Raw genomic sequence first — 72,089 nt, 5'->3', positions numbered from 1 at the left:
CAATGCAACATTTCACATTATATATTCAGACATAAGTCCAAACATTGTTCTGTTCCGCCTAGAAAGAGGCAGTAACACTGAAAGACAAAATCGCATTGTGCATGTCCTTCTAGACTTCTTCAGGTCTGTGTACAAGAACCCTAAAAACCTATATAATGTATAATTAGTTAGTATTGTTATTACCATCATTTTGAATAAAGTGGAAAAAGGAGAACCAGAAAAAAATAAAAATAAAAAAAATATATATGTATGATGATGGAAATAAAATATACACTTAAATTTCAAATGATTTAAAATGGTATTTAAAACCAATTTGTAGAAAAAAATAAAATAAAATACAATTAGTCATGTAAACAATGTGGCAATTTTTTAAGTTCCAGTGCACTTTTAATTGAACAGTAGTAGTTTAGTCCAGGCTTTCTAAAAGAGTTCAGCTTTAATTGCCACATGAGTTCATGTTTCTCCAGAATATTCGGGATGTCTCCTTCAAGATCACCCATGTCTATGCGATCCAGGATCTGGAACTTAAAACCTGTATGTCTTTTATGAAGAGAAAGGTGTTTGGCTAGTGCATTATTTTTACATCCAGAGCGGTTTTCTGACAGATGACATGAAATCCTTCGCTTGAGTTTATTTACAGTCTTGCCCACATAGAATGCATCACATTCATTGCACTGTGCCCTGTAAATTACTTTTTTAGTGTTACAGTCATCCCCTGCACTGATTTTAATGATCTTCTTTAAATAAGGGCAATAAAAACTATCACCTCGCTGTATAAATATACAAAATGTACAATTAGTTTCACATCTTTTAGTGCTTTTCTCACATGGTCTAGGTTTAAATTCAACAAAACTTCTAATATTCCTGGCCTTCCTATAAACAAATGATGGGGCTTCACCTAAGATGTTAATCAGAAAAGGGTTTCCTGTGACAATGTCCCAGTTTTCTTCAATAATATTTTTGATACTGTGATAATCCAAAGTGTATGTCAGGATGCAGCTATTTTTGCATTTGTATATTCTCTTTGGGATTACTTAACATTTTTCTACTGGGGAGGTTGAGTGAAGGTGCTTCAGTCCTTTTCAGTTCTACAATGGGTTCCAGGATGTTTTTTAACATCTGACTTTCATAGCCTCTCACTAGAAAATCATTCTCCAAGTTGTTCAGGTTTCTCAAAAATGGTTCCATCTCTGTGGTAATTCGAGCTAATCTATAGCCTTGGGATTTCACTACATTATACTTGTTTTTTGTATGATGTAGACTTTTACTGTGGAGTAATAAGTTAACCCTCGTTGGTTTTCTGAATAGATCAGTGGTGATTCTGTTATTGTTGGTGTCCTTGGAAATCTGCATATCTAAGAAAGTGGTTGAAGTACAGCTATGAGAAGAGGTAAACTTCAGGAAGGGGGTTGTTTGATTGAGGTAAGTGATAAAATCTCCAAGGTGCAAGGTGTCACCTTCCCACACAATAAAGACATTGTCAATAAAACATAAATACATGTGATATGCTGCATGTAGTCTGTGTTGTTTAACACAAAGTCCTCCTCCCATTTGCCCAGGGCTATGTTAGCTATGCTGGGAGCCATGGCAGCCCCCATTGCTATACCAGTTTTTTGTTTGTAAGGTTTGCCATTGAAAGTAAAGAAATTGAAGTCCAGTACAAGATTAATGAGCTTGCTTAACTTTTGCAGTTGTGCCTGTGTACCCTGATTATGTTTCTTAAAAGACTCCATAGCTGCTGTTATACAGTAATTGTGAGGGAGCACTGTGTACAAGGATTCCACATCAATAGCTACCAAAATACTGTCAGCTTCCACTGTATTGTTTTTTATTTTCTTCAAAAAATCCATTGAATCTCTTATGTATGACTTATTCTTTTCTGCTAGAGGTTTCAGCAAGTAATCAAGGTAAATGGCTGTGGCTTCAGTAAGGAAACCTCCGTTTGCTACCACCGTTCTATAAGGTGGGTCTTCTTTGTTCTTGTGTGGCTTTGTTATTCCAAAAAAGTAAGGTAAATGTGGGCATGGGCTCCATAAATAATTATAAAGATTTTCAGTGATAAGTTTTTCTTCCCATAATGTGGTGACATTAGTGTTCCATAAATCATATGCTCTCTTTATGTCATCCATGGCAAATAACTCATAAAATCTGTTATCCTCCAGCATGTTCTCTATCTTTTGGTTGTAGCTAGTGGTATCAGTCACAGGTATACCTCCTCCCTTGTCTGCCTTCATTACATGCCTGGATTTATCATTGCCTAGCTCAAGCAATGCTTTTCTTTCTCCCTGTGTTAAGTTATAAAGTTTTTTCTTTGGAGGTTTTTTAAGCAGTTTCCTGATATCCATCTCACATTTCACTTCAAAAGCAGCTAGTGTTTGATGTAGTGGTGGACAATAGCTGCTAGGCCTTTTTATAGTTTCATCAATAGGCTTATTTTCAGTGTCATTACTTTTGCCATGAAACTGTACCCTTACGTTGAGCTTCCTCACAAACATTTTAAGGTCTATCAGTACTTGAGCAACCTCACTCCTGCAGCTTGGTACAAAAGTAAGTCCTTTGGACAACACACTTTTTTCCTCTTCAGTCAGTGCTTTAACAGAGTGGTTCCAGATAAGTGGAGCACCTGTTACTGTGGTACCTGCTGTTGTTGTTATTGTACCTGTTATTGTGGCTGTTTCCTCTGTCTGAGCCTGGGACCTGGGTTGTAGTTGGGGTTCCAGTCAGGATTGCCCAGGTATTGTATTTCCCTCACCCCTGTCCACTGTTTGGTTCTCCTGTCTCCCTGGCAGTTTGTGGATAGAGTCTGAGACCTCTGGAATTCCTCCTCTGCTTTCTGGAATCTCGGTGGGTTGTAGTAGTATTCCTCACTGTGGCTGTGGTATGGGGGGACCTGGTAAGAGGGACAAGCTCTGTGGCTCTGGTAGTGGTCATCGTTCTTGTTCTGGTACAGGTGCTGGCTTTGGTATTGGTGTGGTGGTTGATGTATGTGCTGTCGATATTGGTCTTCTGTATATGTATATATTTATATATAATTTTTGATCACAAAATTAACTAAGGTTGATATATTTCCAGCCATGTAGTATATTGCCTTGTGTAAAGTCTACTTAATAATTTGGTTAAATAAGATGTACCATTAAAGTACATTAGGGCTATATATTATTATGGCAGCTACTAGGTAGGGCAGGACCAGCTCGAATGTCACACTGATGGGGGAAGGGATGTGAATTTAACATGTGTACCAATAACACTTTATTTTACAGCACAATAAACCACTCCCATGCCTGATAAAAAGTATATATATATTTAGAAAGCTTGTGAGGAAATTATTACTCTATTTTTGTTTTACTTGGATCGCTTGTCTTTGTACTTAGTAAAGGATTTTCGACTGGAAACAGATTGCCTGCCTTGCTTGGATTACTTTCAAATACTTAGTAATGCTGTAGAATTATATATTTTCTATTATTACTTTTTGATGACGAGTTTACGTTCGCTACTTCTACTACTATTGTCTGATCTGATTAATATACAGTGATTAACTAGAAATATATGGACTGAAAATCTTCCACACAGAGAAGTTTCTTACACTGTTTTGTCATTAAAAATGCCAAGACAATCTGTGATGTAAATAGGGAGGAGAGAGTAAAATAGCACAGGTTGAAAAGGGGAAAATAAGAAGCAAGAAACTCATAAAGGAAACCACACTGAAAGATGGGCAACCGGATACTGTAAATAAAGCACCATTTCAAAATGAAAAGGTAGTGAGAAACCTCGGACTTAAGTGGACAGCTCCCTCGCATTTGACTACCATGTTGCAACAGTGATTAGGAAACCCTTATACATTGCACATCTCATAACATGACAGATGAAAGGAAGTCCTCATGTCCTTGCACTCTGTGTTGATTATACCCATCACTGAGATTGGCCTGTAATCAACTTCTTCTTCAGGGCACTTCTCTGCTTTAGGGAGTAGTCACAGCTTTATTTTAAAATTTCTCACATACCCTGGCTAGTCCTGGCATCAACAGTTCACCCAGCACTGAATACAATTTCCCATCCAGCCCATGGTATTTACCCTTAGGAAATACCACCATGGCTTTCCTGACCACATCTAGCTATACAGGTGTAGAGTTTTCTTCCTGCCCCTCCATAGAAAAAAATAAGTTTTGTAAAAACTCAATCACCTTTATTATGCACGTCAACATCTACCCTACCCCATCATATAATGACCTGCAATTCTCCTGTAATTGCCTGCTTATGTCTTTTTCAGTTACTACATTGCTGTGCATCAGTTTGGAGTGTACTCCTGCAATTTTCAGCTGCTGTACTCTGCTGTTTGACCCTATTGCTAAGGACTCTACCTGATGTATTTCCCTCAAAAAGACTGCACAGTGTTACTCTTTTTATGTAAAGTTGTACCCTGCTTTCCTTTAACACATGTATGGCCTTTAGCTTATTGTTGTACTTTGAACTGAAACATTATTTTTAAAACTTCTCCTAGACATGTTTTGCCATGCCATACACACACCTCTTTTAGGCATTTCAACTCTCTATCCTAGTTTTCAGCAACCTAGCCTTATTCCATTTACAAACCACCATGAGCTCCAACCAGAGACATAACGAGCGCCCTTTGTACCCTTTGACCGGAGGGGGCCACGCAAGGAAGGGGGCCCCTAAAAGTGATAAGAAAATGTAAGGTGATACATCATAGTGCTATTGGCAGCCATCAGCTGTCTATCAGTCAGTTTCGAATTTTAGTTGGGTCTGCAGCCACACATAGGCAGAATTTGTTTCAGCTACAAATAATTGTGTCATCATGAAACTAATGGGAAATGTATATTTTCTCCCACAAATCTCTGGACAGCTGTCACATTTCACATTTTTTCGGGACACAAATCCCAGGTAAAAGCTGTCCTATTCCATAAACAGAGAGGTGCTAAACCCTAGTAACTTAACACCGTTATATAACCCTGTCACTGGTTTCTTTTTTAGTCAGCTATTAGTTTCTGTCATCTCTTACTGGTCCGTGCATACAGCCATCTCTCCTTGTTACTGAATTAACATTCCAATTCACTTACCAGGTGACAGTTTGAGCTTATTTAAAACCCATCGTAGGTGCTTTAATATTTCACAGGATTTTGGAGGAGGCCTCACGCTCTGAAGGACCTGCTTCAAGAGGATAGTGCCGTGTGCTGATAATTTAATTGTGGATTTAATGGAGTGTAACGCTAGTGGGCATTATTGTATTTAAGGAATAGGCAGCAGTACATTGGTAACCTGATTGGAGAAGAAGGAACCTTCTCTAGAAGGGTGTTAATATACAAATACCCGCGGCAAGATGGGTCCGCCGCTTCATAGCAGAAAAGAAAAAAAGCTTGTGTATGACAGTGTATGAGAGTAAGCAAGACAGAGATTGAACCATACCGCTCAACTTCTTACAGCAAGAAATCTGGACAAAGCCATTAATAAAAGTGGGATAAAGGCCCAAAAATAGGGACAAGTTTTTAATATTGCACTTAAAGACTTGGAAAGGTGATAGAATAACTGGTTTTGCTTTACCGTGAATGTTCTGAAGGGTATGCAGTTTTAAAGTGAAATGGCTTTCATTCTTTTCTAACTTCAGTCTTTAATGATTTGCCACTAATTTGCCAGAAAACCACAATTTTATGAAAAATGGACCAAAAATATGAGGCAAAAATCTGGACATTCTGCGAAAATCTGTACAGTTGAGAGATACGCTTGGGCGAACAAACAGATATTTTACATTCGTTGAGCAACACGTTTGCTGTTTAGCAAAAGTAAAAAATGAAACAAAAAGGTGTTTGCATGTTTATGCTGTCTGCGTGTGTGAGTAAATATGTGTATGAAAGCAGTGGAGGCTCTGTGTATGTGTCTGTTACTGTTGGACCTATTCAAAGAATGTGTATTTGTGTTTATAATGGTGGTTGTTGGATAAATAAATGTTATTAATGTAGTTGTTTAATTTTTTAGCCTTTCCAATGAAAAGGCATGCTTTGTGATGTTGTCTAACAGAACGTATAAGAGCAAAGCTAGTAAACGAAAGGCAGCAAAAGATGTCGAGAAGCAACTTGAAAAACTTCCAAAGTTGTCAACGTATCTTACGATGCAATCCAACGGACAGGTACAGGCATATGAAATGGACAGCACTAGCAGCAACAAGTCGTATCCATACGCAGAAGTATCCAGAAGTACTTCAAGTGAAGTAGATGAAAAAGTCAGTTGTTTTACCAAACTGTAACAGATATTCCAGCTGCTGCCGGGAAAGAAGTATCTGAATTTGAACCACTGACTGATGATCCTGGAGACTGGCCGTCTATAGTATCAGACAGACAAGTGTATGACATTGTTGAATGTGGCCCACCACAGCAGAATGAAAGTTATGGATTTCCATTTAATGAGGAAGGACGGAGGTTCACATGTACTCATTTCTATCAAACCATGGCAAACGGTGAGACAATAAGACGCTCATGGTTAATGTACTCAGTCCGGAAAGATGCCATTTTTTTTTTTGTTGTAAATTATTTGGCACTGGTGGCATACTGCTACATAGTGGAACATCTGCTTGGAAAGCACTGTCAAAAAGACTTCAGCAGCATGAAGCAGGCAAAGGTCATCAACACTGTATGGTGAAATGGTTTGTCCTTTGGTCAGGCATAGTAAACCGTACATCTATTGACCAAGTCGAATTGCAGGCTTTTATGAAAGAAAGAGATTTTTGGAGAGATGTTGTCAAACGCATGACTGATGTCATTATTTTCTTATCCAAAAGAAACTTGGCATTTCGAGGAAGTAATGAAAAGCTTGGTGATTGTTCGAATGGCAACTTTTTGGGACTTTTTGAATTGCTTGCAAAGTATTATACTGTCCTCAGCAAACTTTTACAGAGGATTAAAAAGGCAGAGACACATGTTCAGTACCTCAGTCAACAGATCCAAATGAGCTGATTCAACTTGTTGCCAGTAACATTCAAGAGGCTAACATAGCGCAGCTTAAAAAAGTAAAATATTACTCAGTTATTTTGGACTGTACTCCCGACATGTCACATGAAGAACAGATGTCAGTGGTGTTATGCTTTGTTGAATGCAACGGTAATGATGGTGTCAATATTCATGAAGCATTTGTTGTTTTTTTTTAATGTTCATGATACAACTGGCAAGGGCTTATTGGAAGTGTTTCTTGAAAAGGCAGATAACTTAAGAATAGACATTGCTAACATGAGAGGCCAAGCTTATGATAACGGCTCCAGTATGAGAGGAAAGAATAAAGGAGTTCAAGTTCACATGCTAGAAATAAATGACCGTGCATTGTATGTACCATGTGGAGCTCACGCTTGGAATCTTGGAATCTTAGATGCGGCAAAGTCATTGAAATATGCCGTTGACTTTTCTAGTCTGATTAACAGAATATACATTGTCTTTTCATCACCTTCACGTTGGGATATACCTCAAGAACATATGCCAATATCTGTTAAAGGGTTATCGGACACTCATTGGGAGGTGAGAATTAATGCTGTGAAGCCATTGCATTATCACCTTTAAGAATTGTGCAATGCTTTGTCATCTTTGTGAGAACATGTGCTTGAAAAGAAAGATGGCTATACAGCAACAGAAGCCAGAGCACTTTTAGACCATGTTACTATGTGGACTTTTGTTCTGACTGCGTGCACGTGGTACGATATACTGTTTCACATCAATAAAACCAGCAAATTAATTCAGTCACCAGATGTTTCAATTGACGTCCTGCAGGCAGAAGTCTGTGCTACAATGAAGTTTTTTGCAAGACTATCGAAATACAGGATATAACTCTGTAGTCATGCACGCATGTGAAATAGCAGAGCATATGGGTATTGAGCGGGTGTTTCCAGAAACCAGAGTGCCACGTAAGAAGACAATGTTTGATTAAGAATGTGCTGATGATTCGAGTCATCTTTCTGCCGAAGAAAAATTAAAATCGCAGTTCTTTCTTGTTCTCACTAATCAGGCCATATCTTCTGTTTCATTGCAATTTGACCAACTCGTGGAGTGGTATAAGTTGTTTGGATTTCTGTACAACGCTAACAGCCTGAAGCAGTATCACAGATAAAATGGACTGGAGAATCACTGCAAAATTTTTGGAAGAAAAATGGGAGACATTGATACCAACAAACTCATAATGGAATTGAATTGTTTTATTTATGTCATCAAGAAAGAGAGAGGACTTGTCACGGCAAACCGTTTTTTAACGTACATATACAAGAACAGCCTTCTGGAGGTATATCCAAATCTTTGCATTTGCATCAGAATTCTTCTGACCACACCAGTTACTGTCGCTGGTGCTGAAAGGAGCTTCAGCAGGATGAAACTGATCAAGAATATCTTGTGCTCAACCATGACAGATGACAAGCTTTCTGCACTTGCAGTTATCTCAATCGAAAACAGGATTGCCAGATCTTTGAACTATGATGCACTGATTAACCAATTTGCAGAAAACAAGGCTGGAAAGAAACGCTTTGCATAAATACGCTAACGGTGTACAGAATACATGCACTGTAGGCCTATGTATACATAATATGAACCCCGTGTGTGTATATATATATATATATATATATATATATATATATATATATATATATATATATGTATATATATATATAGATATGTTAGCATGCTAGGAAGACATTTGTCACCCTGTTGTGTTCCAGACATGTTTTGTTAATAATTTGTTTGCGATTTTGTGTGCATTATGCTAACTGAACAGTCATGGACCAACTGCACTGCAATGCAACTTTTAGAATTACATTTCATGTATTTCATTAATGATGAATACAGCATACGTGAGTTCATTGGGTGAAAGCAGTCTTTTGATGTGCATATTTACGCAATTGAAGAACTGGATTTACTATTATAGTTACACTATAGTAAGCACTAAGCTCTAGTAGTTTAGGATTATTTTTAGCTTGGTCTTCAGTAAGCACTAAGCTCTAGTAGTTTAGGATTATTTTTAGCTTGGTCTTAAGGCATCTGTTGATGTTTGTGGACAGTGTGGCCAATAAAATGTTAATTTCAGAGGGACGGCGTAAAGGGCCCTGGATGTATGTTTGGAGGGGGGCCACGTTCTTTGTTGCTATGGCCCTGGCTCCAACTTAATGAATTCCCATTAAACCAGGATCTCATAATCAGTAGCTGGATTTGTAGCAAGATAATGTTTCATGCTACCCTTAGTTAGCTATTAGCCTCTTATCCTTCAGGCAGGAGCAGTGGGTTAAAGCAACAGTTTTTACAGATTTGTGCTACCTCCTCCTCTAGTGTCAAGCTAACAGCCTCATGATCTATAAGGAGAGCAAAAATTATGTCACTTCCTTTACCCTTCTTACCAGTCGTTGGGATAACAAGAAATAATCTAGTCTACTTACTGATTTCCTGTAGCGTGTAACCTAAGTGTGCTCCATGAAACTCGGATGAAGTAGCCTCATTTTATCCAGCAGACGTTCCTGCACACATACCTCCTTGATGGTGCATTGTGCTTTTAAACGACACTCCAGCTGGATTTGGGACCCATAGTGTATTTAATCAGAGTTAGTGTTACAATTCTGGCTATACCTACATTTCGATTATCCTCACCATTTCCACTTGCCATTAACTCACCATACCTTGTTTTGAAAAAGATCCCCTCCCCATCTGCTCTCTTTATCCGATTCTTTCTTCAGCAAGGACCATCCTAAGGATTGACTTGCCCCCAATAACTCTCCCTCTTCTAATTTTAACTTTTCAAAAATAGTGCAGGTGATCTTTCAGCTTATAGCCTACTAATGTATCCTTCATGAAAGTCTTACTGCTAAAGCTATAAGCATTTTCTCTGATGACAGACCTCCTTCCTTCAGAATATTTTCAAACAGCCTCAGATGCCGTACCTACAAGTAGTTATGCTCATCAAGTAATTAGTCAATGCATTATAATATCCCAAATGTCTGAAAAAAAATAAATACATAATATCAGTTTTTTAAGGAGGACACTGCCATCCCCTCACCTATAGAACCAAAAACCAAGACCAACTAGATAAATTAAAAACAAAAAAATGCCAAGGTGTTCCACTCCGCAAATCTTTTAATTGTTAGCACTTTCATTCAGTTAAATAAATGAACTTCTTCAGATGTTCATTTATTTAAGTGAATGAAAACACTAACAATTAAAAAATCTGTGGAGTGGAACACCTTGGCATTTTTTTGGTTTTAAATCCTCTCACCTGTATTTTGAAAAGTGTAGCCAAAAACAGTGGTTAACCTATTTAATTACAAACAACCTGATTATCTCCCACAAAACAGGGTTGTTCACCATGTTGAAAAAGTGAAACCACTTTGCCAGCATTTCTAAAACACCATTAACCAAAGTAAAATTCACACCTTTTTTTTTACCACTGTTATGTTTTTAGACCTCTCCAAGGCTTATGATGCTATTTCCCATCCTCTCCTGTTCAGGGCATAGCAATAATGGGCATTGGTAGCTACCCTTACAATTGTCCACAGGCTGTCACTTGGTCACAAACTATCTCCAGCTTTCTTCCTGCCAACCTTTGTGTCCCACAGGGATCTATAATGAGTCCTATTATATTGTCAACTTTTTGCAAATGACATTCATACCAAAACACCCATTGCATCATTATTTCAATATGCTGATAAATCCGTCCTAACCTGTTCATCCAACTTGTGGACGCAGCTATAACACATTACTCAAAATAACATTCAAAGCATTAAGGACTGGCTCAGTGTATAATTCCTTCAGCCTTATATCAAGCATGAAACTCTCTTTAGCTAATTATAATCTAATATGTCCTATCCTGTACCATTTGCATTTTAAGACATGTAGACCTCCATTATCTCACTTATCCCTTCTGTTCACCTTTTAATACATTGCTTTCCATTGTCACACTCGCTCTACTTCCACTTTTTATATATTTTCCCCATGTGCCTATACTGTACAGGTACCTTCACTCCTCAACCATCCCCACATGCATTATCATCACTTCCCACTTGGTTCCCACCTATCTTTTCTGCAATTACTTATACAACCCACTTCTCAAACCTTCCCTTCTTCTGACTTACTTTTACCTGCGTTTTTTGATATTTACTACTTATCTCTATCCGTTAGGTATTTCTTTTCTACATGTATATCACCTCATTATGATAGAGTGTTCACAATATTTTGTATCAACTCCGAATTTATTACTTAGATTTGTATTCTTCTTCTACATAGACTTCTGTCTGCTAACACAGTCTTCTTATAATTTTTTGCCTTAGAAATGTTTCTCTTATTCTGTATAACTGTTACTATGACATGGAACTTTTCTCCCTGGGTGTCAACTGAAAATGGACTTTATTCAAACAGGCCAACCCAAATAAAAAAGTGTTAACTAAATACATTAATAAATGCTTCCCCAAATAGCGTCCTATTAGTAGGCATGAAACCCCGTGCTGTCACTGGACAGAGGCTACTGCCCAAGCATAGGTTGGTGGACACTGGAATTTGTCCTACTGTCATTAGCAGACTGTATACTAGATATTATTGTAATAGCCAGTAATGATATTCTGGTGTTGTACGTTATTATGCATTACAATGTGCTGCTTTACATTTAAAGCTAATTGTCAAATTTGCAGTTCTAATCTTTATCTACATCTGTGGAGTTTAATTTTCTACAGATGAAATGGCAGACTTTATTGTTATTACAAGCTGCAAAATAGTACACATAAAGATTAGTAAAACATAAAATACACAAAGTTAGTCATAGACTGCCAGCATATCAAATTCAAAAAAGCTAATGGATAGAGTTCATGCTAAATACCAATACATTTCTATAAAAAACAGTATAAATCTACATCTTAAAAAAAGGTGTCCCTGCTGATCTTATGCAGCTGTTGTGTGTATTTATGAATGTATGTATGTAAGTATGTATGTATGTATGTATGTATGTATGTAGGCATGTGTGATGTGCATATGTAAGTATACATATACAGGAATATGTATTTATTTATTTCATCCATAGTGGTTTGCTGTTAAAAATGTTCACTAATAATGCATCTAACTTAATTATGTTTACTATAATTCTGCTGCACTATGTTCCAAAACTGTTCATCTGAGCTGGCATTTTTGTATATCAAAAACTGCTCTAAAAGGTACTGTCTGAATGAACTGTTATATACATAAATGATTACTGTAAATTAATGCTAGGTTACACAAAACTCTCTGGTAATATTTGCTGTTCGGATATCCATATTGCCAATTATCATTTTACAGCATTTAAAGAAATAACATTGCTCTCACATAATGAGAAAGCATAAAAGCACCAGACAGCTGGGTTAAAACAGATGGCATGAAACACCAGTGTACCAAAGCTACAAGAAAAACATAAAACTTTTAAAATTCAGATTAGTACTAAATGCCAGCTATTATCATTTTTAATAAATGCTGTAGTCTAAATTTCTAAACGAAACCATTTATCAGCCTGGCAATTCAAACATGTTTGTTTCTTGATGTTATATAATATGAACCTGTCATGTTCTTTGAAGTGAACATGTAAATTAATGTTCTGGTATACAAAGATCTGCTGTGTTTCACATGCAATGAAGTTATATTTCCGATTTATCCATGTTGATGGCACAGTGTGGAACAGAATATGACCTTCACTTGTCTTCTGATCAGCCTATGACACTTGTTAGTGTGCTGTTTGACAACCTTATACTTACTAAATGCATGATTTTCTAATTAAAGTCAGAAATATACTTCATGTATATGATGTGACAGCTGGCTGCACTTAATTTCTGCTGTGCTGTTTCTCACTAAGGCAAATCCCATGTTAATCAATATTTCTGAAATAAAACTCCATCTTCCATTCCAGGAAAATGTCAGTGTCATCAGGGACAGGCATCACTGTGGGTTGCCCAATATGAAATCACAGAACATTTAGCTAAAGTGAGTATGATAGCCATGCAGAAATTCAGATTTGACATTGTCAGTGGTACAGTACAACAGAAAATGCTGTCAAGACAAACCAGATTTTTTTACTTCTGTTTCAATACTTTCATCTAACATCTTAAAATGGACACTGTAAATGACAGTATTAGTCTGTATATTAAAAGATAATAAAGATAATACAGTTAATGAAGACCACCACCAAAATGGAGGACTATGAACAGAACTCTATTTTATACCTTAATGTTTTTTTCTAAGCTTATACTCTTGGCCATTCCGGAGGCCTAGCTTACAAACAATATATGTGTTTGAGAAAGTTCTACATCTGTGTCTTCTTTATCAATAAATCCAAACAATATTATTCTGTCCAAAAGGGTCACAATGTTTTGAGAAGATTTTTTAATTGTACACTGATGCACACATATAAAATGAATAATTCAGAACTGTTGCTACATTTGTTAAATCACATAGCAGACATAGCTGGCCCCAAAAGGTATTGGATCAGTTGGACAGGAAAACAAGAAAAATGCTTTGCACTTATCAAATGATATATAAAAATCAGTGTATACTAACATTATACATTCCTCGTTCTGGAGGAGGTATGGGACTCATCAAAACTGATTACACATATAGATCTGCAATCAAAAGACTGCATAATATCTGCTGACCTCATCAGATCCAAACAGAGTAAAAGTATTAAGAGAACACAACTAAGATGACTTTCTGCTTAGTTTAGCAGAAGCATATCGGTGTTAAGAGGGAATGGAAACCAAACCAGAAGTAGACAAAAATCAGGCAGCAACTGAATGTGTCAGAAAACAAGAAAGAATATAAGAAGGATCAGATGAATAGGCAAGAAATGCAGGTTTTGTAAAACAGAACTGGAAACAGTCGCACATCTTGCTGCTGGGTGTGACACACTAATGGCAGAGGCCTGGTATTCTGAAAGACATATTAATGTGGCAAGATGGCTGCACTGGATATTGTGCTAACATTACAATACTAAAGTATCTGAGAAACATTGGAAACATGAGTCACAAAGCAAGAGAATGATGAAGTTTATATCCCATGAAAATAGATGTTAGAAAACCAGATATAGCAGTGCATGAAAAGAAGACAAAAGTAACATTGATCACTGAAATTGCTACACCCAGTGATTACAGTGTCTAGCATACAGAGAGGCACACAGTCATAACATACCAGGATTTGCAGGCAGAAATGAGGGCAATGTGGAAGAAGGATACCCTGACAGTCCCGATACTAGTAGGAGCAGTGGGTCTCATAAAAAACAATTTATAGTCATGTTTAGATATGCTACCAATACATGTAACCCCATATGAACTGCAGAAGGAGGTAATTCTGAGCATGTTGTGAGTGCTGCGAAGAGTATTTTTAGTTTTGGCTAATATCAAAGACTTTAAGAATACTAATTTCATGAACTTTAATTATACTTTGAATTAGGAATTTGGTCCATTCCTGTCATGGTATTAGAAAACCAAATGATTAAACACTTTTTTAGTAGCCCAACACAGTCTTTGCTTTAAATCATACCTGGCCTTGTTCTGCATCTGCTTGCATTTAATACTAAAAGAGTCACTGAAGATATAAATAGATATAGGCATATAGGTTAAAACCATTGCAGTCATATAACTTGAAAGTAGCACAATAGTTGGCTGTTGAGGGCTTAGTTAGGAATGACCAGCATCTATATTGACTAAAGTCTGTTCTGTTTACCTCAGTACTGTTATTATTAGAACAGAAATTCATTTGCAAGAGTTGTCATTAATAATTTAGACAAAAAGTACAATTATCTACCCCTTCTTTGAGAATAGTGAGCTGAGGTTGAAATGCTGAAATCTGGAAATCCAGTAGAAAATATACAGTTCAAGACTGGGATTCATAAAAACTTGATGCTCAAATATACAATGTTGTATTTTTCAGCAATAATGCAATTCTGAGTTATGTATGTGCAAGATGGGAAAGAACTGCATTGGGTACTAAATTTCCTGTCCCTGAAATCACCCATCTGATCAGTTTCAATAACTGTAAATTGTGTCTTATCATCTCTTGAAACAGATTTTCAAACTGAAGCATGCACAAACACACACATCTTTCATACAGACTGATGCATGTACACATACAATGCGCATGTGAACACGTGCGCGCTCTCTCACACACACACACACACACACACACACACACACACACACACACACACATGCAACCACATGCATGCACGCACACACACTCATATCTATCTACAGATGGATAAACATAGATATATATTTGCACAGATAGAAATACAGAATAAATATAAGCATAAATGTGATCACTGTATAGGTTCACCACTCTCCCTTTTGAAGTGCTGTACATATTCTGCAGTATTTACTCCTACCTTCCATAACTACATTTACTGAACATTGTGCAATATAGTGCTCATTGTTTAATACAATAATGCAGTAAAGTACTTTTTGGAAGCAAAACCACCACATCCTTTGACACAAAAATGATTCCCCCTAAGACCGATACCATTATTAAGCACACAGTCAAAGAAATATCCTTTGACCATCTTGCAACAAACATAGTCCAGAAATCATTTTATTTTACTCAGCTTATCACCAACTGAGTATCTTTGAGATCTTATGAAGTTATTACATCTTTACTACCCATATCAACCCTGTATTAGAATGTAGCATCCTCATTAGCATGCACCTCCCCCAAATAACTAGTCTGATTTAAAAGTATGCAATTTTCATAACCAAAAAAAAAATCTTCGGTATGAGCACTCTGAGCTATACAAATAGGATAAAGGTCCTGTCACTCTATTTTGTAACTTACACAGTAATGTTTGCTTAGTATTCAAGACTATGCAATGCCCTAATTACATTGAAGCAGTGATGCCACTAATACCAGCTCTAAGGATCTAAATATCCATTACAACCTAAACAGAACTTATTGGTGATACAGATATCTGTCCCTGTGTAGTCCTCACCTACCAGATAAACTTCCACTACACATCAAACAATGTAACTCCCTGTTCCATTTTAAAACCTGACTTGATTGGATGAAGACCCTTAAACTCACCACTAGGCTTTACAACCAGGCTGTCTTAGACATAATATGCTAAATATTCGGTTTCATCGGCTAAGGTCTTAGTAATCCAATAAACTAAATGCTTAGTGTATATGTATATACCTAAGAGCCTATGAACCTCCTGTTTTGTACTGTAACCAGATTATTACACACAGCAGAGAGGGGGAGTTTCCCAAAGGCAACTGGGGGCATACATAATTAAAACATAGGAATACTGTATACTGTAAGGTTATGGTATGCCATTGACTCCAGTACTAAGATTTTTGATTTTATTTTGAGTTGGACAGAAGGCATAACATTGCACAGGGAATTGGTTATTTGCATTCTACTATACTACAGTATTTTTCTGATGGAGCAGTATGCTGTGTTACGTTGTTAAAGCTTTATTCCATAATACATTAGGTCAGTACCTGTAGCACAAGAGTTTTATGAGCTGGGCACTCCCATCCCTCTGTTATAACATACAAGTATCGTATGTCATATTGCTCCATGAAAAAAGGGATCTGAGACAGCATCTTGGGTATGTTAATGTTTCTTAACTCTGACAGTCTTCCATAGACAATAATAACTGTTGTTTGAGATGATTTTATTGTTTAAAAAAATTGCACTACAAAGCTTGTTTTGTTGAGCATGAGAAGTCAGGTTCAGCAAATCCCCTATATTCTGCACTGGTGTGCTCTACTCAGTTTCCTCTGCTCAGATAGCCCCATGGACTAAAATGAGTGTATACAGCAATTAAATTATTACATTGTTTCTGCATTGTTTATTAAGATTCTGGATAATGCAGCCATTTATGAATTGCAAGATACTACACAGAGTAACTCACTGTGATACACATTTAAAATTTTTAACACAGGCTATGCCCATAAAATGCCACATTGGCCTGTGGCTAGAAAACATCCTTATTGCTGACCTGTATGTTGCTGCAGAGCATTTATTTATTTATCTTTTTATTGACATTTGTTAACCGGTTTGTCCAGCTGGGCCAGAGGCCCGTTTTCAGTGGAGACTTGAGGAGAAAAGCTCCAGTTACAAAAAAATTAAGGATTACATAGGTAACAAAATAGCAAGTAGGAATACCAAGTGACACTCCCAAAACATATTAGTACTAATTTGAACATAATCAAACATATTTAGATTACTCTAAGAAAAACTCATAGATTAACTTTTTTTGATATATGCACAAACAAGTTATTTATGAGTGATCAGATTTATTGCCTAGGCTTCCTAGGAAGGTATATTTGCTTACAGGAGCTCAGAGTGAAGAAGCACCATTGGATAAAGGGGAATTAGGTAGGTTCTAAGCAGGGACAAGATTTGGTATTGAGAAGGTAAAGTCTGAGTTCCTCTTTAAAGTGTGCAGGGTGTATGATGGAGCATATGTGTAGAGGAAGTTTGTCCCAAGTGTGGGCTTCTGAGCAGTTGTAAAGTAGTTTGCCTATGTTCTTCTTTGGATGATCTACATTCAGAAATAGATGGTTAGAGGTGCGAATGGTTCCAGAAGGGGGTGTAGGTAGATAAAAAAGTAGTGAGAGCTGGACAGGAAGAAGGTCTGTATAGAATGGAGTGTATAACTTGAAATTGAGACAGTAGCAGTAGTTGAGGGAATTCGAGCCATTGTAATTGCGGCAACTATTTATGAATTGCTTTCCTGGTGCATACTATACAAGGACATACAAGGTAGTCTTGCACAGTATGCAGCTGTCCATGAATATCCCATCTCTTCTCCAGCTCAGATACTCTTTGTAGTAACTGGTGCTATGACTGCAGTCAGTATAATTTATAACGATACAGGTTAATCTAAAGTCCTAAGTTTGAATTCTGATATTGTCTCAAACAAGTAGTTGTATCATATGCCTTAGCATATATGGCTACATCCCCAATGAGCTAATAGATAAGGCATTGGCCTCTAAAGCCAGGGATTGTGAGTTCGAGTTCTATCTGGGGTGACATAAACTTGATTTTTGTGGACTCATGTTGCATGATTCTGTTGGCTTTGGACATGCTTTCAATGGAAATCTAGGGTAAGGAGTTTGAATCCCACAGACACCCTCTACACATATCACAAGTCATGCTTATTTAAAAAAATTTGCTTTGTAGCTCAGGAGTTAGAGTACTTGTATAGTAAATCAGGGGTCAAGAATTCAAATCTCGTCAAGGCCTATACCTGTCCTTTAAAGTTTTTTTTTTTGCTGAAAAGATTTTAAGCCTGCATAAACTAAAGCACTGTTGGTGATTCCCTGCTGGGTGAGGAAAGTAAGCCTATACTTTTTGTCTGTGATTGATCGAGCTGCTTTCTGTTTTACCTATTCCATTTAGTTTTCTGTTTTAAGACATCTGCTTGGCCTGTACTCCATTTAGTTTTCTGTTTTTAAGAAATCTGCTTGACCTGATGATACTTAAATAACAGTGAATTTCTGGGCCTTTGTCTTTTGCTGAAGAGATTTCAAGCCTGACTAAACTAAAGCACTGCTGGATTCCCTGCTGGGTGAGGAAAATAAAACTATATTTTTTTGTCTGTGAGTGCTAGAACTGCTTTCTGTTTTACTATCTCCATTTTGTTTTCAGTTTTTAGAAATCTGCTTTCTCTGGTGTTTTTGTTCTTTGTGAGTGATAGACACTTAAATTATCTAGACTGCACATTTCACATTGGTTAATTGTCTCTTGAGTGATACTTAAATACACAGTGTGAATTTCAGGGAATTGTCTTCTGTTTAACAGATTTCAAGCCTATATAAACTAAAGCACTGTTGTTGATTCCCTGCTGGGTAAGCAGGAATTTTTTTTGTGATGGTACATGTCAGTATGTACTGGCACCTTGGACACAATGCATGCATTGCACACCACCAAGGATGTAAAAACAGGTGGAATTTAAACTAGCCATTCTGAGAAGGTGAGTGTGTGTGTGTGTATGTGTGTGTATATGTATGTTTGTAAAGTGAGTGAATGATAGTATGTGTATATAATTTAAACTAATGGTCCTGTTTGTTTCTGTATGAGAGAGAAAGTGTGTGCACGTGTGTGTGTATGTAAGTTAAACTAGCTGCTCAGTTCATATGTGAGATAGTGTGTATTGCTGTATGAGAGATTCGTGTTTGTGTGGTTGTGTGAGAAAGTAGGTGTTTGCATGTATATATAACTTAAACTAGCAGTTCCATTTGCTTCTGCGTGAAAGTGTGTGTATGTGTATGTATGTGTGTATGTAATTTAAACTAGCTTTTCTGTTTGCCTGTCAGATAAAGTTTGTTGCTGTATGAGACAGAAGGTGTGTATGTTGCTATATGAGAAAGAAAGTGTGTTTGTGTGTGTGTGTGTGTGTGTGTGTGTGTGTGTGTGTGTGTGTGTGTGTGTGTGTGTGTATGTTTGTGTGTGCATGTGTGCGTGTATGCGTGCGAGTGTGTTGCTGTGTGAGAGATTAGGGGATGTGAGTCCATACCTCTCAACCTCTTAAGTACAAGAAATCTGGACAAAGCTTGACATAATGGGGGGGGCAAAAATAGGGGCACATTTCAAATATTTATCTTATAAACAGAAAGAGTTACTAGAATAATAGCATTTGTGTTAACATATATTTTCTGAAGGATAAGAAGTCTGAAACTCAAATTTATGTCATTATTTAGTGACTTCAATCCTCAGGTCTGCCCAGTGATTTATCAGAAAGCCATAATTTTGAGGGACAGTCCAAAAATATGAGGCAAAAAGTGGTACATTCTGTAAAAATATGGACAGTTGAGGTGTGTGTGTGTGTGTGTGTGTGTGTGTGTGTGTGTGTGTGTGTGTGTGTGTGTGTGTGTGTGTGTGTGTGTTGCTATATGAGAGGTATGGTATGCAATTTTCTTGTTGGGTGGGGCAGGTTAGTCTATTAACTTGATCAGTTTTGACTCTGTAACTTGGTTACAGGAGACAAGAGCCTGAATCCTCCATACCAAATACCCGACTGAAGAAGGAATTGTGAGCTTCAGTGGAGACAGGAGCCTGACTCCTCTACACCAACTACAAGACTTCTGACAGAATTGTGAGCTTAAGTTTCAGTACATTTTTCAGGGAATTATGAGTTTCAGTGCATTTTCAAGGGATTGTGGGTTTCAAGGGAAGAGAAATTGAGGGTTTCAGTACATTTTCAGGGAAGTGTGAGATTCAAGGGAAAATAAATTTACTATCGTTCATGTCTATTTCAGTGTGTAACAAACTATTTTGTTTAGCAAATGGCAGTCACTGTTTGTGCTGTAGAATTTGAAAGCAGTGTTAGTAACATAATCACGTGTTGGTTTGTCAGTCATTCCTTATTGCAATATTACCAGCTTACCATGCTGTCTGTTTTCAATGTGTAAATAATTGTTTTGTTTAGGAAATGGCAGTCTCTGTTTGTGCTATAGAATTTGAAAGCAGTATTAGTAACATAATCACTTGTTTTAGGTTTGTCAGTCATTCCCCATTGTAATATTATCAGCTTACCATGCTAAGTCTGTTTTCAATGTATAACAAACTGTTTTGTTAAGCAAATGGCAGTCACTATTTGTGCTGTAGAATTTGAAAGCAGTGTTAGTAACATAATCACTTGTTGTTGGTCAGTCATCACCTGTTGCAGTAGTACCAGCTTACCAATTTTTTTCAATATAACACAGTATAGGCAATTATTTCTTCAAACTCAGCTAGCACTAAATTTGTAGATGAAACAGTGAAATCTAAAGATGTTTGCTAGTAACATCATCTTCATTAGTTACAGATCTCTTTAATGTGGAATTATTTGGATGACTTTTACTTCTGTGGAGATTGTGCTTATTGACTGATATTGGTGGACTGTAATGACAAGTTTGAGTAGCCTTTTATACTTAAAATTTTCTGAAACTGGTAGTTTTGTCATTACTGTCTGAAACATTTTGTTTCATTGCTTACTGGAAGAATGTTCAAAACTACACATTTAAAATACATTCTAACAAGTGATGCTGCATTATATGAGGAATATAATTTAATACAATAAGGAAGATGAAGCAAAGAATACATGCATGTATGCATGGTCCTAAAACTGTGTGCAAGGAGCCTTTAGTTTGAAAACAGCACAAAAGTAAACTTAACCCTCCACTGGCCAGATGCATTTTCATTGAATGTGGGTGTTAATGCTATTTCAATGAATGTGAGCTTCAATGGAAGGCAGGTTTTCTGCTCATGCTAAGACTGTTTTCATTGTGAGGCTGTATTGTTTAGCAAATGGTTAACAGTCCTTGTGTTATTTTATTTCAATATCTGTAATCATTGTAGAAGTAAATAAGAAAACAGTATGCACACTGATAGGTTTGAACTGTGTTTGTGGTAACTGGAAAGAAATAGCCAAGTAATGGCACACTAGAATGACTGGGCAGGGGGCTGCTGTGGGGGGGGGGGGATGTAGCACATTATATATTTTCTTATTTCTTAGCCTAATTAACCTCTCATATTACTGATTACTCATAGTATACCTGCAAGGTTTGTACCTAAGTGTAGAGAATCTAAAATGTGCTTCCCCTCAAAATCCTGTCTTAATCTTCCTACCTTTTATTTCCTAAGTTACTTCATTATTATTATTTCTGCCTCTATTGTATGCATATCCAGAATGTCATAAAGGGTGCATCTCTTGTGACTTATGGCCAAGGATTTCACAACTGAAAAAAATCACGGAATATTTATTCACTTTGTAAACTAGTTAATTATACTGTGTGTGTAACAAAAGAAAGAAAGGAGAGAGTGCATTGGCACACACTTTCGAAAAGAGCACAAATGAACAATTATATTAACTCAAGGATAATGCGAGTACATTTTAAGATTAATATCCACCGTCATCCTTAATAATTTGCTGTGAGAACATACATTAATTATTGTATTATTAGCAGGAAGATTTTATTTATTTATTTTTTTTCATGAAAGAGGATTGGAGAAAAAAGAAATATTTTTTTTTTTTTGGGGGGGGGGGGGTTGACCCAAATGTGTACTGCCACCTTTTTGTTTACAAAAATCACTGTAAAATAAAACTATATTTTTGTCTGTGACTGAGAGACCTGTTTTCTGTTTTACCTGGTCCATTTTGTTTTCTGTTTTAAGAAATCTGCTTGGCCCAGAGTTTTTGTTTTGTGTGAGTGACAGACACTTAAATTATCTAGGCTGCACATTTCATGTGTTTTTTCATTGGTTAATTGTCTCTTGAGTGATACTTAAACACACAGTGAATTTCTGGGCCTTTGTCTTTTGCAGAAAAGATCTCAAGCCTGCATAAATTAAAGCATTGCTGGTGATTCCATGCAGGGTGAGGAAAGTAAGCTTACATTTTTTTGTCTGCGACTGACAGAGCTCCTTTATCAATTAACAGCAACTGCTCTATGTTTGGCATCTTTTGCCAGAGGTCCAGAGTGTTTCTGCTGATATCCAAGGCTAAAAATAAGAAAATAAGTATATTTTGAGTTTCTTCTACACTTTTTAAACTGTATTTTATCTAATTGCTACATTTTTTATGTTTATTGCTGTTTATAACTACATCATTCTCTGCACTTGATTTTAACTGTTACCTAGAGATGCTGGGGTGGTACGGTGATAGCGTTGTTACCTCACAGCAAGAGGTTCTCCAGTTCGATTCTTAGCTTGGCTTGGGAGTGCCTTCTGTGTGGAGTCTGCATGTCATCCCCGCAGTTGGGTAGCGTCCGAAAGACATACGTGCATAAATGGGCGTGCCTTCATTGAAGGTTGAGCATCGAGCTGGCACCTTGACGTTTCGTAAAAATCTACTGACAATCATTAGCGGACTGGAGTTCCACTGTGGTGACCCCTTACCGGAAAATGCCGAAAGGCAAACAACAACAACCCTAGATAGCATAGATTTGATTCAGATCTGCTGAAGGTAGTATGTTATTGATACACTTGAGCACTAAACCAACCATCTTACATTAAGAAGGGCTCCCCTGCACCCTTGTGGCAGAAGAGTGTTGATCCAGCCTTGTCTGAGTTTGGGATCACTGGAGGAAGATTCATTATGTGCTCTCCTATTGGTAGATTAGCTTTAAAGTGTTTATTTTTGCCTGTATTTCAGCCTCGCATTGACATGTTGCTGTGCCTTGAACACCGGGGGTTAGCTGTGCCCTTTATAGACACAAACGCCCTGAAACACAACTTTTTCCTAGACATCTGTCAGTGGAAATCTCCCAAGCTTCCCTGCTGCACTATGGGTAACTCAGCTATGCACTGAGCAGCATTGCCACACTTATCATTCCTAGCCTTCAATAGAGTAATCCCCCTGTGTTAGTACTAAAGCAAAAACTCCCGTCCCTAATAGTACATATGGTAAAAATCCTCTATAATGGCTGGACAGTTTCACATAGCCAACCTGGTTGACATAGGCATCCTGAGACAATGCAGTAATTGCCTCATGTATACTGTCAGCCACCTACTCATACAACAAACAAATACACCATGTGAGAGATGTAAAACAAACAAATACGCCATGTGAGAGATGTAATTACACTATGAAATTGAAATCAGTTCTCTCATGCAACAATAAACTGGACATCAAACAGGTTGCCAGCACACTCACATCACCTCTCACACAAAATAAGGACATGAAACATAAACTCACATATGTGGAGGTACTCACAAGATGTTTACCAAAAGATCAGAGACCTCCCAAATGTAAACCACTTGCACACACTGCTGTACAAAAAAAAAAAAAAAAACACTACACATAATAACATGTAGATCAGTGTCTCAGCATATAAGCCCCTAAGGCAAAACACTTTGAAACCTAATGTCTTGGTTAAAGGTGACAAAGATGTCCCCGTCATGAGGTTGGACAAGGAGAAGGTTACAGTCAGCTGCCTGTCAGGTGCCAGGATCTGTCAAATCATGCATGCACCCAAATCAATCAACAAAATGCATGTTGGAGTGAATGACCTGAGAAATACCTCTCTGGACTATATGAAGACAGACATGACTGAACTCTCAGATTATGTGGCCCAGGCAGTTATGACCCTAGCCCTAAGCAGCATTCTACCTTCACCCAGGATGATGCCACAATATAAACAAAAATTATTGACTTCAACAATTAGCTTAGCTTCTGGTGTCATTCCAGGGGGGTCCAGTATCTGTCAGCTTGGGAACACATAGTCGACAGGCCACACTGCTTTGCCAGAAATGGTCTGCATCTGTCTCCTCTAGGCTTTTGGATACTGGCGAAGGCGCTTGCTTCCTCCATAGTGCTTTTTAGGCAGTGTCCAAATGACAATATTTCTCATGGAAAATAATCTACTTGAGACAAACTTAAGGTTCTGCTGCTTAATGCTAGGAGCCTAGACATGAAACTGCACTCCCTGGAAGCACTCCTCACTTTGGAAGATGCTTTTATCTGTGCAGTCACTGAAGCATGGTTCAATGCTACAGACAGCACCCTCGCCACCCAAAGCTGGAATGCCTTCCACATATTCAGACCTCAAAACAAGCATGAAAGAACCAAGGTGGAGGTGTATCCATCTCCATTAAAGCAAAGTACATCTTCTGACTGGTCAAATGGTATGACTCTCTTAAACTACTCCATGTTCAATTAACTATAGGCAAAATACCCTACCACATCATTGGCATCTATAGGTCCGCCACCATGAACATAGAGGAAAGAACTCCCCCTACCTGGACCTACTGGAGTTACTCACCATACAGCCAAATACCTTAGTCATGGGAGATTTCAACTATCTTTCCATCTGCTGGGTGACATACATGAGCACAAACATGCTTGCCCAAAAGTTTCTGAACTATGCCAATACAAATGCTCTGGAACAGATAGTATGTACCCCACAAGGGGCTCAAATGTCCTAGAAATAGTACTTACCAACATGTGGAGGTCACTGCACTCCCACTTGTGTGATGCCCTCCCTGGTTAGGTCAGACCATAAATCAGTCTTGTTTGAAGTAATTATTGGACTTGACACCCTACAATAGCAAATAAACTAAAACATGTTTACAAAGCAAACTACAGCCTACTAAGTGATGGTATAAACATTTTACATCCCCTCCCTCAAAGTCACAAACAAGAATGACTCCTTTGCGGAGTTGTAGACAAATGCCCTGTATAAAGAGTTAAGCAACTGTATAGACTCGACTGGATCAAAACCTGGTCCTCTTGAAAAAACAAGCCATCCTGGTGGGCCTCAAGTATAAACAGGTTATATAACAAGAGGAAGAAACTGATGTCTAAGAACAAGTTGGAACTGACTCAGCAGAGGAAGAATTCCTTCCACAGCTTGAACAAGCAAATTAAAAATCTTGTAAAGTCCTCTAAAGCTAATTATGAAACTAAAATAGCATCCCTATCTAAGGATAATCATAAGGCATTTTTAACCATGTCTGAAATCTAAAAGAGAATGCCCAGCTATGTGCAGAACTGGTAGTGGATGGTACCACTCGTACTATACCAGAGGAAATTGCCAACATGCTACCTGTCAGATTTGGCACAAACTTCACCCCCCTGTCCCCACCAGTCATACCCCAAAGCATTGCTTACACCTGTCCTCTACCTTATATCTCTACAGATCAGGTCATATCTGTACTCTCCAAGGCCAAAAACATGGCCTCAATGGGAACAGATAACATCCCAGGTTGCTTACTAATCAATCTAAAACAGGACCTAGTAGACTCACTTGGTGTTCTCTTTAACCATAGCCAGAGAACTGGCTTTTGTTCCAGCAGAGTGAAGAATAGTAACAGTAATCCCCTTGCACAAAGGAGGGCCATCAACTGACCATGATAGCTACAGACCCATAAGTCTAACCAGCCTCATCTGCAAGCCTATGGAAAGAATCAACATGGACCTTATCAACAAGGACATAGGCAACCTGCAAACTCTTGACCCAATTCAGTTTGGCTTTGTTAGGGAAAGATCATGCTTGTTAAACATAGTAGACTTCTTCTAGAAAATCACCAAATCCCTGCATGAAAGTAAAACAGTGCATACCACCTATCTTGACCTAGCCAAGGCTTTTGACACAATACCCCCACTTTCCCAGCTGTGGAGTAACCCTTACATCACTAGATGGGTAGCTATATCACATGCTGACAGAACACGCTGTCAAAGTTAGTGACTTCACCTCTACCAGTAGATCTGTCACCAGTGCTGTACCTCAATGATCTGTGCTGGATCCTCTACTGTTTGGAACTATTTCTTGGAAGTCCAGGCTAAAGTAGACATACTTTGACTTACCATGTTTCTTTATGATTATAAACTGGGCCCAATCATTGAGTCCCCAACAATGTTAACATATTATAGCAGGGGCTAACACAGACAAATGACCAATGCCAAAAACCACAGACCAAAACCAAACCTAAAAAAGTGCATTAATATCCCATTTGGCAAAGTGGGATTCACCACTAATTACAATATTAACAGCACCCACTAAGTTCAAACCCAGTGGTGTGTGATTTGGAAACACAAGTTGATTGCAATCTGAACTTTCACCACCAAATTTCTGCAGTGGTAAGGAAAGCATTCTATGTTGTACATCTCATAAGTAAGGGCATCACATCCAGGTCTAAGGATGCTATAACTCCACTGTTCTCAACCCTCATCAGACCATTAATACAGTACAATCCTCCATTTTTCATGTACCTCAACAGACACCTACAGAAGCTTGAGAGACCCTAGAGGTTAACACCAAGAAAATACAGGCCCTCCAAGCCATGCCTTACATGGATAGTCTGAAAGCCCTGTCACTGTATTCTGTATCATATAGGCTGCTGAGATGTGACTTATGCCTGGCCCACAGGGCAGTCTCCATCCCTGCCATAATGGAAATGCTGTACATCTGCATGACAAATGGCACAGGACTTTAACCTAGCCTGTGGGCAGGATTCACGAAGGCTTGCACGGAGTGTAAGAGACGTGCAGCACTTCATGCAAGCCTCGCGATCCAGGAACAGCCCTAAACTCCGTGTAAGAGACCAGCTAAAACGTCTCTTACACGGACTGGGCGTGGACATGCTAAATACCTCACTTGCATCTGAAAGGTATGCAAATGAGGTATATTAGCGATCCACAAAGCAGAAACCAGTCCGTGTAGGAGACATTTTAGCTGCAGAAATGTACTCAGTTGACAACTGAGTACATTCCTGCAAAATCCACAACAGAGCGATGTCAGCTCCAAAAAAAGGTTGCATATGATTCAGGCAGCATGCCAATGGCCAAATATGTGGCCATTGGCAAGATAACCCGATGCAAAAATATAAAAAATATGTTTTTTTTTTTCGGCAATCGCCGATGTTTAAACCCAGCGCAGCCCCACGCAAACGGGCTGCACTGTATAAAAACATAAAAAAGAAGGTTATAAACCCACAAATGTGGGTTTCATGCAATACATGGAATGACAATGCAGGGACCAGCAGACCAAAACCAACATGGCCACTGTGTAGTGGTTGCTAAGGGGGGAAGCTGAGTCTAAGACATGTAACTAAGCATTAGTAGGCAATCTCATGTAAATGAGGGTTAGGATACTGAATCTCACAGTCACATAGCAAATGAGCATGGTCTGAGTAGTGTAAGAGATACAAAAGGGGGAGGAATAGAGTAGGAGATAGGTGACATCACAGGGGGGAATGGTAGAAAGAAACGCAGTTCATTGGAGGCCAGTGTAACATGACAGATGACAGGCACAGATCATGGAAAGAGGTGTGCCACTAGATAAGTCATGGAAAGACAAGAAATGGAAGGTGTACACTGTTACCTACACCAAAGTCTCTTGCTGGCCGTGCATGCGCACGTTTTCCTCGCAATGAAGCGCGAGTAAGGCATTGTGCACGCATGTAAGGCAGTGTGAGCATGTGGGAGCGTGTTGGGAGATGTTTAACACTGTTTGCGCGGGTGTGCACGCATGTAAGGCAGTCTGAGTATGTTGGAGGCTGTTGGCAGACATGTAACGGTGTTTGCGCAGGTGTACGCGTGTTTAAACCTGAATAAGTAGATTCTTAACCGTGGAAGCACGTGTGCGCGCATGTAAGCCACTGTGAGCGTGTGTCAGATAGTATGCAAAGTACTCCCCCCTGAGGAAACAGAAAGGAAAAAGGAAGCAACAGAATTAATAGGAAGCTAGCAGGGATAACTGCTGAAGCTAGCAGGTGAAAATAATTAGAAGCAGGCAATTACACAGGCAGAATAGTAGCCCAGCCCAGCACTTAAAACTCTGCAAACAGTAGTGCAGGATGTTTTCATTAAGAGACACTGCAAGACAGGAGTAAGCTAATAGAAGTGAAAACTGAAAAAGCTGAACTCAGAGCAGAAATGCTAGGGGCTGCCATAGCTGTCATAATGAGACATAGGCGACTTGCTGAGGGTGGTGACAATGCAGATGGTGCCAGACAACCCACAGTGAGGAGATGGAGAAGAGTGTACAGGCCCAGGGTCACCTACCACGGGTTACATGAGCTGGAGATAGTAGAGTGCTATAGAGTGGACAGAGAGCTCCTGCAGCAGATTGTTGAGCTGTGCAGGCCACGCCTCACACACAGAACCAACAGAGGGGAACCCATCCCAGTGGAAACCAAGGTATGTGTTGGCCTAAGAATACTAGCAACAGGTACCTTCCAGAGACCAACTGGTGATATGATGGGGATATCACAGGCATCAGCCTCCAGGGTACTACACCAGTTCCTGGATGCCATGTCAGCACATGTCGGTGATCATGTATATTTCCCCAATGCCCGTGAGGTATTGGCCAGCAATATGCGTCTCTTCCAGCAAATAGCGGAATACCCTGAGGTACTGGGTGCTATAGACTGCACGCACATATGCATCAAAGCACCAGCAGGAGAGTGGGGTAGGGCCTACATAAACCGTAAGGGCTTCCTCTCCATCAACTGCCAGGTCATGTGTGATGCCCAGGGCATAATAATGAATGTGTGTGCTGGCTGCCCTGGGAGTTATCACGATTCCCACATCTGGCATTTGACGCAGCTGTACCAGACATTTGCCAATGGGGACATCCCACACGGACACCTAGTGGGGGATGCAGGTTATGCACTGGAGCCGTGGCTGATGACACCCATCAGAAACGCACACACACCTGAACAGGAACGCCATAATGAGGCACACGCACAAACACGTAATGTGATAGAGCGTGTGTTTGGGCTGCTCAAGTCACGGTTCCAGTGTCTGGACACATCTGGTGGAGCCTTGCAGTACACACCAACTACATGTACCCAAATTGTCATGGTATGTGCTATGCTACATAATATGATCTTGCGAAAACAGCTGCAGCAGGACCAGCATAGGGCCGGGCCAAACAGCCCCCCACCATTGCCAAGGCCATCACAGGCAGAGCGTGACTCGGAGGAGGAACAACCTGAGCCTGCCCCAGTAGGCAGAAGGAGGCGTGCCCAGTATGCCCTGGCCTTGGCAAAGAGGCAACGTATAGCACATACATTGGCTCAGTAGGAACCTTGGGAATGATACCCCTCTCTGACTCACTCATATAGTAACAGGGATGCCTAACGTGACACAACCTGCTCTCAAACATGTACAGGGAAGTGTAATATGCACATCCGACAGAGGCAGCCCTGCAGCACCACCTGAGGCATGAATGCTATGTGTTAAGTAATGTAACACCAAGTACTATATGCACACCTGAGGACCCTGACTAACATCCTACCCTCACCAAGCATCATGCCACAACATGACAACGAGATGATCAAGTGCAACAATTGACTGAAGTATCACAGTTAGTCAAAGGGGACCCAATGTGTGCCAGTCTGGGATGACATGCTGAGCATGACATGATGCACCACCTGCTATGACTGGCGTGCACCTATCAGTGCAGGCCATACGGATACTGGCAAAGGCTGTTGTCACCCACAGTGTGCCCTGAATAGGTAAGGCTCAAAACACAAACCTATCTCCATAGGTACCAGAAGGGATAAGAATAAGATAAGGGATAAGTTGAAACAGCAAGATGCATGCAGTCTAAACTCACCCAGTATGGAGAATGTTGATAACTGTGCTGTAACAGAAAACTGAGGCAAGGCTCACAACAGCACCCTAACACTACCAGGTTACACCTCATACTGTGCTGTACAGCCTCAAAACTTGGAACAAGCTACAAAAGGAGGGTGACTAGCAAGAATTGTCAAGGATAACCACACCCCCATGTCGGTACCACAACAAAAGCAGCATGGACTAGCCATGCTCAAGTAACAGTGGCTAAAACTGCCCCCCAGTTTATAGCCTGCTACAGACTACTGTCCCAACACCAGGAACTGCATCCGGCCTATGCTGGAATACATGAATATATCAAGTCCTCCAACCCACATTATATTGGGTGACTGCAAATACCCAGACATAGACTGGGAGCATTATACTAGCTCCAACAGTGTCGGACAAAGGTTCATAGAATCCACAAACCAAAAGGCCCAGGAACAACGTACCACTCCCACAAGAGGGTAAGCATACTGGATGTGATAATCAGCAACATGGGTACTGGATGTCAAGATGAGAAGTGTATTGCTCACTGGTAAAACCAGACCATAGAGTAATCACACTGGATATACAAATCCTGACCACAGTCCCTGGCCGGGAAACCACAGTGGAAAACATGTGTTAAGCAATATTTGCACTCCTCCAAACTGATGTGGAATCCATTAAAGGTCCCGTGCAGGTGCAAAATATGGGCCACACCTCAGAACCTGTAATACAGCCATTCCATGAACACTGCCAGGAATGCTTGGATTATGCAGTCCTAAATTAAAACAAGACACAGTGCCTAAATCTGGCATGGTGGACACCAGCCATAACCAAAACATGCAAGAGAATGAGGAAGCTACTACATGATAGAGCAAACATGAACAATGAAGTAATCACTGATCAGTAGTATGGCAATAAAATCTGTCCACACATGCAATCCACTAAGGCCAGCCACAACAAGTGGAATCTGTGAATCCTGAGGCAATGTCACACCTGCCCCAAGTACACAGACAACCCCCAACTCCACCCAAGAAATACAAAAATATGTGAGAGATGCAACCATCCATCCAAACTGGAGGCTGAGCTCCCTCAACTCAGTACTCCCAAAACAAGTCAGTAGGAGAAGGTAACCACACACACCACAAACACAGTCCCACATAGACCTATCACAACTGCAAACCAAACACATAAACACAGAAAAACATTCCCGGAGGCACAAATTACAAACACAGCACACCAACAGAGGCCTCTAAAGCAGACACCCAATCAAACAGCCTCCAAACATAGCACATGCAACACATAGCACACAAAGCTGGTGTGCCAAACAGTCACAGGCCAGAAGGAGAAACAACATGCCTGATACAGTTGTAATAGGTGACTCCATAGTCAGACACACTGCTGTCCCACACCAGACTGAACAAGGGAAAGGGTACAGTAAGCTGCCTGTAGGCTGCCACAATATGCCACATAACAGAAGTATGTAGGTCACTCCAAAGCAAGTAGAAATATGATGCAGTCATAGTCCATGCTGGTGTGAATGACCTGAGATGTACCGCCCTAGACTACATGAAAAGAGACATAGATGAGCTATCTGATTATGTAGTCCAGGCCGGTATGACACTCACCGTTCGCAGCATCCTACCCTTACCAAGAGTAATGCCACAGTACAAACACGGAATGATCAGTCATAGCAAGTGGCACACTTACTGGTGTCATTCCAAGGGGATCCAATGTCTGTCTGCTTGGGATGTCATGCTTGACAAGCCACGCAGCTGTCCTTGGGATGGCCTGCACCTGTTACCCTGGGCGTCTGAATATTGGATAAGGCCTTTGCCACCTCCATAGAGCCTTTTGTAGGCAAGGCTGAAAAGACTGACCCACCACCCTAGAAAACATAAGTGGGAAGAAACATAAGGGAAATGCTGACCAATGCCAGATGTGTACACCCCAATATGCATGCTCCCGAGGCCATCCCCAGAATGGAGAACATCGATGTCTGTGCAGTGACAGAAACCTGCTGCAAGCCTCCTGACAGCACACCAGCACTACCAGGTTATACCACGTATCATGTGTCATGGCCCCAAAACCTGGAACAAAACATAAAAGGAGGGTGAGTATCCATAGTCAGCACAGACACCCATACGTCCAGGTAACTGACAATGCACAAGGCATTGGAGTTCACCCATGTGCAACTAACTGTAGGCAAGACTGCTGTGCAGTCTGTAGCATGCTACAGACCGCACTCTCACACACAATAACCCCACCCAGCCATCCTGAAGACACTGGACAGTATGAATGTCCCACCAAATAACAAACAAGGTACCACAAATTACCACATAGGTGGTAAACCATTATGTATGGAAGGAGTAACCAGGGACCTAGGGACACAAGTGGACAGTAACCTGTTATGTGACACCCACATTGCCAATGTGGCTAGGAAGACTGTCTACATTTGACACCGTATCAGGAAAGGAGTCACATCTACGGCAACAGAGGTCATTGTGCCCCTATACTTTTCTCTAATCACACCCATAATCTAGTACAATGCCTCATATGGGATGTACCTTACCTGACACCTGCAGCAGTTAGAAAGACCTCAAAGGTACCTCACCAAGAGGATAAAGGGTCCCAAATATATGTCATATGCTGCCTGGCTGTAGACACCCCAGCTGAATCCAGTCACATACTGCCTACACAGAGGCATTGCATGCCTGTTGTAGGAGGCCATGCCCAACACAGGAGTAATGGACATGCTCCACCCCAGAAAACACAAATCCATCGGAGCTGTGAGAGTGAGAGATGTCAACCTCAACAAATAATGAAATAGGATGTGCTGGTGGGACAGATACATAATCCAGAGGCTCCCCACACCCTGGACCAGAATCCCATTCCATGTTAGGCAGAGCCCCTCACTGACACTCTTCAACAGGAATCTTGCCAAGTGGATGGATGATTGTAGAGTTACACTGGGGGTCTTCACTGTGTCATGTCCAGACAGAGGCACAGCAAAGCAAATCATAAATGGCCATAATATTCACATAGCAAGGGGTGTCAAAAGCCACACACACTCTGGCTAGGCTAACAAATGCCCAGGGTGGATAGCCTAGTATGAACCTATGAACCTATGAAGATACAAATTGTACAGGACACTAAGGATAATCCCAAGGCTTTCACAACTGATGGTAGGAACCATGTTGGGAATTCACAGATATGCCCTGAATCACACAAATATCACAAACACACACACATATTGCCAACATACATCCTGACAGGTGCAGTGCAAACCCCAGAATGCAGAATATCTATCCCAGCAGACAGCTGGCCCACTGACATTGCAGATGCTGAGGTAACAGCCAACATCTACAAAGCAAAACACACAGCAGCAATGGTATGAGATGGTGTCCTGGGCTTAGTGCAACATGGACTGCAAGATGAATGGAATGCCAAACCACACTACTGCTCAATGTCAGCCTTACCACAGAATATGTACCCAAAGAGCAGTGTACAACAACAGTGGTCCTTCTCAACAAAGGTGTTGCCTGAATGGATACTGAACACTACTACCCCAGAATCCTGAGAAGCTCGGTTTGCACAGCTATGGAAAGGATCAGCATGTACCACAGACATAAAGATATTGGGGACCTACTGACACGGACCCAACCCAGTGTGGCCTTCTCAAGTGCAGATCCTGCCCCTAACCATGTTTGACTCAATTGAAACAGCCATTAAGGTCATTGATGAGGGCAATGTGCTCCACACAGTGTATCTGGACCTTGCAAAGGCTTCTATACAATACCCTACGTGTTCATTATAGATAGGCTCACCAGCTTAAATATAAACCCACATGTCAGTAGAGGGGTTGCAAACCAGACCAAGGACAGAACAGACATGGTCAGACATGCTGCAGCCATGTCAGACTACAAACCAGATATAACTGGCATCCCACAAGGCTTTGTCCTGGGATCTCCCTCGTCTGGTATATATGTCCCATAGGTACAGGCAAACATGGAAGGACTGTGTCCGAACATGTTTGCAGAGGACTACAAACTGCTCACCACATATGATCCACCAGCTGACACAAGCATCCCACAAAAGGGCCACATAGAAACAGACAACTGGTGCCATAGCCATGTCAGCAAGCTAAGTGCAGAAACGTGTATAGTCAACCCTCATGGATATACAGTAAGTGCCCACCAATTACCACATAGGTGTTAACCCATTATGTAGTTAACATGTAATGAGAGACCTGGGGACACAAGGTGATAGATATCCTGCATTGGACAAACATGTGCTGTAGTGTTTACAGAAACATACCATATACCCACCTAATCATGAAGGCTGTCAGATCTAGATAAGGGGAGGTCATTGTGGCTCTGCAGTCATCCTTCATCAGCGGTACAATTGACTACAATAGCCCCTGTGGGATGTACCTCAGCAGACACCTCCATCAACTGTAAAGTCCCCAACAGTACCTCATCAGGAGTATCAAAGAGCTTGCACAGATGCCATGTGTTGCCTGTGTTGCTGGCATCAATAAACATGCTGCACCTTGTACAATCTGAATGGCAGTGAGCTATGCACATGAGAGACCTGAACCCCAGCACTGACTTACATAGGACAAGCTGTACTGCGTGATCCATAACACAGAAGCCACCCCAGCACAGGCTACCCATAGAGTCACTTATCAATCTTCCTCAATAGGAATCCTGATGAGTGGATGGGAGATGGTAGATTTATCCTGGGTATCACTGTCATGTCACAGGTAGACAGAGGCACAGTATACTAACCATGACATATGTCATGGCAAACTCCACTTACAATGTGTGTTGAAGGACAAACACACTCTCCAACTAGCATTAGACATGGACTAGGGCACATCGCTAGTGTTTGCAAATGTACACCTATGTTGTGGAATACACTACCAATGTTGGACAAGCCTGGTTTAAGTAGTTCATATCTGAACAGAATGCAACATGGTCAGATGTACACAACTGGCCCTAACCAGGCTGTTGTGCCCACTATCGAAATGTAAAGCAGTGATAGCAGTAAAGCCCAGGATACTGTCCACCACAGTCAAAGTACTACCAGTACACTATACAGTACTACAGTGTTAGGTCAGTGTGAAAGGATGTTGACAACTGTATGCAAAGTATCCCATGCAAACACTGCAGGCACAGTATAATCCTGTTGTGTTCACACACAAAGCAGTTGTACAGTAACTACACAACATGACACACAACACACAACCATAAACGGGTGATAGTTGTTGAAGTTCACACTCATCCACAAATGTGGTGGGCTGCAGAGTCCAACATATGGAATGCTCACACTGGGCATGCTCACACACTTTGACAACATGCCATGGGAAGGCTGAACTGGGCATGCTCACACACTTAGGCCAAATCTCGGTTTAGCAGTTGGACACACATAGCTGGTATTGTTATGTGTTATTCCAGGAACCAACCACATTATAGCAGTCTGCCCAGTGCACACAGCTAAATGACTACAGAGACATACGTGATATAGTGGATCCCTCCCATATGCAAACATCTTCCACAGATGCACAAGTTGTTCATACAAACAGGGAATGCTATGGCAATAAAGATGTGCAAACAGTCTATCAGCAACAAATAATGTGCATTTGACAATTAAACATATGGGTGTAGAGGTCAACACTAGGCTGTTTGCCCTAGGGAATGACAGCTTAGCCAGAGTGTGCTTGGTGTCTGCCTCCCCACAGGATGCACATTCCCCTTTCTAAACACAGATGATGTCAGCACCCTATAAGTACAGCAGGAGAAAAGAAACTTCCCAGTAATCCGAATAGCGCTCCGCTAATGCGTCCATCTCAAGTGTCATAACATAGTTAGGTAGGGGTTTCAAATCCTGCAAATGCTCAGTGTGAGTGGGGTTGGTGTGTGTGTAAGTCTGTGGGAGAGAAATGTCCCTTTTGGCAACTAGGAAAACACACTACAGGATGCACATTCCCTTTCTAAACACCGATGATGTCAGCACCCAATAAGTACAGCAGGAGAAACAAAACCTCCCAGTAATGCGAATAGCGCGCTCTGCTAATGTGTCCGTCTCAAGTGTCATAACATAGTTAGGTAGGGGTTTGAATCCTGTGAATGGCAAGTGTGTGTGTTTGTCTGAGGGGGGTTTGAGTGTGTGTGGGAAATGTCCCTTTTGGCAAATAGGAAAACACACTACAGGATGCACATTCCCTTTCTAAACACCAATGATGTCAGCACCCTATAAGTACAGCAGGAGAAAAGAAACCTCCCAGTAATGTGAATAGCGCGCTCTGCTAATGCGTCCGTCTCAAGTGTCATAACATAGTTAGGTAGGGGTTTGAATCCTGTGAATGGCAAGTGTGTGTGTTTGTCTGAGGGGGTTTGTGTGTGTGAGGGAAATGTCCCTTTTGGCAAATAGGAAAACACACTACAGGATGCACATTCCCTTTCTAAACACCGATGATGTCAGCACCCTATAAGTACAGCAGGAGAAAAGAAACCTCCCAGTAATGCGAATAGCGCTCTGCTAATGTGTCCGTCTCAAGTGTCATAACATAGTTAGGTAGGGGTTTGAATCCTGCGAATGGTAAGTGTGTGTGTTTGTCTGAGGGGGGGTTTGTGTGTGTGAGGGTAATGTCCCTTTTGGCAACTAGGAAAACACACTACAGGATGCACATTCCCTTTTCTAAACACTGATGATGTCAGCACTCTATAAGTATAGCAGGAGAAGGAAAAACACCCAGTAATGCAAATAGCGTGCTCTGCTAATGCACCCGTTTCAAGTGTCATAACATAGTCAGATAGGGGTTTGAATCCTGCAATTGGCAAGTGTGTGTTTTTGGCTGAGGGGGGTTAGTGTGTGTGAGGACAATGTCCCTTTTGGCAACTAGGTGAACAGACTACAGGATGCTCATTCCCTTTTCTAAACACTGATGATGTCAGCACTCTATCAGTACAGCAGGAGAAGGAAAACTCCCAGTAATGCGAATAGCGTGCTCTGCTAATGCATCTGTCTCAAGTGTCATAACATAGTTAGGTAGGGGTTTGAATCCTGCGAATGACAAGTGTGTGTGTCTGTCTGAGGGGGTTAGTGTGTGTGAAGGTAATGTCCATTTTGGCAAATAGGTGAACAGACTACAGGATGCTCATTCCCTTTTCTAAACACTGATGATGTCAGCACTCTATAAGTATAGCAGGAGAAGGAAAAACTCCCAGTAATGCAAATAGTGTGCTCTGCTAATGCGTCCATCTCAAGTGTCATAACATAGTCAGATAGGGGTTTGAATCCTGCAATTGGCAAGTGTGTGTTTTTGGCTGAGGGGGGTTAGTGTGTGTGAGGACAATGTCCCTTTTGGCAACTAGGTGAACAGACTACAGGATGCACATTCCCCTTTCTAAACACTGTTCAGCAGAAGGCCATGGCTCTGGCACAAGTTGTCTGTTGCTATGATGCCCCTTTGGAAGATGCTTGTGTCAGCTGGAGAGGCGATTATGGTGGCCTGTTTGCAGTCATCTGCATATTTGGACAGCCACAGTCCATCCGTGTTGGCCTGTACCTCCAATAAATATATACCAAACAAGAGGGTCCCAGGACTGAGCCTTGTGGGACACAACCCGTAACTGTTGTGGGGTCTGGCATGGCTCCAGCAATGCTAACCATGTGGGTTCTGTCCTTGAGCCACTGTGCAATCCATCTAGTGACATAGGGCCTTATATTTAAGCTGGTGAGCTTCTCTAGAATGCCCAAGTGGGGTATTGTTGTGAAGGCTTCTGCAAGGTCCAGGTAGGCTGTGTGAACCACCTTCCCCTCGTCAATGGCCTTGGTGACTGTTTCAAAGAAATCAACGGGTTAAACCGGTAGTGCTGGTGTGCTCTCAGTAGCCCTGAACCAGGCATCTGTTACTGCACAGATATCGATGTTTTCCATGCCAAGGAGTGTTTTGGGTGCATGCATCTGGAGGTTTAGACATCTGGCGTTGGGTAGCATTGCTCTTAGTTTCTTATCCCTTGTGATACCTATGAAGGTGGGTTTGTCATTTGAGCCCTGCCTAACATAGGCACTATGGGGGTAGCAAGAGCCTTTGCCAATATCTGAATGACCAATGCAAACTGTACACATGCTCATAGGATGCAAGTGTCAAGGATTATGCTGAGTGGCCAGTATAGTCCTCCAGCATGGGTCCTCTGAAGTCATCCACCCCAGTCTACACAAGTGTAGAGTCTGCTTGTGCTAAACACAGTTTGTGTGCAGTGACAACCTTGCCTGGGGTGGAGATGGGATATGGATGTCCAGGAAAGGTGGACATGGGCAGGTATCAACAATGGTGGTCTACCTCTGGTGTGGAACAGTGAGTACCCACGTTGCAGATGGACAGGTGCAATATGTATTAACCCATGTGGCTGTGGTGTGTGGTTCTGCCATAGCACATGGACCCACAAATTGTAGTGGCGGTAGGGTAAAGTGGTAGAGGCCTGAGTAGTTCTCACACACAATATGCCTGTACCTGATGTTAACAACTGGAATGGTGTATGTGAATACCTGCATATCCTGGCACTGTTCCCAGGGAAGCTAGGTGTGTGTCCTGGATGTGGGTGTGGTGTGCTGGACTGGTTGTGTTGTGTGTTACAGGTCCTGTGGTCCCAAAGCATGGTATAGAACATAACCTGCCAGTGCGATGTGCACATCTGACCCTGATGTAGGTGGCTGCAAATGCATATACATGCTATCCCCCACCTGACAGGTAGTACGACAACCACAAACCTCTGTGGAAATGAAGATGTCAGCACCCTAGAAATACTACAGGTGCAGAACAGATGCCCAGTAATTCGGATAGTGCGCTCTGCTAATGTGTCGCCCTCAAGTGTCATAATATAGTTAGGTAGGGGTTCGAATCCTGCAAATGCTCAGTGTGTGTGGGTGAGTGGGGTTTGTGTGTGTGAAAGGCTGTGAGAGGGAAATGTTCCTTTTGCCAACTGGGAGAACACACTACAGGATGCACACGCCCCTTTCTTAACACAGATGATGTCAGCATCCTATAAGTACAGCAGGAGAAGGAAAGCCTCCCAGTAATGCGAATAGCGCGCTCTGCTAATGCATCCGTCTCATGTGTCATAACATAGTTAGGTAGTGGTTTGAATCCTGCAGATGCCAAGTGTGTGTGTTTGGATGGGGGGGTTATTGTGTGTGTGCAGATATGTATGAGGGAAATGTTCCTTTTGCCAACTGGGAGAACACACTACAGGATGCACACGCCCCTTTCTTAACACAGATGATGTCAGCACCCTATAAGTACAGCAGGAGAAGGGAAGCCTCCCAGTAATGCGAATAGCACGCTCTGCTAATGCGTTTCCCCTGTGTATCGTAATGTAATTAGGTAGGATTTTGAAACCTGTAAAGACATGTGTGTGTGTGCATTTCCGTATGAAAAACATGTTAGTTTTGGCAATCAGGTGATCACACTACCTGATGCACATTACCCTTTCAAAGTACTGATGTTGTCAGCACCCTATAAGTATAGCCAGAGACGAGGAACTATCTAGTAAACCGAACAGTGCGCTTTGCTAATGCGTCCCTCTCACGTGTCATGACATAGGTAGGTAGGGGAATGAATCCTGCATATGGCAAGTGTGCATGTGTGTGGGGGTAGTAGGGTGTGTGTAAATGCAAGTGTGAGGGAACAGATCCTTTTGGCAAATACTACTATACACCAGATGCTGCATACCCCACCAGTAAACACAGGGGATGTCACCACACTATCAGCACAGCCAGACAGGGCTAGTTGGCTAGTAATGCCAATAGTGTGCTCTGCTACTGTGTCTATTACCATCGTCAGAGTACAGATAGGCATGTTTTGGTAACCCACAACTATCACGTGTGGTTGTGTCACACAGTATGACCTTGTGCGGGTGTTTGTACATAACAATGCATGCCATTGCCTAACCCAGCAATGGCATTGCACACATGATGTATGTGTGTGACACATACACATAAATACCTGTGACCTGCAGTAGTTACCATGTCTGACACATGCTTTGTGTGGATAAATGGTATTAGCAATGTATACCAATATGACTGTGTGTCTTACTGTGCAGGGTCCGCACGTGGTATGTCCCTATACAGTGTGGGTGTCTATGGTGAAAGACCTACAGCAGGGGATACACATCTGGTCTGGGCCATATAGTGTACATGTAGTCAATGTACAGGTGCTGTATGTTCCCACCTGTTGTGGTAGTGGTAACATGTCATTCCACTGCATTTCGGTGACCACATGCTGTGAACTCTTCAACTAGAGTGTTGTAGCTACAGTAATGCTCACACACAATGTTCGGCTGGATGCAGTATGGCCTTATAAACACAGTTCATGGGACTGTCATATTGCCGGTGTTGTTATGGAGGATAGGTGGTCTTCCTGTGTATGTGAGGGTTGTGTGTGCCATGCTATGAACCAGATGGCAGTCCGACACACTGTCAGCTGCACTTGAGTAGGCCCTGATGGTTTGTGCTGTGCCAACAACCTGGAGGTGTGTGTATCTGTGTTAACTTGGGATACCACCCCCCTATCCATGTGTGTTACATGTGTAGGGGACGACAGGCATGGTATGGGGCATAACCTGTCAGTGATGGGTAACACCTGTGAGCCATGAATCATGCATCCGGTACTGCACAGACACTGCAGTTCACCGTGCTGAGGGCAGTGTCTGGTGCATGCATCCTCCGTGTACACTGCTGTAGTTGTGTAGCAGCACTGTTAGTGTCCTAACCTGTGTGATACCCACGGAGGTCGCTATGTAAACCATGTCCTGCAGCATAAGGCAGTATGTGTGTACCAAGGAGCCTTGCCAGTATACATCGGGCCATGTGTGTCACGTGCAAGATGACCCGTGAACATCAATGTGGCTTCCCTAGCATGTAAGCACACGTTGACAGCCAGTGGATACCCTATGAATGACAGTGGAGACTGAGCATAATGTAGACATACAACAGCCTTCCCACATATAGTGGTAGAATACCTGGGGAGGGTATGTTGGCAACCAACATCAGGCTCATACTGGCCTGTGCCACATGCTGAGAGATCCATTCTATGTTCCCTATCATGTAGTCCAGGGAGGTATGTCCCAGGCAGCCACACTGGCATGGTCAATGAGTGAGTCATATCTGTCCATGCCTCTGTCTGACCTGTATGCATGTGTGCTGTGGTGGACCATAGTGCCCCTGAGTCATATCACTGTGCCCTTCACCAGATACAGCCTGTTGAGCGGGACCCCAGTGCAGCACACATGACAGGTACCTGACACGTCTGTAGCAGGTGTGTTGTGTAGCCCTACAGGCTGTGGGTGTGTGGCACAGGGGATGTGCGTGCCATGTGTGGCATGTGCTCTGTTCGACGGAACATATGCCTGTGTGCCAGCTGCGGAGGTGTGTGATGCACAGGCAGGCTGCTAGTCTGAGTCCCCACGTATGCCCCAGTGTGTTCAGCATGCTGTCAGTGTGTGTCAATGTCTGACTGGTATTGTCGTCACTGTAATATCATGTATTGATTTATTTATTTATCCTACATATGTTGACTGGGATAGCCCAACTGGATGCATGTCCATTCCCAGGGTAGGCCCGTGGAGACAAGCTACGAGGGTAGCAGATACAGCATTACAGAATACTAGCATGACATAGTACAAACAGATTATTTACAGAGATTACATAAGTAAGCAGGTCCAACATGTTCCACAGGTTAATGTTAGACCTGAGCACAAGCCAGGATTAAATTGTAATTACACAGTACAGTGGTTCACACAGGTTACACATCCGAGTTAGCCAGGCCTGATACACTGACATAGCCAGTTACATGACAAATGTTGTTTGAGTCTACTGTTAAATGACCTAAGGTGGACATTAGGGTAATATCAGCTGGAAGTGAGTTCCAGGATCTACTTACAGGATTTGCAAAGAGAGAATCACCAGCTGTGTTAATAAACTCGCTAGTTTGAAGTAGTACAATGTTAGAGGATCGAAGCGGTCTAGGATTGTTATAGGGGTGATTATAATTTAAGTGCAGGAGTATTGTCTGGATTATAGAGGATTTTATAGGCCATAATCAGTTGGTTATACTGTATTAGGCTGGGTATTGCAAGCCAACCAAGCTGATTTAGATTGATGCAATGATGTGTCCTAACAGGCGGGCCAGTGGCAAACCTGGCAATGTGGTTGTAGCAAATCCAGTGCTTGTTAAGGACAGTCTTGTTCATATGTGAGAGTAGAGGGGATGCATACAGAAGGGCTGAAACAAGGTGTGAGCGAGCTATGGCACCTTTAGCTGGAGGGGCTAGGAAGGCTTTAATTCTGTAAAGTGACCCTAGCTTTCTATTGATGGCTTTGCTAATCTGGTTAACATGTATGTCACATATGAGGTTATTGTCTATGATGACACCTAATAGTTTTGGAGATGGGTCAGGGTAGATTATTGTGCCATCAGTTGATGTTATGGTAACGGTGAATGTGGTAGACCTACGTGTTGGTGGAATAACAGCAGTTCAGTTTGATTGGGATTTAGGATCAGACGATGTTCAGAAAGCCAGTTTGCTATTGTATTACAGGTGGTCTGGGTAGCTGACCATAACTCTACTGGAGATGTGGCTGAGCAGATCAGAGTAGAGTATACAGCATATTGGATACAGCTGGCTTTTGGGATGACAGTATAACGGTCGTTAATGACGATGGAGGACAGCAAGGGCCCTAGGATAGAGCCTTGTGGTACTCTGAGGGTGTTAGGTAGAAGGTTAGAGGGTTTGTTCTGCCAGAGGCCGGCCTGCTGTTGACCATGCAGGTAGGATTGACACCATTGGAAGGCTCCAGTATCTAGACAGTCTGTGCAGGGTGTGGAGTCCAAGTTGGTGATCAACCATATCGTATGCCTTTGAGTTATCCAAAAAGAGGGCTGTGGATATATAATTGATGTTGCAAGTATGGCTTATGGTGTTAGTAAAGGCTAGGAGGCCTGATGTAGTGCTGTGATGAGGACGTAAGCCATGCTGAGTGTCTGCCATAATGCGAGTTTGGATTAGGTGGTGCATGACTTGTCTATGACGAAAGTCTCCATAATCTCTGCAAGTGGAGAGTGTATAGCTATTGGCCTATCAGTGGAGACTTCAGTAGAGCTGCCTCCTGTGTGAAGTGGGATTACATATGACATTTTCCAGATGGTGGGAAAGTTAGATTCTAACATAGTACCTTTGATTACCTTTGAGACGGGTAAGCAATAGCATCATCTGGTTTTGATAGGTACTCGGCAGGGTGTTGATCAGCACACAGTGTAGTGGGTTTCACTGTTACAACCAAGGTACGGAGAAGTGAAGTGGCGACTGGTTGGCAGCTGGATGCAAGTAGTTTTCTAGGGGTGCTGCTTTCAGGACCAGGGGAGCTAGGAGGTAGATGGCAAGCTAGGGCCTGCACTGTCTCAGTAAAGGACTGGTCAAAGCTATCAGGAACATCTTCAGGGGTATTATCAATAGTAGCAGCAGGGATTGGGTTTGGCGTTTGTCCTGGACGTAGTATATATGACATGCCACCTGACAGGGTATGGCATCACTGGGTTCAGAGAGACCAGTCCCCAGATTGGCTGTGTGGTGGCATCCCACACATGTGTTGTACATTCCTGGCCAAGGGTGATGGCTGACTGCATACATGTGGCAGCTGTGACAATGACACATGACCCACATAAACCACGACTGGACCATAGAGGCGATTCACAGGTTACCTTTGTACATGCCACCCTAGTAGTGTGATTGCCATGGTGAGTACCAACACATAGGGCCAATGGGGAACAACATACTGAAGGTGTGTATGTGTGGGTGGACTGCCTCTGTCTCATAGCACTGACATATATGACTGCACACGTGGGTAAATGCCAGGTAAGACGTGTGCAATGTGTCACAGGCAACGTACATGCATACAGGACAGACATTGATGTTCTGTCATGTGTAAGGTTGACCTACATATGGTACGCTATGCAGATGTCACTAGCAGTCTACAGAAGCACTGTAACTCTGCATTGCAGGTGTAAGCAGTGTTCCAGGGGACCCCAGGTGAACATGCATGCAAACAAGGCTACAGTACACAGGGCTGGAAGTACTGCATCATACAACAAAGAAGGGGTAACAATAACAGTAAGTAACAATGCAAATATGTAGGCACTATCAACATGTACCCAGGAATACGCAGCACAGATGCCCATGGTGGAACCGATATTATGTCATACTTATTTGTGGTCTGGACAACATTGGTACTGCACACATATCTAGATGCGTGAACATACACATGGCATAGTCGTTGTGGGCATCTTGACACCATTACTGTACATGTCCACCATTGCATATCACTACTTGCGTTAGCTTTCCCCCTGTGCTACCCATGTATGCGGCTATCTGTTGACAACCTTACCACCGGCATGCAATTATGTGCAGCTGTTATACTTTGGTATGTACTATGGGTGCAGATAACAATTCAGGACATTCATACAGTTACTACAGCAGGCATGCTGGGGTACACACACAGTCATAGCAGCACACTGTACTGTTACCAACATGATACTACTAATACACGTCTATGTAGTCACCCTGTGCATCAGCAACGTGTTTACCTGTTCCGCAATGATGTTGGAGATTGCAGGAGGTGGCACAGTGTCATCATATGCACAGGGTGTGGATTAGGTATGCCTGAGTCAGCCACTGATACCACCAATTGACATGTGTGTGTATGTGTGTTGGTGAGGGGCAGCAGTACAGGGTGGGGCAGTGTTGGTGCAGTGTGTGCGTGTATGTGGTTGCCCTAAGTGTTAACATTCCGCATGTGTGTATGCACGCACACAGTTCCACCTCATGGCTGCCATATACAGGGGTTTGTGGACAGCCACAGACTGCACCTGGCAGGCCATACAGATCAGTGTCTGTGTGCACGGACACGGTACCTGTGCCTGGCAGGGGTGCTATGGACCGTATCCAGTACAAAGCCTGACTGGGTACTGTCATCAGAAGCGGGAGTGTGTTGACTGGACACATGTCCCTGTTGGGACTGTCCAGAGCCACGTGCACGTGGTCTCCTGGGGCGTTCCAATGACAGCACAGACCCAGCATTGCTGGGGCTGCTGCTGGCACTATGGGGGCATGCGCGAGCCTATTGCCATCCACGCCGACTGCCAGCTGCTGCCGGCATACGGCCACGTCGATGCCGCAGACGCCCACCATTGCCCTGGCTCATGGACATCTGGTTGTGGAACTGCTGTAATATGTCCCCACAATGTCTGTCTATGACATCGGTGAAGTTACGGATAGCATCCGCAATGTCACGCATACTGTCTGTCATGGCTGTGCGGCATGCTCTGAGCTCCCTCAGACCCTGTCTGGTGTACCTTTCCATACGTGACTGAGCCTGCATGACAGTCTGAAACATCGCTGAGGTTGACAGACCTCTTTGGGCACGTCGGCCAGAGGCAGTACGCCCACGGATGCTCCCACGAGAACCCATGGGCAACTGTCTGTGTGGTACCATCGGAGGACCCTGCCCATGGCTGCTGTGTGGGGATGCATGTGCCACAGGTACCACATTACCCTGGTCTATGCCCGCTGTATCCTGTCCATCACCTAGGGACAATGGTGACATAGGATGTATAGGCAGGATGACTGTGCGCAATGATGGGGTTGACAGCTGTGTACTGTCAATTGGCTGACCAATGGCAGACCCTGACACACCTTCCTGTACCATTACACATATATCATCATTACCAGTAGCCGTGGCACAGGATTCAGGTTCCCTGCTGCAGGTCACCAGAGCAGCCCCAGAACCTGTGGGATGAAGACAGGAAACACAGTTTACATTCTCCAGACATTGTTACCAGTGATGCACTTATACACACATGCACACATGGACACAGGCACACATGCACACATGCACACATGCACACGTGGACACATGCACACATGGACACATGCACACATGTTCACATGCACACATGCACACATGGTCACGTGTACACATGCACACATGCACACATGCACACGTGGACACAGGCACACATGCACACGTGGACACAGGCACACATGCACACTTGGACACAGGCACACCTGCACACATGCACATGTGGACACAGGCACACCTGCACACATGCACACATGGGCACTGACACACCTGCACACATGCACACCCTGCAGTATACACACAGAGCACTACTGAGTTACACTACTGTTACTAGCATTATCAGGACTATTATAGGTTATGTTAAACACACTCACCAGCATGGATGGCCTGTCTCTCTGTAACCCTGGAGGGACCTGCAGAAATGATGAGATTAATGTCAGTGGGCACATCTGTCCCATTGATATTGCATATGATACAGTGTACAGAACAGTCAGGTGTACATATGGCATATTACCTGCACGCTCCATGTCGTGCTGCTGTGTGGAACCAGCCTCCATCATAATGCAGGTGTACTGCTGTTGGTGTTCCGGGGCTGGAGCCACAACACTTAGGAGTAGCCCCTCCAGTCTGGTGAGGGGGGGATGTGTGGCCACCCCACCTCCTGTGGCGACCTGTTGCCTGTGGATATCTGATGCACGCTGCCGGACACTTCGGATTAAATCACTGCAGTGATGTCGTACCTGCTCATATGTCCTGTTATGCGTGCCAATTTCATTTACCCTACGGACAAGGTCTTGCCACAGTGCGGCCCTCTCCTGCTGGTTCTGACTGGTGCGGGAAAACAGGATGTCATACTCCCGCACCAGGCTCTGGTGGATCTCCTCATCCTCCGCCACGGAGTAGGCGGGGTTACGCTGTCGCGCCATCTCCCTGGAAGAGAACACAGACAGGATATCAGCAGACCATGTCAGCAATGTATGGCACACATACTATACATGATACTCATGTGTAGTGATATACTACTACTCCCATATGTTGCATGTGTGTGTGTCGTGGTGGATACACAGGTACATGGCCAGATATCAGTGCTCAGCCAACACCTGTGCAACAATACCTGCCACATTCCACACAATGTAGTAGCATGCCCCATCGGTCAGCACACACTGACAGGTGCTATGCACAACCTCACTCTGGGGTTCATCCCAAGGTACTGTATGTGGGACACCGTCCACTACTGTGATGTGGACAGACGTTACTCGGCCTGGATATACATATCCCACCACCACCACCAGCACAGTAGACTACTTTGATATGTATGTGGTTAGACAGTTATTCACTTGCTGGGACTGGGATGGTATCCATGCAGCACACTGGGCCAGTGGAAGCCACAAGCCACACTGCTGACCCCTTTGCAAATGCTTACCACGGACATGCTGCGGATTGCATGACACTTGCACACACATGTCTAACCCAGACCCTATGCACAAAGGTTAGGCATCCTGTCCAGTGGACCCCAGACAGAGGCAGATTGTATAACAATAGCAGGAGGCTACTGCAGGACAGAGCACATTCACATTAAGGGTAGGCATCTGTGGTCAGCACTGGTACTACGCTACAGTCCGTCATAACAACAGCCACAGCCTACTCTGGGAGGGAAATGGACACAAACACTATGGATGACCACAAGGCCTTCTTCAGTTATGTTACACATATGGACCACATGCCTCAGATATGCTCTGTGTTAGTCCACACCTACTTAACATTCACCAAACACACGCATATTGGCAACATTCCTGCAGACATGTTTGGTGCACATATCCCCCCTCCTTCTCCCTCACCTTTGGGATATTTATCCCAGCTGGATGTAACCTCCCTATCATCGCACATGTCCAGGTGAGGGCCGCCCTCAGCAGAGGAGAACACACAGCATCACTGTGACCTCGTGGTCCCCCTGGATGTGTGCTACCAGCACTCTGAGGGGACATACCACTGCATGTAACACTGATAGTTTATCTTGGCCGTGCTACAGGATATGTACCTGGACAGTGGCATACAGCAACAGTGGTCCCACAACACTAAGGGGGCACCTCGACTGACCCTGGGAATTACCACATCATATGCATAATGGGCCTGGTCTGCTACGCTATGGGATTATGCAGTATGGGATGCATGTGCAGTGACATCAGGTACCTGCAGACACTTGTTCCCAGCCAGTGTGCCTTTGGGATGGGCTGATCCGGACTTTTGGGCTTGGCTGACATTTCAAAGCAGTCACTACAGCCATTGCTAGGCCAACGCACAGACACATGCTACCAGGATCCTGGCCTATGACTGCTTGACATGTGATGTATGGTCATCCCCTTTTGTTGGAACTACGTACACACAACATATCACATGGACATACCTATGGATACAGACCTATGACACATTTGGAGGGTTCACAGTATGCACACTATTAACCTGCTACTTTGCATTACCTCTGTTTGTCGCAGCTGGTTGCGTTACCACAGCTTCTGCTTGCTGCTGCTACTGTCAGTGCTGACAGCTTCAGGGTACAGAGAGTCACAGTGTCTGTTTTTTTTTTTTTATTTTTGGCTCTCTCTCTCTCTCTTCCACTTCTCACCCTCCCTCTGTCTGCTTACAGACAATGCAATGAATGTATTGCATGTGGGGAGTGTTAGCACTGGATGCTTTTGTAGGTATCTGCATAGGTCCATGTGATGGCCTCTGCACCAATTGAAGGCCAGCATTTGCTAATTGCATACAGCCAGTTGTGTACTGATTGCAGTTCTCACTGTGATTTCAGGTCAGTGCTATAAAAGGGTATGTGTGATAGGCGTTGCCCTTTCAGATTGTGAGGGCGGGGACCATGCTGGTATGCTGTGGACAGTGTTCTGTGACTGTAAAGGTTAGTATCTCTCTCATGCTTCAGGCTGTGTTGTATATTCACAATTCTCCATTCCTCTTTCATGTTCCCTGTAGCAAGTGTGTATGCACATTGACTCCTACAACTATATATAGATATATATATATATATATATATATATATATATATATATATATATATATATATATATATGTACATATGCATACATATATCTATGTACTTTAACTGACCTTATTATCTACAGGCTGCCAACTAGCATGGCTGTTTCTTTTCACACACTACTATTATGGATATCCAGTGGTTTTGACATTTATTTTAAATGACATGCTTTGTGTACTACACATCCTATATTCCCTTTACATTCATCCCTACTTTTACAGGTTATATTTATTTTAGCACAATGTTTTTGTATAAGAGTCATGGCTTAGTGGTAGGTTGTACAGACTAGTGTTTCCAAGGTCCTGGGTTCGGGACTGACAGTGGGAGTTTATTTTTCTTTTGAACTGAGTACAGGACCTGTCAATCACAGTGACTAAGGCACTTTTAAGCAGTTGTAGCCGGGCTAGCGCTGGTTTGCGCGGAGCTCACGCATGCGCACTGGCGGTTAGCTCCGCGCACACTCGCGCTATTTTCTTTGAAAGAAAAGAAAATGGGGAGACAGGAAAGTGGTGAAAAAGGGGTCACAAAGAGGGTAAGACAGTAGGGAAACAAGCTTGGGATGTGCAGGAGGGATGTAGGTAAAGCCCATAGCTGCCCATTTCTTCATCAGCAACAGCTGTGCATATGTATGTAATTTGGTGTGACATTTGAAACCTTCCACCCCTGAGAGAGGTGTCAGGACAACAATAATACTTGTTGTACAGCCAATTGTAATTGATAGGTTCCATGTCCAGCGGACATGTGTGCGGAATGGGCAGCTATGTATGGGGCGTAATTTTTTGTGGGTACAGAGTGCCCTTTTTTTATTTTTATTTTTTTCAGGTAAGAGTGGTATGTCAGGTGAAGGAAGTCGGTTCAGATGGGGAGGTAGGTTGGGTAGGTAAACAGACAAGACAAACAAGACGCATACAGCGGCGGTGTATGACACGTGTGGGGGGGTTACACAATTGACGGGGATGGAGGTTTGGATATCCAGAGCCCATGAGCCCACAGATGGCAACAGTGGAACTGATATCCCCACCCATAGGCAGTTGCCACTGTTCCTTCACTGCCCAGGACGGGGCTGTGCTGGGGGCTGTGTAGGCGGGGCAACAGGCATGCCCGTTAGTTGCGCCACCCATGCCTCGAGCTGGCATAGGGGCTCAAGGACAGAGTCCCGAATCTCCCTACGCACCACAGTCCGGACGCTACGGAGGGTGAGTGGTGGATCTCCTCCGGCCAGACTTGCAGGGGGGGGGCAAGCCCCATCCTCTGCAGCGCTTCCACCCGCAGGTGGCACAGGGCCACCGGAGGAGGGTCCGGACTCGGCACTAGTGCCAGGTGCACTCGCCAGCTGAGGTGGGAGAGGTGGGTCCGCTGGAACCCGCCTTCCCTGTCGTACTATGGTTTGCATTATGTCATGACAGTTTGGGTTAGTGACATATAATACCATTCACAGTTAGTTGTAACAGCATGCATTAGTATTCCCATTAACCAAACACCCAGATATTCACACCATTGAACAGCGTGCATAACACATGCATAATTTGAACAGAAATACACAGTCCAACAACATGCAGGGATAATTGATGGCAACAGGCCATCAGGTGTGGATGTATGAACAGGGCAGATGCATCAACGGACATGCAAATATATATGACCCAACAGGACAAACGTCCAGGGGTGTTAATTGTGATTGCACATACCATTTTCACGTGGAATGGGTTATATGTGGTTATAGGGTGGGGTAAAGAAAGTAATATTAACACCTTGAATAACAATACATATGCTGTACATTTCTAATAGCTACAGTTATATACACACTACTGTTCTAACTACAGTGTCCTATATGATAACTATTTCACCTTGCTGATAGGACTGTTACTGCAACATCAATATACATTTTAGTGTTCTTCATACACATTCATATCAGGCTTTGTTCAGCTACATCATCTTGCTACTTTTGCTTTATATACCTGTAGACAAGTGTGGATGTTTGGTATATCAGACAATCATCCTATCTGCGTATTTCAGACTGGGAGCAACATATCCAGATTTTGGGATACACATTCCACATGCAGCAACACTTTGAACAGATTTCGCTGTTTGGTTCTGAGTCTCACATGCATTTCATTCTGTCTTGACTGCAGTATACTTTATTCAGGGGTTATTACTACTGTATTGCTGGATTCATGACACTTTCTCACACTCTCTCACTTGCTTTCATTTTACTATTCAGGATGGTACTTCTAGGCTTTATTGACATGTTTTAACAGTAGTTATTACAATCCTTTCCAGCAGTCTCACTTCTGTCATGTTTCAGTATTTCCACAGGGATATATTTCACACATGTGATTTCATCATCTTCTGCAGCTATACTTTTCAGCCTGCTGCAGGTTGTGTACTATTTTCTTACAGGCAGGGCATTTTTATTTCAGAATATATGTTGGACAGTTTCATGTTTAGTTTACACTTACAGGCTGGGAACTCTTGTAGTCAGGCAATACTTGCATACACTTTCACACTGTTACTTGCAGATTTTATTCCTTACTGGCTACACTGCACTCTTTTGCTGACTGTCATACTTTTATATTTATTTACAGTTACTGGTAGTGGATTACTGACCTGCCTGGTGGCGCAACCGCACCAGCCTATCGCCATAGGCTCTGCGGTTCACAGAATGGACACCTGCAGCTGTAATATAAATGAAGTAATATTGGAATACACATCTCCATAATATCAGCTAGTTTAATTTTTTACATACATAATTAAATGTTACTTACTCAGTAGTGGGGCGTTGGGTGTTTGCCAGGGCCTCCTGGATCCAAAGGTTCAGTTGGTCCTGCTTGCGTCTCTTCAGGTCCGCATGGTGGTGACGGACCTGCTCACCAGTCCTTGGAATCCCTGTGGCACTGGTAAGATCATGAGCCAACTGGTCCCACGCCTCAGCCCTGTATGCTCCCCAGAGGACCTGGCCCTGCATGAGTTGGGCCTCATGATTGTGGACTAGGAGCCAGGCCATGTACCTGGACTCCTCAACACCCCACCTCTGTGCTCGAAAGCGACTACCCTCACCTACTCCTGACATTCTGCCTGCAGGTCTGTTCTACAATCGTTTATGCTGTGTATTCCGCCTATGGGGCTTATATAGTCCGTTTTCCGCACATATCTGTGATTGGCCATTTTGGAATTGTATCAACTTCAGTAAACCTGCATTGTCATGCTGTAGTTTGTATTCATTCCTATATATTAGCTATTATTGCATTTCTAGGTACTGCTGTCATGGCTTAGTGGTTCTGTACTTTGACTATGGTGTATAGTATCCTGGGTTCGAACCTGGCCACTGCTTTTTATTTTTCATGACTGTCTAGACATGCTGAGGGGTGTGTCTGTGTAAAGGCAGTTTTGATACGGCTTGCTCAACGTTGCCCGTCAGTTAGCTTGTTTGCGCGGTGTGCAGCTCCGCGCAAACGGGGTACACTGCTTTAAGCCTCATTTGGCTATCGGCACACATATTACGCTCAGCTCAGTTAGGGGCACATAGATATAGCATGTTAAACCACTGCTCAGCTACGGGCACTCATTTTGCACCAGTTAAACCACTGCTCATCTACGGGCAGATACACTCACCCTGTTAAACTGTAGCTCATCTATGGGCACATCTGGCATTTTTTATTCTTTTGTTACCTCACATTTCTTCAATATGAATGGGCTATTTCATTACATTTTACATGAGTTGTGGTTTTATGTCTACATATTTGTCAGGGACTTGTTTCCTGCTTATTTTGCAAAAAAAAAAATGGTGTTGTGGGGGCTCGAACCATGGATGCCTGCTCTGCAGCCAGCATCTCTACCGCTACGCTATTGCTTCCTGCTTTATTTTGCATATTTAGTTTTTATATGCTTTCCCACTGATTGCTAACTGTAGCTGCGCTACGGGCACACCCGCGCAAACGAGTGCACTCACGGTTAAACATCTTTACAGTTTAAAAAAAATTATAACATGTTCATTTATATTTCTTTTATGTTCATAGTCTGTGGGGGCATGTGTTGTGTTCTGTTTATTCACATTTCCGTGGACTCTGTCGTGGGTGTTTCCTTTGGGTACTTTTCCTCTTCTGGGGCATGTCCGCTTACAGGGCTCGGCCTACAGACACGCCCCCTACTGTCTTACACGGACCGTGTTGGCCTTCAGTGTGATTCAGCATACTCTCATTAATATGCAGAGCATGCTGACATCACTCCGTTTAACTGCAGCCTCCGTGTATGAGTTATAACTCTTACACGGAGGCTTCGTGAATCCTGACCTGTGACATATACAGAACATGCTGTTGAGACAGATATAGCTCCCAGAGATTGCTGCTCCTCTGCAATAAACCTCCAGACCATGTGAAGCAGAGCTCCTCTTTTACCCTATTCAAACACAGCATAGATGAATGGATGTGATACTGCAAATTCACCCAGGAGGTGGCACCCATGTTAGCCACTTGCATGCCTTTTCACTTACTAAAATTACATTCATGGTTACTATTAATCTGAAAATGATAAGAAATAATTTTCTACACAATACATTGAGTACTTGTCCATCCCCATTTATTTGTAACGTTTTAACTAAACCACACAGTTTCCAGTAATACTGTGTTTTTAATGAAACAGTTTTTATATTGCCTGAAACTTATAAAATGGACTTGGAATTTAAATGTTCATCTATGCTATCTTCTCTTCTTTATGGATTGTATATAGAAGAGGCAACATACAACAAGCATACTTTGGCTTTTTATGTAACTATTGTCACTCATTTTTGAAGGATTACCGTTTATAAACTGAGGTTTGGCTGACTCACAATTTGTCATGAATTGGTAAATGTAATGCAAAATTAATTTAGACCATTGATGTAAAATATTCAGAAGACTGTTTTGGTCTTTTCCTTATAAAATGTGTGTCTTTCTATTCATTTAAGATTGAAATCATGCAATAATGACAATGGACATAATTTTCAAACTTCACATCCTTCTGAAAATGCATGCTAATGCAAAACTTGTTTTTCTGGCAACTTTCTAAGTTTATAAGAACTTAAAAACCTTAAAATCTAAGAATCTTACAATCTTTGCCTATTTTTGGTCATTTTTCTCCCCATTATTTCTGGCTTTGCTCAGATTTTGTGCACTAAAATGTTGAGGTTTAGGCCAATTGATTATTGCTTCCCTGATTTGCACTGAATGTCTTGACAAAAATATGGCGCTGGCAGTGATGCCTCAAAATCTAACATTTTTGGTTAAAGTTACAATACCACTGCACCCCGATCTTGCAACTAAAATAAACTGTGAAGGACTTATCAGCATATTAACTTTAGAAATAACCATTAAGTACAAGTAAAAAGTGATGATTGTTCTAATACCAAGTATGGTTATCCATACGTTCTTGAATGCCCTTTACATCCTGTTTTTTGAAATGTAACTTTACCTTGATGGAGTGGTGTTCTGTCTAAGATTTCTTTTCAGCCATACATCCATTTTGTGCCTGAATAGCTTCTAGTTACCCTGCAAACATGAACAAGATAATGCGGATATTTTCAAAAGAAGGAAGAAATGAATTTCAACAGTCTATGATTCAGCACAATATTCAGCACAGACTGCTTGTATCATTAGCATAAAATGTTTCAGTCTTTTTGCTTTATGACAGGGACATCCTGGGGACACCATTTTAAATTGTCAGATGCAAGGTTTACTTTTGAGAGTACTGACTTTCTGCACAGATGGACGAGCTAGTTAAGCTTTGCACCAATTTGTTATGCCTCAAACATAATCTGCCACATTTTTGCTTTTACAATTAGCATTGCAGTTTGGACATACATACTGGGAAGCCACTGGAGTATTTTGCTAGGTATGCCTGGCTCAGCTGTCTAAAGGATGCAAGTTTTGTATTTTAATATAGAAAGTGACCAGACATTACAATCCTAATGCAGTCCAGTGTGCATTTGGATGAAGGAAAGTGAATTATACAAGCGTCTTACATCTGCAGCAATGTAAACACTTTAGTGCATATCATTGTTATATATATTCTGTGCTCAAAATACTTGTTGAGACAGCTCACATTCATCAACCATCTGCAGCCATAAATACCAGTATATCTGGTGCAATTTAATCAATGAGCATATTCCAAATAAAATGTAAGGTAACTGAAAAGAAAGAAAAAGCAACATTCTTTGTAGAATACATGCCATCCATACTCATAAACATGCACAGTACAAACTTACATTCCCAAATAAATTTATTTTTGATGCTTGTTTTATGTAGATAATTTATGACTGCTGATGTAGAATTGAGAGCAGTTCATGTGTGTTTCCATTCTCAGATTTTAGTAGTTTATGATGTAGTGATTAATATGAGATTCTTTTAAAAATGAAGAATGTATGCAATTGCATTTTTGTTAGGTGTACACAGCTGAGTCCAGTTTGGTCCCATTACAACTTCATAGTCATTTAAAAGTGAAACAGCATCAAAACAGACCTAAAAATGTATTTTTACATTTATTGCTTATTCACCCGGATTTACTATTCTTCTGTGCAGGACTAGCTTAGTCCTGCATGGAGATGGCCATTTAGGAGCAGGATGGCAGTGTGCCATGCATATTAATGAGGCATGCTGCCTGAGCTCCTATTCTTACACTGAGCGTGTAAGAGTACAGGGGGCATGTCTGAGAGCAGAGTTCTCAGAATATACATGCCCCCACAATGAAGAACAGCAGAAAGGGCTAAGAAATGAGTGAGACCACTTATAGGTGTCCGCATATCCCCACCAACATTCCCCCTGGTGTACAACAGCAAGTAAATACAAATAAAATGAACAAACCTTTTTTTTTTTTTTTTTTTTTTTTTAAATCCGATTAAAGCTAACCGTAGGTGCATGGGTGTGCCCATCGCTAAGCTATGGTTAATGCAGTTTAAATGACTGAAGAGGATAACAAGGAAGATATATGCAAATGAAACAGCATAGCAATGGTGAAGTGGGCAGAGCATTTGCCTTATGAACAGGCATTCTTGGCATTCCCGGTTCGAGTCCCACTGTAGTACATACCATTTTCCATGGCAAAGCACATTATGACCAATATTTTCATTGCAGAACCCACTAAATAGCATATATTTATGAACTGGAGTACTAGGTGTCAGTGTCATAATGAATAATGCACTAGTAAGCAGGTTTAAGCACCAATAAGCAGTAGTAAGAATATTTAAGCACTAGTAAGTGAGTTTAAGCCCATTTGCAAGGGGGTAAGCAATGTGCACACAGGTTAAGCAATTCTGAAGCTAACTCTCTGTAAGCATATGTAACCAGAGGTTAGCATTGCTTACCCTCGCGCAAATCTGCGCAAACCCACTTACAAATGCTCAAAAGTGCCTTAATCACTCTGTATCTAACAGCCCTTGCTCTTCCCATCAGCAAAATAAACAGCCTTGCAAGTCTTAAATGCAAGACCCTATACTCACAGTAGTTAACCACCAAGCCATCACAGCAGTATCAATGAATGAGGTATCAGCAAACAAGTCTTCACTATAGTAAATTCAAACTGAACCTGTGAAAGGAATCATTATACAGACATATGTTCCATAACCCACTACATAACATAAATATGTGAACTGGAGTCCAGCAGTAAGCCGAGAAGTCAGGTGTAATTGTAAAAGAATGTTGACGTCCCCAATAAAGCACATGGACCCCATACAGTGTACATACACATGAATCATGGATACCAGGCATACATATAAGATGTAATGAATAATAAATCAATAATGCAAAGTCAAGTGTAAGCAATGCTAAGCATTGCACAGGCCAGCTTAGGAGGTGTAAGCAATGCAAAGTCCAGCTAAGTCAATGTGCCCAGTGTTATATCCCTTTAGGTAAGCAGGTTTGCCCATAGCTTAGCATTTTCAAAACTGGCCAATCACAAAACAGTGTGGGAAATTGGCCTTACTTAAACACAAGAGGCAGGAATACATCTCATAACTGTTTGTAGCTTCCGTTGCAGGCACTATGTCAGGAAGGGGAGAGGGTGTGCACTTTCGGGTGCAGCGCTGGTGCATCCAGGAGTCCAGAGTCATGGCAGGGCTCCTTGTCAAAGACCATGACCAGAGACTGCTGCAGGGCCAGTACCAGGGTTCTCAATATAAGGTGGAAGCCTGGGACCATCTCGCCCGTGACCTCACCAGTGTCACTGGCATACCCCGAATTGGTGAGCAGGTCAGGCATCACTATGCCAACCTGAAGCAGTGTTAGGGGGACCTCTTGGACCAGTGAATCCAAGAGGCTAGAACGGCAGGGGCTGTACCAGCTGTGTTTAAGTATCACTCCACTATGTGTTTATTAATTGACAGCTCATGTATATCATGGATAGGTATAGCTAAATATTCCTCTTATATCCTCTACATCTGCAAGTGAGTGGGCAGTGAACTAGGAAGCCCATGGAAGTCGCATGGAGAGGTTGCAATGTGAGGCAGGTCAGTAATGCTTTCATATTTACTGTCATAGGAAATAAATCTAAAAGTATTAGTAAAATAATTGCCTGTATAAAACCTGTGTCATTTAAGCAAGTACTGCATACACCGGAGAATATGGCAGGAAGAGTCTCATATAGTTTGTATGTAAATAAAAGCGTAATAGCCTGACAATAAAGGTCTAACTGCTATACTGCATGTGTATACTCTGGTATTATATGGTAATGTAGATTTGCAATCATGTAATAGTACTGTTGAATTAAGCATTGCTCACAGCATGCACCATAAATTGAATGTGTAGGAATTCCTGTATATGACTGGTGTAATCCCCAGAGGCCATTTAGTACAACTGAGAGACACATAGATAGAAAACAGGGAAAATGCAGACAACAAAACCCGAATAGCACATGCAACTGAGATGTGAGCTGTTGTTTTTTAAGCACACACAGCCACAGTTCAGATCCTGCCAGTGGTAGTAGTCTGCATACGGAATCAGACCCCATAACTGTACAAATATGTCAAGAATGCCCAGTAAAGTGGTCCATATCTGTTGCCTGTCAACCTGCCCCCCCCCTCCGGGAAATCAGTGGGATGACCCCAGATGTATAGGCAGCAAACAGGAAATACAAGTGATTGACACACATCTATGAGAAGAAAGCTGGCACACTAGCAACTCCCCAAAACCTTATGAGACTAAGAAGCCAGGTATGTACCATTTACACCCCCATCTTGTCAAGCAGTTACCAGAGTGTGTACAGTAACAGAGTGAGATGTATGTGCATAATAGTAGTGTGGAATCTGGTACTGTGTGTAGCAACAATCAGGTAGTGCTAACAAACATTTCCCCCACAGGACTGTCAGATACCAACACTGTGCCCAGAAATAAAAGAATGACACCCTGTACTGCTACTGTTTACATTTGTATTGTATGGCATTGTGAGTGATGCAGTTGCTCTGAATAATGAGGTATTACTCATCACTGTTGTCCACACTGTCCTATAAAATATAACTGTCTAGGAAATCTGTATAAGAGTGTTGTAAAACAAGGTCAGAATGCAAAAGCACAGGAGAATTATAAGACAGAAAACAGATAGGAGATATACAGCAATATTTATATAGCACACACAACTCTGATGGACAGTGTTTAAGATGTAGCAGACACAGACTTGGTCTGAATCCTGGGAGTGGAAGTAGGCTGCAAACAGAATCATACCCCACAACTGTACAGATGAGACCAGAATGTCCAATATATGGGCCCATATCTGTTGCATGTCCCCCTGGTAAGTCTGTGGGATGATCCCAGATGTTTAGCCAGCAAACAGGGAATACAAGTGATTGTCCAACATCTATGTGAACAAACCTGTCATTGTAGCAACTCCCGAAACTGTTAGGAGAGTAATATGCCAAGTATGTTCTATCTACACCCCCATGTTGTCAATCTGTGACTAGAGTGTGTACAATAACAGAGTGAGATATATGTGCACAGTACTAATGTGTAATCTGTAATTTTGTCTGGCAACATTCAGGTAGCGCTAACAAATATTGTCCCCACAGGTACTTCAGTTACTAACACTGTGCTGAGAAATAAAAACATTATACCCTGTACTGGTACTGTTTACTCTGGTATGGTAGGGAATTGTGAGTGTTGCAGTTTTTCTGAATAATAAAGTATCACTGATCACTGTCACCCTCACTGCTCTACATGATATAACTGTGTAGGAAAGCATGTATATGTGTGTGTCACGTCAATAAAGGTTGAAAAGGGCAATATTCTAGATATGTCCTGGTACACCTGCGTGTGGTCAACACATGGCCAGAGTCTGTGTAGAAAGAGTTGGATAGCTGTGTGCACAACATCAACCCGGAATCTAGGAGTATGTGTAGAAACAGTTAGTATTAACATAATTCCCTCCACAGGAATACCAGGTAAGAGGTGTATACTGCAGGTAAAACCAGTTCATGTATAATGATGACAACAGCCATATCACTGTCCAAACTAAGGCTATAGGGTAGCGTAGTAAGACATGTAAGGTACAGATAACAGCACTGAGTAGGAAAGTAATGTAGACTACAGGAATATACTAGTTGTTAATTGACATCTTTCTCTCCCCCACCAAATGTCCAACAATAAGCAACATACCCACCCCAACTGGTATGTAATGACTCCAATGTTCTGATAATGCTCTATTGTTTGATGTTTGTGTCTTTCGGCTTTTCCCGGCTAGGGGTCGCCACAGCAGAACTCCGGTCCGCTAATGATTGGCAGTTGATTTTTATGTACCGGCTTGCCAGGCCTGACGCGCAACCTTCAATGAATGTATGCCCATTCACGGATGTCTCCACGCAGAAGACGCTCTAGCTGAGAATCGAACCAGACAGCGTCTTACTGTGAGGTGACAACGCTACTGCAGCACCACCACCGTGGGAATGCTTTATTGTTTGATAAATATTTTAATTGTTCCCATGCATGTGCTATATTGAATTATCCCAACATTGGTGGCATGGTGCCATCAATGTATCTGCATGCTGTTCTTAATACCACTGTGGTCCCATATATGCATGTGTTCCGTTTGCTATGCAACTGTTCTGTATCTGGTATCTGGGTTAATGGGAATATCTATGCATACTGTTATACCTAACCCTGGAATATGTTGACTATTACTAACACACATATGATGATAAACTCTAAACACTATAGCACGTTTGGGAAGGCCAGTTCCAGCGGACTCACCTGTCCCACCTCAGCTGGCCATGGCACTGAACACCAGCATGTCTGGGGCCCAAACTGGGACCTCCCTGTCCGTTGTTCCTGCACCACCTTTGGGTGGAACCGCTTCAGGAGATGGAGCTCACCCCCCACTGGGAGTGGGCACGGACAGGAACCTGTCACCCGTCGCCAGGTCCGGGTAGTGGTGCGTACCAAGCTCAACCAGCAGCTTGGTAATCTGCTATGCCAGCTTGAGGGCTGTGTGTCGTGACTAGAGTGTCAGGCTGGCTCTGCAACTTGGCCCCCAGCACAGGCACCTTTTGGGCTGTGAAGGTGCAGTGGTGACTGCCCATGGGTGGGGACCTCAGTCACATTGTTTCCACTAGGGGGCTCATGGGCTTCCGATTTCCCAACACCACTCCCCATCAAGCTGTTTACCCCCACATGTGTCACATACTGCCCCTGTTTGCATCTTGTTTGTCTTGTCTGTTAACCTACCCAACCTACTTCCCCAAATATACCTACTATCCCTCCCCTACATCCCACTTTCACCTGGAAAACAAAAGAAAAAAAGGGCAATCTGTTCCCAAAAAAAATATCGCCCCATACACAGCTGTCCATTTCACACACATGTCCACTGGACACATGTAATCAGGTCTAATTGGCATCACAACTTATTATTGTTGTCCTCACAACTCTCCCAGGGGTTTGAGTGTCCAAATCTACCTCCAAAGTCAGAGTATATGCACAGCTGTTGCTGTAGAAGAAATGGGCAGCTATGGACCTTCCCCACACCCTTCCAGCACAACCTTAGCTATTTTCCCTACTGTCTTTCCCTCTCTGTGCCCCTTTTTCACCACTTTCCTATCAACCCTTTTTCTTTTCTTTTAAAGAAATTAGCACAGGGGTAAGCGGGAGTAAGCACTTTTAAGCAGCAATAAGCGGGTTTAAGCCTGTTTGCACAGGGGTAAGCAATGCTTACACAGGTTAAGCAATTTAGAAGCTGAGTATAAAAAACAGTAACCAGACGTTAACAGTGCTTACCTCCGCGCAAACCCGCTTACACCTGCTCAAAAGTGCCTTAATCACTCTGTATCCAACTGCCCTCATTCTGCCCAGCAACAAAATAAACAGCCTCTGCAAGTCTCGAACCCAAAACTCTGCATACCATAGCCAAAGTGATTTACCACTAAACCACATTAGATATACACAACCCTGATATTTATACAAACATATCATCCAGCCCAGTCATTCAACAGTATAGGAAATGTATTCCAACATGTAGATGACAGCCAAACACGTCTGACCTGCAATAAACTACCAACTGTTGCAGATCCTATAACCAGGCCCTGACATGGCATGGGAACAAGATGTTTACAGTACTCCATCCCACCTGTATGATGCCAGGCTGGTATCAGTAACATATCATGCAGTACAGTCTGGCTCCCATAGGGAATGTACAAAGTGGAAGCTATCAACATCCCTAGGATACATATAGACAGACACATATATACAGATACAGATATATGTATACATATATATATAGATATATATGTAACTACACATACACACGCAGAGATATGTATAGTAAGATACATATGTAGACGGTGCACACAATATGGAAGAGTGACTATGCCTACAGTTACCACCTTAATAACCGGACACTGTATGAGCCACCCATACAAATGACAATCGTTGCCTGCAACATATACCCACAGAGAGGTCAAATGATATAACACCACACACAGGTTTGCATAAATGGGGGAGCTTTATTTGTGTGCTATTAAAGTTGTATATGCCATGTCACATAGCTGTTTAGACACTGACATCCATATAAACAGAGTAATGCAGCTGTGAAACTGTTATACTAATACAGTAGTCCAGAAAGGTATACAAATGTTGCTGTCCAGGCCGAGGCCTTCAAGTAGTACAATAGTAAAAACAGACTGGGACGCAGGATACCAAACAATCAACAGTAATTAATACAGATGTATAGTTCAGCAGCCTCTATCTACACTCTGTACACAGTCCTTAAGGTGTAAAAAACTCAGCTGACACAATGGGATGTAACTGTTACATAACAAGGCATAACTGACACCATCACAAGCACACTGACAGACAGAACAGTCTGTATGGCAGGAGGTGGTAGGCCTGCATTTACCCAAGGTGGATTGTATGGTAACGTACATCCAGATACCTTAAGGCAGCATCGACATGGTGTGTGTGGGTAGTCACATCTACTTTTATCATGTGCACCATTGGCTACTAACAGGCATCCTAAGGACATCATAGGACAGTACCACTGCTAGCACATAATGCTCCTGTGGACTACAGCAGAGATATTGGCCAGTATATGTGGACAGTCTGACACACTCTGGACAGTCCAGAGATATACACAGAACCCCTTAGTTCAAGACATGTGGACCAAGCCTGACAATGTGGATGTTAACAGCCATGTAGATGGGTATAACATGTAAATACTGGTACACATCTGCCCCCATAGGTTATGCATTCACACACCCCTGTCTGTCCTGACACATAACTGCTGGTATGGAGGTGCCATGGCCATGTACTAGCCACTAGATATTGAAATAAATCTGTACAGCATCCCACTTCTCTGTCTGACATACATGACTGTTATGGTGGCCCAGCAGCAGTACATATGGCAAGTATCTGGATATGACATCTCACTGGGTAAGTACACTAAGCTGCTAGCCATGTAACAACCCACTGTGCAGGCTGCAGGCAGACTGGCTGAACACTGACCTACACTTCTTATGGGGGAATGCATATGTACCAGCACGTATAGCAGGCTCTACAGGCATGTCACAGCACAGAGTCTGATACACCTGTGTGAAAGTGCATAACTGCAACCAATGTGAACACAGCCACAGCAACATATGGTAAGCTAGCATAATATTACAGTATATGGACTATCTGTGCAACACCATCCTCATATGTGCCACTTACACACTAGCCTTACATATACTGGGCCACTCCACAGTGTTATCTGAAGCCTGTCTGTGGTATGAGACGTGTGTATGCCCCTACAAACGTGTAAGACAATAGGGTAACATACAGTGGAGTAGCATGTAACATCAGATAGAACAGGACCATGAACAATGACATCTACCACAGTCTGTACAAAGACCAAAGTACATATGAACAATACACACAGTGTCAACAATCACCATGAGTACACAGACCTCAGTACTGTACACACAACCACAGAATGTCCAGGTTATGTCATAAATTGTAACCCCTACTACACATAACATGTGTAGCAGTCTGATATCTCACTGGCTTGTTATCAGATACGATGACACTAATTATGGTGTACAGCACATATGCACCTCTTACTGCATGACATATATACAAAAGTTGACAGAGTTGTGGCTGGAGGCACATACACAGGGCCAATATTGACATGTTGCTGTGAGAACCTCATACATTTTCTGGTGCAAAAGGGTTTATTGCAACATATGTCCTATGAGGGATATGAAGTCAGTCTGCCCTTCTGAGTTGGGAATTTCTGGTTAAAGGATTATTGTGGTTGCTTATTTGAACTGTTTCCTTCTGAAATTGGTGCACCTTGTTTGCTGTAGCATAGACTTGGTTCAGGAATGAATCTAGCTTTGTTTGTATAAATTGAGCACTAATCCAGATCAAGTTTTTTTGGAGAAGGTTCCCCTGCACCCTAGTGGCAAGAGTGTGCCATTAGAACTTGTCTGATTGAAGACTGCTTGAACAGGGCTCAGTTTTGAGCTTTTTTACTGGTTAATTGGGTAATTTGTTTAAATCAGTTTGCTCGTTTTCTATTGTTATATTAAAAAAATGCACTTTATTCATCTGCTTTTACTGTATTTGTTTTTCTTCCTACTTTATTGCATTTATTCTGCTGCATTTATTTCTGCGTGTTAGTAGCCTGATTAAATTGCAACTGTTATTCTAAGTCTTTGTTTGAAGAACTTGGGCTTCAGACCACTTGTTTTACATTAAGAAGGTTTGTGGTCTGCACTGTTGTGGCAGGAGAGGTAGCTTACATCCTTCTAAGTTGGGAGTTGCTGACTGAAGACTTAGTGTCTGTTATTCTAAGAGTGCATTAGTTCTGGTTTAAGCACTTGGGCTTTGGGCCAGTTATTTTACATTAAGAAGGTGTGGTCTGCACTCTTGTGGGAGAAGAGGGTAGCATCTGCCCTTCTGAGCTGGGAGTTTCTGGTTAAAGGCTTATTGTGCCTGCTTATTTGAATTATTTCTATCTGAAATTGGTACGCCTTGTTTGCTGCAGCATAGACTAAATTCAGACCTGCTGAATCTAGCTTTGTTTGTATAACTTGAGCACTAATCCAGACCATCTTTTTTTGGAGAAGGTCCCCCTGCACCCTAGTGGCAGGAGTGTGCAGTTAGAACTTGTCTGATCGAAGACTGCAGGAATGGGGCTCAGTTTTTAGCTTTTTATTGGTTAATTTGTTTAAATCAGTTTGCTTATTTGCTACTGCTGTATATAAAAACAAAAAATACACTTTATGCATCACCGCTTAGCTAGGGTTAAACTATTCCTGGCGCCATAAAGTCTGCTCTTCAAAATTTCCCATAGAACTAGCCAGTTTTTTTAGTTTTAGCACTCAAATCTATTTCTTCTAGCTCAGTACTTGTTCAGAACTCATTGTAAGCACTAAATAAGCTACAAATTACTACAACACTCAACTTTCCTCACTTGTTTAGAGGAAAACAGTTTTTAGTACTTAATAAATAAACACCTATCTAGGCATGACTATGGGTCAGCTCCCGGTGTTTTCTCCTGTCTACCTGATGAATCTGGGTATCTTGGGGCAATGCAGCAATTGCCTCATACCACCCAACACTACAACCTGTGAGAGATACACTTATATAGCCAAACTACAAGCAAATCTCTCTTCACCCAAAACTAGACTAGACAGTCAAGAGAAGAAGGTGAACACTTGCACCACACCACAGTCATCACATAGTCCCTCAAAACCTACACCACCAAAACACACACATAGCAACACAAAACACACACCTACATTCACGGAGGCTTTCAATAAAAATCTGCTCAAGCAACTGAGACCTCCAAAGCAGAAATGCATGCAACCTCCACCCCCAACACAACCCAAATGACACATAGCCCACAAACTCAGTGTGCCACTCAACCACAGCCCATAAGGCATAACAACGTACCCAACACTCTAGTCATAGGTGACTCTATAGTCAGGCACACTGATGTTCCACTCACCAGGCTAAACAAGGAGAAAGTTACTATCAGCTGCCTGTCAGGTACCAGGATCTGTCACATAACGCATGCACTCAGGCCACTCCACAACAAGTACAAATATGACTTTGTCATTGTCCATGTTGGTGTGAATGACCTGAGATGAACCTCTCTGGACTACATGAAAAGCGACATGGAGGAGCTTTGTACCCCAGGCAGGTATGACCCTAGGCCTGAGTAGCATCCTGCCACTACCCAGAATGATACCACAGTACAAAGACAAAATGATTGACTTCAACAATTGGCTAAGCTTCTGGTGTCATTCAAAGGGAACACAGCATCTGTCTGCCTGGGTGAGATGATTGACAGACCACAATGCCTTACCAGAGATGGCCTGCACCTGTCACCCTTGGGATTCTGGATACTGGGTAAGGCTCTTGCCACCCCTATAGTGCCTTTTTTAGGCAAGGTTCAAATGACAAATTCACCACTGTAACAGGTGCAAGCAAGCAAAATCTGAGGGTAATGCTACTCAATGCTAGAAGTCTAAACCTCAAAATGCATTCAGTTGAGGCACTCCTTAAAATGGAGAACATCAACATCTGTGCAGTGACAGAGACCTGGTTCAAGGCTCCAGAGAGCACCCCTGCATTACCAGACTATAATTTATACCACACCTTTCGGCCTCCTTACCTGGACTAAAACACTAAAGGTGGAGGCGTGTCCATATTCATTAAGGATATCCACACCACCAGGCTAGTTGCTCAGCATAATGCATCCAAGATTATCCAAGTGTAACTAACTCTGGGCATAACCACAATCCAAATTGTAACTTGCTACAGATCCCTCACCATGCCCCAGGATTCCCACTCCTCATTTCTTGATACACTGGAAAATATTAGGGTATAACCCAACACCCTAATAATGGGTGATTTCAACTACCCCACCATTAACTGGGAAAATTACTCCTGTACCAACTCTTTTGCTCAATGTTTTCTGTAATTCATGAATTCCAATGCCTTGGATCAACTTATCTACACCCCCACCAGGGGGAGCAATATCCTAGACCTGGTCATTACCAACATGGGCAACTGGTATTCCACACCATAGGTCAATTCCTCATTGGTCAGATCTGACCACAAGCTAATCAGCCTAGACATCCACACGCCCCCCGCCATTTGGGAAACCACTGTAAACAATTTCTCCAAAGCCAAATTCACACTTCTTAAGACAGAAGTGGCAAACTTCACAACACCCATGCAAATGGACAATAGAGGTACAATTGCTGAATCCTACACAAATGCACTTTATAAGCACTTACAGAAGTCCATGGATCATGCTATCCCTAACAGAACCAAGAAGCTATCCTCCAAAAAAAAGGAAGCCAATCTGTTAGTCCCCTGCCATAAACAAACTCTACAACAGAAGAAAGAAACTGTTGCAAAAAAAAGTAAAATCCCATAACTGGAAGAACTCCCTGGTCAGCTTCAGTAAGAAGCTGGGATCCCTCATAAAATCCTCCAAAGCTACTTATGAAAACACAATTGCTACTGATTCTAAAGACAACCACAAAACATTCTATAGTTATGTCAAGAATCTCAATGGCAACACTCAGATCTGCTCTGAGTTACAGCACAATGGCAATAATATACAGAACCAACTGATATTACCAACATCCTGGCAGATAGGTTCAGTTCAAACTTTACCCCCCACCCCGTAAAGGGCCCATCTCTATACCAGAAGAATGCAACGTTTCTGTAATCATGGCTGCACAGGTAAAAACCACACTCTTCAAAGCCAAGAACACAGCACCCATGGGACCTGACAACATCTCAGGCTACATTCTACATGAACTACAGAATGAAGTGGCACCCCACCTAAGCCCCATATTCAATCATAGCCTCACCTCAGGCTTTGTGCCCACTGAATGGCACACATCGATGGTTATCCCACTCCACAAAGGGGGAACCACCACTGACACCAGGAACTACTGCCCCATTACTAACGAGCCTGGTCTGCAAGGCCATGGAATGTATCATCATGGAACTTATAAACAAAGACATTGGTAATCTCCAAACTCTGGACCACACCCAGTCCAGGTTTGTAAAAGCCAGATCATGTCTCCTAAACCTGATTGACTTCTTTAAAGCACTCACCAAAGCCATAGACGAGGTAAGGTTGTTCACACAGCCTATCTAGATCTCGCCAAGGCTTTTGACACAATCCCCCACTCTGGAATTATAGATAAACTCACTAAACTATGTATAAATCCTTATGTCACAAGATGGGTTGCCAAGTGGCTCACTGACAGAATTCACACTGTGAAAGTAGCAGACTCCAAATCTTACTTCAGACCAATGACAAGTACCGTAGGATTTAGTCCTGGGTCCTTTCCTGTCTGATATCTATTTTTCTGAAGTGCAGACTAACACCGAATGAAGTTCGCAGATGACTGCAAAATCGGAGCCATAACTGAAACTCCTAATGATGTCGACATCCTACAAAAGGGCCTCACCAAGACTGATGCCTGGTGTCAAAGCCACAGCCTCAAGCTCAATGCCAAAAAGTGCATTGTCACCCTTTTTAGTAAAAACTGTGTACCCATGAGCTACCAAATAGGTGGTAGTCTACTTAATACTGAAAGTGTGATAAGAGACCTTGGGACACAGGTGGACAGTAGTCTCTCCTTTGATAATTACATCATCACAGTAGTCAGGAAATCCTTCTATGTGGCACACCTCATCACAAAAGGTTTCTCATCCAGGAAAAATGATGTCATTGTTCCCCTCTACTCATCACTCATTAGACCCATTATAGAGTACAATGCCCCTTTTGTTATGCACCTCACAAGACAGCTACAACAACTGGAAAGGCTGCATAAATACCTCACAAAGAGGATTACTGGCCTCAAACAGATACCCTATGCAGACCATCTCAAAAAACTCCAGCTTTACTCCATCATATATCACCTACTCAGAGGCAATCTCTGCTTAACATACAAAGCTATGTCATACACAGAGCTGCTGGACATGCTCCACTTAAAGAAAACCCAATCCCTCTGAGCTACATGCTCTAGGGACCTAAACATCATCACCACAATAAACAGAACATGCTGGAGGGATAGATTCATGTCCCAGAGACTTCTGATACTCTGGAACAAACTACCTATCTATATCAAACAAAGCTTTTCATTAGCACTCTTCAAGAAAAATCTTGATGATTGGATGGGAAATAGGAAATTCACCCCAGGGATCACCTCTGAGGCTCTGCTTGACAGGGGCACAGGAAAATAATTTTCTTGGGTGGCGAAAGCCAGGATACCTTTTTTGGCTAGGCTTGTATAGGCCCTAGGGCTGATAGCCTAGTACCTACCTATGAACCTATGAACTCTCATGGCTGTCACCATCTACAGACTGCAATCCTCACACTACCTTCTGCAGTTCACAGACAGGTGCTCTGTGGGTAACACATGAAACAAAAGGCACCAAACACTGCCCAGTCTGCAGACGACCCTACAGATGGGGGTTTCCTCATAAACATAGCACTGACATGGCAGCCATTAAAACATATAGGACAGCCATATCCACACACACCCTGTTAAACCAACAGTACTCCAAATGCAGTATAGCAGCACTTACAGTCTGTCGTCAGGTCAGGCACATCACCCTCCTGTGTGTTGCCCTGTTTCCACAGTCTATGTTGTTAGAGGTAGGTCCCCAATCCATCTGAGATGCTGTTTGCCACACAATGGATTGAGTTCCTGCTCACAGTGAATGTAAAGGCCCAACACCAACATGATGTTCCAAGATATTTGAGTGTGTTTCCATGCAATTGGCTATGGGAATGTTACCACAGCTGCTCCACATGCAATCAGCTAGAGGAGGTCTGCAATTTGTGCAGAGGCCATCAGCTGATCATGGGCAACACTTAAAATACACATGCTGCTGCCTAAGCACAGCAGGTGTAAGTCTCCACATCCACCAGAGAGGGAGTGAGAGAGGCAGACAGAGGCAAAGAATAGTCGGGGAGGGGTGGGAAAGTAAAACATAAGCAAGTTTGTGTCAAACACCTACCGGTACAGTGTATCAAACCCCTGATGACTATGTAGTGCTATCACATGTCTATGCAGTTATTGGATGCACCACATAGGTTACATGTTGAGGAGCCCTCAAAACATATAGGTGATGGTGAGTGACATTTGCAACAGGGATATGGTAGCTATATGGTAGGTGTAGTACACGTGCTTGTCCACATGAATAGGTGCCAGCATCAACACAGCCACACTATCACAGGGACACACACACATTGACACACTTGGCAGTGCCAAGAATACAAATCATCACTAGTGAGATTGCCACAACACATTACAGTGCAGGTATCACATGCACCACAGGGGTCATACGAAGGTTATTTGTGCAAAGGGTATGCGGAGGTGTCTGACATCAGACAGCATGCTTCAGTATGCCAATGGGTGTTGTAGTGCATGTGAATGTGGCCATACGCATCATACAACACACAGACACAGGGTGTCAATACTGACATGCATGGGTGGATTGATGCACAGGTGCATCATGGTTGACTGTGCTAGATGGTTATACAAGGCTAAGTGATGGGTATACCTTGGCATCAGGCCACATGACAATGGTCTTCATTGTGGCTCAGGGGTGTAGTGTCTGGATCTGATCACACAGGTGGATATTGTATTCACCATCCAGTCACCTGGGTGATTATTGTGTGTGGCCAATGTTGAGCATTGCTTGCATGTATGTGTTCCTTAGTCTATGACATGGACAATGTCTGGGATGTGCACACCTCCCACATGCATGTACAGTGATGTGTGGAACTGTACCTGGGGTGTCTGGCCTATTTTGTGTACACAGATTGTTATCATCAGATGTGCCAGTCCTGGCCTCATGTGGTGGGAACTGTTAATGGACAGCAGGTTGACCCAGCACCTATGTTGATAGCATGATATCGGTATTCCCTGGTGTCAGTGGCATCTGTCCATACAGGTCATGTTTTCAGGCATGGTATGTCCTTTGTGGGTCACATTTGAAAGAACCACAGGTGTTGCAGGTGTCCAGTGGGGAACATGAGGAAGGTGCACTGTCAGCATGTACATGCCTATTGGACTGATGGTTGGGGTACCATGCCCACTGTAGCCCACTGCAATCACACCATGGTTACTATCAGTGGGCAATATGCAGGGTACTACCAACATAGCGGCCGTTACCCAGGCAATTGTGTGTGTGTATCTGGGAAATACTAGGATCATTCCCTTTGTTTGTCTGGCCTTGATGTCAAATGTAGGGGTATGGATATGCACCCCAGCCTCTCAGCTATTTCACATCTGTTATCCCTGTACGGTGGACATTGTGATATATACTAGGGCCACCATGTAAGAAATTTGAAAAACCCACTCCTCATTGACTCCAGTTGTTAAATACTCACAACCACCTCCAAGCAGGATGTGAATTACAAACACAGACACACACACACACACACACACACACACACACACACACACACACACACACACACACACACACACACACACACACACACACACACTTGTCATGTCTGGGATTAGAACTCCTACCGAACAAGTTTATTACACTACAGCACTACGCAGTTATAGGATGCGCCATGGAATTTACTGGTGTACTCCTTCCCCAAAGGTGTATTTCACAGTGAATGACATCAGCAGGATTGCCAAAGTAGGGCATTTGAAGTGTAGTGAGTGTGACTAGCCTAAAATGCATTGCTCCCTACACAGACATAGAAACACACACAAAGCATCCACAACTGCCATGTGTGGGGATAGAACCCCTACCAGAGTTCTACATCATGCTACAGCATGAAATAGTTATAGGACATACCACAGGGATAACTGGAGTACTCTTTCCCCAAAGGTGTATTTCACAGTGAATGACATCAGCAGGATTGCCAAAGTAGGGCATTTGAAGTGTAGTGAGTGTGACTAGCCTAGAAGGAATTGCTCTCTACACAGACACACAAGCAGTTGCCAAGACTGGGATTGAAACTCCTATCTATTTTATCACACTACAGCAGTACCCAGTTATAGGACACACCATGGAGATTACTAGGCTACAGTTTTCCCAAAGGTGTATTTCGAGGTGGATGACATGATCAACCTTGCCAAAGTAGGGCATTTGAATTGTAGGGAGTGTGACAAGCCCAAAAAGCATTGCTCTTTACACAGCTAGAGACAAGACACACACACACACACACACACACACACACACACACACACACACACACACACACACACACACACACACACATGCACACACACAGTTGCCAAGTCTGAGATTAGAACTACTACCTATTTTGTCACACTACAGCAGTACACAGTTATAGGACACACCATGGAGATTACTGGGCTATAACCTTCTCAAAGGTGTATTTCAAGGTAGATGACGTCAGCAACCTTGCCAAAGTAGGGCATTTGAATTGTAGAGAGTGTGACTAGCCTAAAAATCATTGCTCTCTACACAGACAGAGACAGACACACACAGTTGCCAAGTCTGGGATTAGAACTCCTACCTATTTTATCACACTACAGCAGAACGCAGCTATAGGATGTGCCACGGAGATTACTGGGCTACAATCTTCCCAAAGCTGTATTTCACAGTGGATGACCTCAGCAGGCTTGTCATAGTAGGGCTATGGGGAGGCCAGTCTGTGTGCATGGGTC

This window comes from Protopterus annectens, chromosome 1.part0 (genome assembly GCF_019279795.1).
Source record: "Protopterus annectens isolate FY-2018-M chromosome 1.part0, PAN1.0, whole genome shotgun sequence".
Lineage (NCBI taxonomy): Eukaryota > Metazoa > Chordata > Ceratodontiformes > Protopteridae > Protopterus > Protopterus annectens.
Note: the sequence above shows the minus strand (reverse complement) of the source record.